Source organism: Leptodactylus fuscus, chromosome 3 (genome assembly GCF_031893055.1).
Source record: "Leptodactylus fuscus isolate aLepFus1 chromosome 3, aLepFus1.hap2, whole genome shotgun sequence".
Lineage (NCBI taxonomy): Eukaryota > Metazoa > Chordata > Amphibia > Anura > Leptodactylidae > Leptodactylus > Leptodactylus fuscus.
In genome coordinates, this window is record NC_134267.1 from 202,060,741 (window position 1) to 202,132,829 (window position 72,089).

The 72,089-nt window shown below is 45.8% G+C and overlaps 2 protein-coding genes across 2 annotated transcripts in view; both read right to left on the bottom strand.

Moving 5' to 3' along the window:
- The window catches only part of LOC142198170 (alpha-1,4-N-acetylglucosaminyltransferase-like), a 9,970-nt gene extending 3,635 nt beyond the window's left edge, over window positions 1-6,335 (bottom strand). Inside the window, exon 1 of the mRNA XM_075269058.1 lies at window positions 5,841-6,335. Coding sequence (XP_075125159.1) covers window positions 5,841-6,335 — 495 coding nt within the window. The remainder of the gene's footprint in view (window positions 1-5,840) is intronic.
- A 26,101-nt stretch (window positions 6,336-32,436) lies between these two features.
- Window positions 32,437-55,821, bottom strand: LOC142196929 (alpha-1,4-N-acetylglucosaminyltransferase-like). The gene is made up of 2 exons (XM_075266907.1): window positions 55,381-55,821; window positions 32,437-33,033 (listed from the first exon to the last, which is right to left on the bottom strand). The coding sequence occupies exons 1-2, from the start codon at window positions 55,819-55,821 to the stop codon at window positions 32,437-32,439; spliced, it is 1,038 nt and encodes a 345-aa protein (XP_075123008.1).
- Window positions 55,822-72,089: the final 16,268 nt, after the last annotated feature.

Sequence of the window (72,089 nt, forward strand, 5' to 3'; positions counted from 1 at the left end):
TTCACTGGCGGGTTGTGTTTAAATCCCACGCGTGCGCAGTAACGCTCCCTCTGGAGTGCTACTGTGCACGCTCCAGCACCATTTTTGCCGTAATTCTAAGGGCAACTGAGCCGGAGGCCCGGGAGAGGTAAGCGAAAAAAAAAAAAAACACTGTTACTTACCTTTCCACGCTCCTGGCAGGCTTTAGCCTACTACTGTGAGTTCCCTGATGTCACATGACCTAGGCCTGCATCCCGGGTCATGTGACATCCAAACGTCAAGCAGAGCCGAGGATAGGTAAGTGACAGTGTTTTTTTATGTTTGTATCCCCCCCTTGAGTCTGAAAAGACCTCAGAGTACAATAATTGTTTATGGGTGTCCACAGTGGGCATAATAGTGTGTGCAGGGGCCACTATGAGGCATAATACTGTGTGCTGGGGCATCAAAGACTATTAGAGGAATGTGAGGATTGGAGGACAACATGTTAACAAATTTGGGGTTATTCCAATAAGAAAAAGAAGGGGAGACCAATTACAATAGACAAATGCATGAAGGGATAGTATAAAGACCTTTGTAATGATCGTTTTACTCCTAGGTCAGTGACAAGGGGACATCCTCTATGTCTACAACAAAAAACATCTCACCAGCAACATAGAGATTCTTTACTGTAAGAGTGATGAAGCTATGGATCTCAGAATGTTGTGAAGTTGAAACCCCCCATATATATATATATATATATATATATATATATATATATATATATATGTAGTGACACAGAATGTAGACAATACAAACAACAACAAAGGGAGGTCCGCTAGCCAAGGGTCTGGTAACAGTCAAGCAATGCAGTACAAAATCGTAATCCAAGAAACTAGTCACAAGGGAAGCCAAAGCTCAGAGATCAGTAATACAATGGTAGCAGAAAGAGGAACTTTGCAGGGACAAAGTCACAATAATCAGCAAGCTGGTGGCCTGTATATAGGAAGCCAAAGACCCACCATTGGCTTGATTGGTAGAAAGGCTGTCAATCACACAGGCAAGACTAGAATTAACCATTGATGAAAAAAGGGAAACAAGGTGCAGGAGACGGGTGTGGTGGGAATTCAATTACAGAGATAGAGTACTGTGCACACAGAGCAACGAAAAACACTAAGCAAAGAATCAAACTGAACACACCTCCTGCGTCACAGCGTGCGAGCGGAGGGTGGCGCAGAGACCCAAACAGGCAGAGCTGTTACAAGGACATCAATATCGTAACCTTGGAAAGGCTTTAGACATTATGGCATGCAGTTTTCTACACCAAAATGACGCTCAGGCATGCGCAGTACCGCTCAGAACAGAGCGTTATTGCACATGCACGGGATTTCAACTGCCGGGAGTGAGACTACAAAAGATATAGGTGGTACAGGATAGACAGGAGGAGGAGGTATGATGCAGGGGGTGCTCGCTGGCCCTGAGGAATGCCCAGGGTGCTCGGTGAGCCTCATTTGCACATAATATTTACCCGTTTGTACTAAAAACTGGGGGGCCTTTGGCAGAACTGGAGGCAGCACCTGAATAGTCTTTTTAAAGGCTATTCAGGCATATGCTTACCTCAAAATGACTTTTCTAAATGATAGAGTCTCTTTAAAACTACTACTCCACTCCTGTTCTTGTTCCAAAAACTGCATCTTAAAAACTGAACATATAAACACACCCTGAAAATCATTATTAAGGCCATATGCACACAACCGAGTCCAGTCCATGGAAAATGGTCTGTGGTCGTGTGGGTCGTGGTACTTGGACTGACACCAGCCGTGTGTATAGAAGTCACTAAAATACAATGAGCTCTCGCATGGCTCGATTGCTACAGTAATACACTAATATAAGCCTATCAGTTCCATTTGGGAGCTCACTGCATCATAACTGACTATTAGAGATGAGCGAGTAGTACTCGATCAAGTAGGTATTCGATCGAATACTACGGTAATCGAAATACTCGTACTCGATCGAGTACCACTTGCTGTTCGAATGTAAAAGTTCGATGCAGAACCAGCATTGATTGGCCGAATGCTATACAGTTGGCCAATCAACGCTGGTTCTTCTCCTGCCTTTAGAAGTCTTCTCCGTGCAGCTTCCCTGCGGCGTCTTCCGGCTCTTCATTCACCAGGCCAGGCATCGGGCCTGGGCAGAGCCGACTGCGCATGTCCGCTTATAGTGCGGGCATGCGCAGTCGGCTCTGCCCAGGCCCGACGCCTGGCAGAGTGAATTCAGAGCCGGAAGATGCCGCGGGGAAGCTGCACGGAGAAGACTGCTCGGAGGATCCAGCCCGACCCTCACTCGTGGACTTGGTAAGTATAATTTGATCGAACATTGCCTACCCCTGAAACAAGCATTTTCCCCCGTTAGACTATAATAGGGTTCGATATTCGATTCGAGTAGTCGAATATTGAGGGGCTACTCGAAACGAATATCGAACCTCGAACACTTTACTGTTCGCTCATCTCTACTGACTATGATTTAGTGACTCCTATACTTAGTTCAGTCTGGGTACTATGGCCCACACACAGACCATTTTCCACGGACTGGACTTGGTCGTGTGCAAGTGACCTAGTTGACTTATAATCTTGGTCTTAAAATGTGGCTGTTTACGTGAAAAGGGCCCAGATCGTCGATTTAATTTGTCACTTTAATTCTAACGAAATCTGCACCAAAAGTGTACAAATTCTTAAAAGTCTCAACAAATTTGTAAACTTGACATATTTTTAAATAAAATTTTTGCATAAAACAAAATTGTGATTTTTTTTACCCAAATATGTTTTGGACTATTTTCTCTATAATTAGTATCGACAATCTGGGCCCTTTTCACGTGAACAGGCACAAATAAAGGAAGATATGAATAGGATACAAAAACTTGTTTCTTCATGAAAGCCCCAACCCCAGAACCCGTACAATAATTCCAGCAGCAGTTGATTATTAGTCACAGTACTAGCTCTAATGTCTGCCCCACCCCTGGAGCTCGGCCAGACTCATTGTCGTTGATATTATTCATTGATATAAAATATTTGTAGGAAACTCCCTATACATGCCTGTAAGCTAAACGGTTTTATGCCAAGGATAAAGAATAAGAAGACGTCTTAAGTATAGAGACACAGCTGGTCACAGTCCAAGGATTCATTCTGTACCTCAGGGATGATGCAAATCACAGGATGGAAACAGGAGATCTGTATGTGGGGGCAGATTTACTATTCCTGGGGCCCCAAGCAACGTTATGGCTGGGGGGAGCCCTAATGTTTAGACGATACCCCCACAGAGAGTAATGCTGCTTCAGTGGCCCCCACACAGGTCCTCACACAGCACAATGCCCCCTTTACTGGCCAAACACCACAATGCCCCCTTTATTGGCCCCCACACCATAATGTATACTGTACATTCTCTATAAGCTATCTAATATTGTTGTGGTGTAAATATACAATCAATATGACAATGGATTTTCGCCATTTTTAATGCTGTAAATTTTTGACAGTGATTAACACTTTAAATATATCCTATAGTTAATTTCAGTTAAGTGGACACCTATGTGTAGGTGATTGTGTTTTGAAAATGTAAAATTTACAAAATAAATATATTTTATATTAAATAATAACATTTTTATTATTTTTATTAAACTTTTACATTATTTTTATTTCTATGTAAATTACTTCTTATGTGAATAATTTGTTAGCATATGCCTATATGTTTTGATTAGAGATGAGCGAACACTAAAATGTTCGAGGTTCGAAATTCGATTCGAACAGCCGCTCACTGTTCGAGTGTTCGAATGGGTTTCGAACCCCATTATAGTCTATGGGGAACATAAACTCGTTAAGGGGGAAACCCAAATTCGTGTCTGGAGGGTCACCAAGTCCACTATGACACCCCAGGAAATGATACCAACACCCTGGAATGACACTGGGACAGCAGGGGAAGCATGTCTGGGGGCATAAAAGTCACTTTATTTCATGGAAATCCCTGTCAGTTTGCGATTTTCGCAAGCTAACTTTTCCCCATAGAAATGCATTGGCCAGTGCTGATTGGCCAGAGTACGGAACTCGACCAATCAGCGCTGGCTCTGCTGGAGGAGGCGGAGTCTAAGATCGCTCCACACCAGTCTCCATTCAGGTCCGACCTTAGACTCCGCCTCCTCCGGCAGAGCCAGCGCTGATTGGCCGAAGGCTGGCCAATGCATTCCTATGCGAATGCAGAGACTTAGCAGTGCTGAGTCAGTTTTGCTCAACTACACATCTGATGCACACTCGGCACTGCTACATCAGATGTAGCAATCTGATGTAGCAGAGCCGAGGGTGCACTAGAACCCCTGTGCAAACTCAGTTCACGCTAATAGAATGCATTGGCCAGCGCTGATTGGCTAATGCATTCTATTAGCCCGATGAAGTAGAGCTGAATGTGTGTGTTAAGCACACACATTCAGCACTGCTTCATCACGCCAATACAATGCATTAGCCAGTGCTGATTGGCCAGAGTACGGAATTCGGCCAATCAGCGCTGGCTCTGCTGGAGGAGGCGGAGTCTAAGGTCGGACCTGAATGGAGACTGGTGTGGAGCGATCTTAGACTCCGCCTCCTCCAGCAGAGCGAGCGCTGATTGGCCGAATTCCGTACTCTGGCCAATCAGCGCTGGCCAATGCATTCTATTAGCCCGATGAAGTAGAGCTGAATGTGTGTGCTTAGCACACACATTCAGCTCTACTTCATCGGGCTAATAGAATGCATTGGCCAATCAGCGCTGGCCAATGCATTCTATTAGCTTGATGAAGCAGAGTGTGCACAAGGGTTCAAGCGCACCCTCGGCTCTGATGTAGCAGAGCCGAGGGTGCACAAGGGTTCAAGTGCACCCTCGGCTCTCCTACATCAGAGCCGAGGGTGCGCTTGAACCCTTGTGCACACTCTGCTTCATCAAGCTAATAGAATGCATTGGCCAGCGCTGATTGGCCAGAGTACGGAATTCGGCCAATCAGCGCTGGCCAATGCATCCCTATGGGAAAAAGTTTATCTCACAAAAATCACAATTACACACCCGATAGAGCCCCAAAAAGTTATTTTTAATAACATTCCCCCCTAAATAAAGGTTATCCCTAGCTATCCCTGCCTGTACAGCTATCCCTGTCTCATAGTCACAAAGTTCACATTCTCATATGACCCGGATTTGAAATCCACTATTCGTCTAAAATGGAGGTCACCTGATTTCGGCAGCCAATGACTTTTTCCAATTTTTTTCAATGCCCCCAGTGTCGTAGTTCCTGTCCCACCTCCCCTGCGCTGTTATTGGTGCAAAAAAGGCGCCAGGGAAGGTGGGAGGGGAATCGAATTTTGGCGCACTTTACCACGCGGTGTTCGATTCGAACATGGCGAACACCCTGATATCCGATCGAACATGTGTTCGATAGAACACTGTTCGCTCATCTCTAGTTTTGATCTGTTTCTCTATGACAGCATGTTACTAGGCTTACACTTAGGGTACCGATATGGCAGTCTTAATGAAAACAGTCAACCCTGGTGTCCCTTCTAGTTTCCCAAGGCTGACCGCAGAGGTGTTCTAAAGTTTAGGAAATCCATTGACATGGTGTACGGTGGTGAGTGTAATTAAAGAGGACCTTTCATGTCCCTGGAGCACATGCGGTGGAATACACCGCTAGAAAGCCGACAGTGCGCTGAATTCTGCACATTATTGGCTTTCCCATCTGTGCCCTCGCTGAAGAGCTATCGGTGCCATTACCGTAGCCATGACGCTGAGCGGTGAGCAACGCCCCCCATTACTCGTCTATGGATGAGTACTATCAGGACTGAACATGACTTTATATTATTGCTATAAAGACCACTTACCTTCTTGTACCAGGGCAGCATTGGGGTATCAGCAAATAATTGTTCTAATCTCAGAGGAAATAAGTGGATGTTTTTATAAGATGAGAGGGTTGGGTAGTGTCCTCGGGCTTTCATTTCATCACTGTAAGTCAATATGTCATGTAGACCGTTCATGAAGAAGACCACTGGTCTGTCCGGATATACTCGAGCTGCTGATTCAATTGAGCACAAAACCAAAGATGGTTCCTCCATCCTATCCGTGGTTTCCACAAATAAGATGCCGTTTCCTTGCTGCAGGAGAACACTTGGGTTTAAGATGATAGTTTCTGATTTAGATGTTTGGTTATAATTGGTTATATCTAGATAATGATTCTCTTTTCCACTTATTGGTTTGAAGCCATTGGACACATGAAGATCAATGATGGCTTTCTGATTCTGTTTGAGAGAAATTCTTGTAAGAAAACCTATGGCTGCTATTAACAATATTACAGCCAAAATCCTTAGTTCTCTCAACATAGTTGTGATATCCAATTAAACTGTAGGTGAAGAAAAATGACATATTACTATGAGATTAACACGACAACTATGATTTAATACTGCTCAACCTTTCACCTCCTGGGGCAATACACCGCCAGAAAGGGGAAAGGCAGGGGAAGACTAATGCAGTTTAAGTCCTTAATGCACCAGACATGATCTGCTATGGAATCCTAACTAACCCCATTAATAAGAGGTGATTCCTCAACAGTGGGTTTTTCAGTCCGGGGGTTTGCTATTATGGCTCCAGGTATTAATTTCTTATTTAAAGGGGTTGTCTCATGAAAAGCATCCTATCTATACTGCTAGTCTATGTGGATTTAAGACTTTTCCTAAATACATTGCTTTATCAAAACTGCTTTGTTTGGCCGCTATCTTAATTTATTCACTTCATTGTTTACACTCAGTTTCTATGGTCATGGGGCTTATCTGCTCAGTTCCCAAGTGATGTAGCTGCCTGCTCGGGGGGGGGGGGGGGGGGGGGGGACTGAGTGTTGGGAACAGCTCTGAGCTGTGTATGTCTGACAAGTAACGGAGCTCCTCAGATAGGGGAGGGGGGAGGTGAAAGCTCCAGCATTTCTGATTCTGGTTTAATTGAATTTGGCTAATAAGGGCTGAGATAAGGAGTCCGTTACCTCTATATGTAATGCAAGCTGACTCAAATCCAGCTCTCCTACATCAGCTTCATACTGTGGTAATGCATTTACAACCAATCCCTCATTACTGACTGCCAACATAGCAGATAGCCGATCAAATGAAACCCCACCCACCAATGTGCCGAGAAAACCAGGAAGTGAACAGAGCATACAGCCTGCAGATTGGTGAACAAGGGTTATGGGAATACCCCTTTAATATTTGATGAAGTGTATGCCTCTATAGAGATTTGTTATCTTTGTTCTGGTTGAGATACAGTGTGTTTATGATACTGTATATAGAGATTTGGGATCACACCAGTGAATTCCTTATAATAACTGTATTTGGATTAATTCCCTGGTCACTTAGGCGGTTATTTCCCCATACCAATCAAGTTTTCTTTTTTTTATTGCATTTATTTATATTATTATTTATTATTTATTCATATATATTTATATATTGTATTTATTTATTCATATAGGTCTCACAAGCTACATTCTTTCCCCTATCAATATGTCTTTGGAGTATGGGAAGAAATCCACACAAGCACAGGGAGAACATACAAACTCCTTGCAGACGTTGTCCTTGGCAGGATTTGAATCCAGGACTCCAGCACTGCAGTGCTAACCACTGAGCCACCGTGTTGCCCCTCAATCAAGTTTTCCTGTGCATATACATTTTTTGATGATTATTCTTCACTATAGCTCGCACCATAGTGTATTACTTAGCTATCCTCACTGTATGTTCTCTGAATTAGGGGCAGTTATTTACATCTGACCCATGTCTCAGTTTTAACTACTTTGTTATGTAATATTACATTTAATATAATTATTTTTTTTTTTACTTTCGATATATACTTGGAGTCTACATAACTTTTTGTGACCATTTGTTTATTTTAGGACAGTGCTATGATAGTTCATGTGATCAGTAGTTTAATATAAAGGATTTTTTTATTGTTACATACTGTGGATATGCCATAAATGTCCATGATGGGAGCAGATAATGTACAGTATACTTTATAGTGCATAGAACTGAAAGCAGAGATATCTATACGCTAAAATGTGTAGAAAAAATGTTCCAGTATGCCACAATTGAATAAAACTTAACCTTTACTTTGTATCAAAAAAGGTAAAAAGGGATATTACATCACCCATTCAGGACACACGATCATGATGGAGCTTACATGTTTCAGGACACATACACGTCCCTTAGTCATAGCGGCTATGTGTGTGTCCTGAATGGGTGATGTAATATCCCTGTTTACCTTTTTTGATATGAAGTAAAGGTTACATTTTATTCAATTGTGGCGTACTGGAACATTTTTTCTACACTTTCTCATGTTTGTTGGCTCCTCCACAGTCTGGAGCAGTTCCTCAAGTAAGCACACACCGTTTCTGTTATAAATTGACATACCAGGTGTAGCGGTTTCCTTGGTTTTCTATATCTATACATTGTCTAGTGGTCGGGTGTCGGTACTGCAGCTCAGCTCCTATTGATACAATCAGGGCTGTGCTGCATTCAAATTGCCTGGTCACTGTACAGCAGGCATGTCAAACATGCGGCCCTTTACAGGCATATATGCGGCCCGCACAAAAGTCTCAAACTTTGTCTTTAAAGTTTAGAGACAAAGTTTGAGACTTTTGTGCGGGCCGCAGAGGTGCAAAACTCACGCTGCTACACGCTTCTGTACGCTGCTGTGTAGACGTGATGTGACGTGATGACGTCACATTGCGAGAGAGAGTGTGGCGGGGGAGCGAGGACTTGGAGTCGTCGGAGAAGGTAAGTTTAATGTGTGTACACATAGAGGTGGAACGTGAAACTGGGGAGAGATGAAGGAGGAGACGGCATGACACTGGGGGCAGAGATGGAGAGGACATAAATCTGGGGCAGAGATGGAGGGACCTGAATCTGGGGGCAGAGATGGGGGACATGAATCTAGGGGTAGAGATGGAGGGGACATGAATCTGGAGGCAGAGATAGAGAGGACATGAATCTGGGGCAGAGATGGGGGGGCATGAATCTGGGGGCAGAGATGGGGGGCATGAATCTGGGGGCAGAGATGGAGGAGGGACATGAATATGGGGGCAGAGATGGGGGGGACATGAATATGGGGGAAGAGATGGGGGGAACATGAATCTGGGGGGCAGAGATGGGGGGAATATGGATCTGGGGGGCAGAGATGGGGGGGACATGAAACTGGGGGCAGAGATGGAGGGGACATGAATCTGGGGGCAGATGAAGGGTGTATATGTAAACAGATAATTTTCTTTTATGAAACTAACAAAATCTTCTCAGAGAACAAGGCTGACTGATCACCACTTATCATCTTTGATCAAAGTAGGCACTGCGTTGTCATTTCAGCCTGATATACCAACAGTTGTTAGCACAAAGAGGTGTCAAGCCTCAGGACAAAACACTAAAAAAGATTGAAAAAAATGATAGCAAATAAATGTTTAGTTTTTAATTGCTGTATTTTTGTTAAATATATTAGTTGCTGTTGCGCACTGCAAATATACACTCACCGGCCACTTTATTAGGTACACCTGTCCAACTGCTCGTTAACACTTAATTTCTAATCAGCCAATCACATGGCGGCAACTCAGTGCATTTAGGCATGTAGACATGGTCAAGACAATCTCCTGCAGTTCAAACCGAGCATCAGTATGGGGAAGAAAGGTGATTTGAGTGCCTTTGAACGTGGCATGGTTGTTGGTGCCAGAAGGGCTGGTCTGAGTATTTCAGAAACTGCTGATCTACTGGGATTTTCACGCACAACCAGCTCTAGGGTTTACAGAGAATGGTCCGAAAAAGAAAAAATATCCAGTGAGCGGCAGTTCTGTGGGCGGAAATGCGTTGCTGATGCCAGAGGTCAGAGGAGAATGGCCAGACTGGTTCAAGCTGATAGAAAGGCAACAGTGACTCAAATAGCCACCCGTTACAACCAAGGTAGCCAGAAGAGCATCTCTGAATGCACAGTACGTCGAACTTTGAGGCAGATGGGCTACAGCAGCAGAAGACCACACCGGGTGCCACTCCTTTCAGCTAAGAACAGGAAACTGAGGCTACAATTTGCACAAGCTCATCGAAATTGGACAATTGAAGATTGGAAAAACGTTGCCTGGTCTGATGAGTCTCGATTTCTGCTGCGACATTCGGATGGTAGGGTCAGAATTTGGCGTCAACAACATGAAAGCATGGATCCATCCTGCCTTGTATCAACGGTTCAGGCTGGTGGTGGTGGTGTCATGGTGTGGGGAATATTTTCTTGGCACTCTTTGGGCCCCTTGGTACCAATTGAGCATCGTTGCAACGCCAAAGCCTACCTGAGTATTGTTGCTGACCATGTCCATCCCTTTATGACCACAATGTACCCAACATCTGATGGCTACTTTCAGCAGGATAATGCGCCATGTCATAAAGCTGGAATCATCTCAGACTGGTTTCTTGAACATGACAATGAGTTCACTGTACTCCAATGACCTCCACAGTCACCAGATCTCAATCCAATAGAGCATCTTTGGGATGAGGTGGAACGGGAGATTCGCATCATGGATGTGCAGCCGACAAATCTGCGGCAACTGTGTGATGCCATCATGTCAATATGGACCAAAATCTCTGAGGAATGCTTCCAGCACCTTGTTGAATCTATGCCACGAAGAATTGAGGCAGTTCTGAAGGCAAAAGGGGGTCCAACCCGTTACTAGCATGGTGTACCTAATAAAGTGGCCGGTGAGTGTATGTTGCTGTTACATATTACTACTTCATATCTTGTTTTCATGACTGCTGTTAAAATACGTGTGTGACATTAGCTGCTGTTTGCGGCCCTCACAACAACCTCTTGTTACTCATGTGGCCCTCGGGGTACCCTGAGTTTGACATGCCAGCTGTACAGGACACTGAGCTATACGATTCTGATTTCATCCACTCTATAGTACAGGAACCAGATTTAGTCCTGAACAGCTGGTTCTGTGTTGGAGCCAGCTGGCAGCCCCACAATAATATACCTTTGGTAACTTTTAACAAGAATATGAAACAAACATCAGAGCAAAAACCCTGAAGAAAACAATGGCAGGAACCTTCAATACAAATGGTACACACCTTCTATCTAATTGTAATTTCCAATAGGTAGAAGAGCAGCAAAATGCAAATGTGCCATATACTATACAGTATTTGTGGGACAGATACACCTTGTGTAAAAATTATTATTATTATTATTATTATTATTATTATTATTATTATTATTATTCATTATTATTTACTTTTGTCATTTAACAGATTAAAAAAAAGCAACATCATCTCTAAGTCTTAGAATATTTTGTTATACGTACCTTGTAAGCCTCTTCTGCACATCATTACTCCAAGGACAGAAGAAAATGAGTTACATGAGCACTTGGGTCATTACCAGTTTGCATTCAGCTGATTCAGGTTCCACCTGCTTAACATTCTCTGTCTTTATCTATTTAATCTATAAATTCCATAACAGAAGATTTAAAAAATAAAAAATGTTTTGTTTTCTTCCGTGTCCATTCTGACTATAAAAGGGCAGTAAGTTTTTAATAGATTTAAACAAGATCAGGAGACGCTTGACATACATCTGTGAGTACAGTACGTGCAATACTAATAGTAAGAACACACAAATACTAACAAATAATAGTGAATCAAGACAGAAGGAAGGACGGAGGGTACACAAGGAAGGTGCAGTACTTACTGAAAATAATAGTTCTGAAAGTGCATGACATGTTCTGTATGTCTGTGATTATATTCAGATTTCATCACATATTTAGCAAAAATGAAAAGATCAAAATTATCTGTAACCAAATCATTTGCAAACATCAAAAAATGGCTGATTTAGATGCAGAGGTTCATGCTATAGGTGCTTTAGAAAAAAGAAAATAAGAACCTCTCACACCCATCTCTAAATGTGACACCAGAGGGCACATATGCTCTAGAAGTGGTGATGACATGAAGAAAAATTTGTATACTCTCCCTGGGGTATACAGATGAGTTGAATCCAGGATGTACCTCCCACCAACCAGGATTGCAGGACATGACCCGGAGAGGACACAGATGAGTTGAATACAATAGTGAAGCAGGAGTGGACAGCTCTTGCTTCAACACTGTTCTCCCTCTATGCCCCAGCCCTGGGAGATGTAGGAGTGATGTGATGAAGTCACTCACATCGCACTTGCAGCTCCCTGAACAGTCCAGGAGAAGAGATAGAACAGCAGGGGAGCGAGGAGAGGTAAGTATCAGTGATTTTATTTTGTTAAACTTTAGGTGAAACATTAGACTGGGGAGAGATAAAGGGGACATTAAACTGGTGGCAGATGAAGGGGGGCATTAAGCTGGTGGCAGATGAAGGAGAAACATTAAGCTGGTTGCAGATGAAAGTGGGACATTAAATTGGTGGCAGATAAAGGGGGACATTAAAGTGGGGACAGATGAAGGGGGACAATTAAACTGGGGGGCAGATGAAGGAGGACATTAAGCTGGTGGCAGATGAAGGGCGGACATTAAATTAGTGGCAGATAAAGTGGGATATTAATTTGGTGGCAGATGTAGTGGGACATTAAACTGGGGACATATGAAGGGGGACATTAAACTGGTGGCATATGAAGAGGGGCAATTAAACTGGGGGCAGATGAAGGGGGCATAAAGCTGGTAGCAGATGAAGGGGACATTAAATTGTTGGCAAATGAGGGAGGAACATTAAATTGGTGGAAGATGAAGGTGGACATTAAGCTGGTGGCAGATGAAGGTGGACATTAAACTGTTAGCAGATGGAGGGGAGATATTAAATCGGGGACAGAAGTAGGGGGGACACTAAACTGGGGACAGACGGAGGGGACATTGAACTGGAGATAGATGGAGGGGGAAACATTAAACTGGGGAGAGATGAGGTTGTGGACATTAAACTGTGAAGGCAGATGGAGGGTGGCATTAAACTGGGTCAACTGGAGGAGGACACTAAACCATGGGGCAGCTGGAGGGAGACTGTCCTTTGAAAGTTGGGAGTTATGGTAGTATTCCCCCAATGGACCCTTCATACAATATTATGCCCTGTAGTGGAACACATAGTACACCACCCACAAACTATTATTATACTCTAGGGTCTTTTCAGACCCCAGAATATAATGATGGAGACACAGGGGAGGTGACAAACAAAAAGCCAGCGATCCGGCACAATCCCTGCTGCTTTGGACTCTCTTCAATGTTGGTACACAGGTCACGGGGCCGGGCCAGCATTGTGAAGCATAATGATGCTGGTCTGGCCCACATGACATCTGTGACGTCACTAAAGAGGCCCAAAGATTGCAGGGAGCGCTATCTGGAGCGCTGGAGAAGTGAGTAAGTTTTATGTTTTATATATTTTTTAGAATGTAATATATTTTATTTATATGCAATTTTATATATTTTTATCATTTTTATGTTCTGGCCTTTATGTTTGTCGCCTCCACTGGACCTCCAATCATTATACTCTGGGTTTTGAAGAGACCCCAGAGCATTATAATAGCAGTGTTTGTGGGTTTCTCCCAACGTTTTCCATGGGGCTGCAGCCTTACTTACTAATCCCCGCTCCTGCTCACAGCTGCCTCTTCTTCCCCCAAGGTCCCAGTCCCTGTGTCAGCCACTACAGCTGCGAGTGGCACTTAAGCCACTGCTGCAATCAATGATAATCTTAACAGTTCCCCCTGCCCCTTGGATTGTCATGTGACCTGATATGTGACCAGCATAGGAATGCATTGGCCAGCGTTGATTGGCCAAATGCCATACAGAGTACAGCATTCGACCAATCAACGCTGGTTCTGCCGGAGGAGGCGGAGTCTAAGATCGGTCCACAGCAGTCTCCATTCTACTCCGATCTTAGACTCCGCCTCCTCACAGATGAGCCTCCGGCAGAACCAGCGTTGATTGACCGAATGCTGTACTCTGTATGGCATTCGGCCAATCAACGCTGGTCAATGCATTCCTATGGGAAAAAGTCAGCTCACGCATATCGCAAGCTGACAGGGATCCCGACGTAATACAGTGACTTGGGCATGTTAGATGCCCCCAGAAATGCATTTCAGTTGCATTCCAGTGTCTTGGCATCATTTCCTGGGGTGTGATAGTGGTCTTGGTGACCCTCCTGAGTCGAATAGTGGTTTCCCCCTTAACGAGTATTTTTTCCCCATAGACTATAATGAGGTTCGATATTCGATCGAACAGTCGAGTATTGAGCAGCTACTCAAATCGAATTTCGAACATTTCACTTTTCACTCATCTCTAATAATAAACTCCCAGAAAATTACTTTTCACGGAATTATATCAAGAGATTGGTGAATTGTTTTGTAAGCAATGGGATTACACCCGAATATTTTAAATTGTTCCTTTTTTTTATCAAAACTGGCCACCACAACATACAGTAAATTATTATACTCTGAGGTCTCTTCAGACTACAGAGCATAATAGGTGGAAGCCCAGGGGAGGGGAAAAAAATAATTCAAAAAAAATTATACTCACCTGCCCTTAGCTCTTTTTCCTTTTTGCTGTGCTCTCAGTCTCTACCTCCTTAGTGACGTCAGAGAGACAGAGAACCAGACACTGCGAAAAGGTGCCAAAGAGGTAAAAGAAGGTGAGTATAAATATTTTTTTATTTTTGTCACCTCCCCTAGCCCTCCATCTATTATGATCTAAGGTCCAAAGAAAACCCAAAGTATAATAATTTCTCTTCCAAAATAAATTGGAGGATCGCTTCAACTGAACAAGGAAGGAACAAATCTTCAGAGGTTCGTCCACCTCTAATTCTATCTGATTACGTTATTACCTTATCTAATCTTATTAGGTCACATGCCAGGAATGGGTGAAGTAAGTTAATCCTTTTCATACCAATGCTATCACTTCATCTTTGTTTTTTATTAACAATCCTGAGATAGGTAAACATGTCCTAAAAGCATTCATTTTCTTTTATCACCCTCTAACCATCGATATATAACCATATATATATATTTTATCTGATGAAACAACTTTATAGCTTCTTGTTCTACAGCATTCTTGAATTTTAATCATGGCCCGTCACTCAAAACAATCCCTTGACAAAGACAAAACTTGCATTGTCTCATCAATGTTTCTACCCAGACAAAAACATCACAATTCACCCACCAAGGAGACCAAGGACAAAGTCTTGAATATTAGAAAGTCATACAGATTGGGCACACTTAACATAGCATGCCTCCAGTCAAACCTTAGTCTAAGTCATAGGTTCATTACAGGGTCATGCAGTTTGCAAAGTAAAGAGATGTCATAACTTCTGGACATAGAGAATGTGTATGACGCTAGGTTTACATGAGCGTTCGGGTTTCCACTCTTGGGACCTGAAAAAAAACGGACACCCTATCTATTTAAAAAGTGGTTACGCGTGAAATCCCATGGACTCCATAGACTATAAACAGTTTCTAGTCGATTTCCCCAGATTTCCGAATTTTCTCTCTGCCTAATTTAAGAGGAATGAGGGACAGAGTCCCCAAATGCTAGTATGAACCCGCCCTGAGACAATAAAAAATAAAAGTCATTGATGGTGATGTATTTTAAAAATATAGAACATATATGCTGCATTATAAATGAGAGTTATGCTTTATGTAGCACAACTTAATAGTGTCAAACATTGACTGTCACCAAGATGTAGAATAGCTAGTAGAGATGAGCAAACACTCAACAGCCGTTCCGAACAGCACGCTCACAACACGCTCCCATAGAAATCTGCGTGCCAGGTGCTTCCATTCATTTCTATGGGAGTGTGCTGTTCGGATCGGCTGATCCGAACAGTGTTCGCTCATCTCTAATAGCTAGTAGAGATGAGCGAACAGTGTTCTATCGAACTCATGTTCGATCGGATATTAGGCTGTTCGGCATGTTCGAATCGAATCGAACACCGCGTGGTAAAGTGCGCCATTACTCGATTCCCCTCCCACCTTCCCTGGCGCCTTTTTTGCTCCAATAACAGCGCAGGGTAGGTGGGACAGGAACTACGACACCGGTGACGTTGAAAAAAGTAGGCAAAACCCATTGGCTGCCGAAAACATGTGACCTCTAATTTAAAAGAACAGCGACGCCCAGGTTCGCGTCATTCTGAGCTTGCAATTCACCGAGGACGGAGGTTTCCGTCCAGCTAGCTAGGGCTTAGATTCTGGGTAGGCAGGGACAGGCTAGGATAGGAAGGAGAAGACAACCAACAGCTCTTGTAAGAGCTAAATTCCAGGGAGAAGCTTGTCAGTGTAACGTGGCACTGACGGGCTCAATCGCCGCAACCCAGCTTTCCCAGGATCCTGAATGGAATACACTGTCAGTGTATTCCCGTATACCCGATATATACCCCGATACCCGTTCCAACGGTGTGCCCCCCCACCTTCACCCCAGAAATACCCTGCAAGTCCCCTAGCAATAGAATTGGGGCTATATACACCCACAATTTTTACTACTGGTATACAGTGCCATTGTCTGACTGGGAATTCAAAGAATATATTGGGAATACAAATACCCTCATTTCTTGCTACTGCCATATAGTGCCAGTTTCTGACTGGTAATTCAAAGAATATATTGGGGTTACGTGCACCCACAATTTTTACTACTGGTATACAGTGCCATTGTCTGACTGGGAATTCAAAGAATATATTGGGAATACAAATACCCTCATTTCTTGCTACTGCCATATAGTGCCAGTGTCTGACTGGGAATTCAAAGAATATATTGGGGTTACGTGCACCCACAATTTTTACTACTGGCATACAGTGCCATTGTCTGACTGGGAATTCAAAGAATATATTGGGGTTATAAATACCCTCATTTCTTGCTACTGCCATATAGTGCCAGTTTCTGACTGGTAATTCAAAGAATATATTGGGGTTACGTGCACCCACAATTTTTACTACTGGTATACAGTGCCATTGTCTGACTGGGAATTCAAAGAATATATTGGGGTTATAAATACCCTCATTTCTTGCTACTGCCATATAGTGCCAGTTTCTGACTGGTAATTCAAAGAATATATTGGGGTTACGTGCACCCACAATTTTTACTACTGGTATACAGTGCCATTGTTTGACTGGGAATTCAAAGAGTATATTGGGAATACAAATACCCTCATTTCTTGCTACTGCCATATAGTGCCAGTTTCTGACTGGGAATTCAAAGAATATATTGGGGTTACGTGCACCCACAATTTTTACTACTGGTATACAGTGCCATTGTCTGACTGGGAATTCAAAGAATATATTGGGGTTATAAATACCCTCATTTCTTGCTACTGCCATATAGTGCCAGTTTCTGACTGGTAATTCAAAGAATATATTGGGGTTACGTGCACCCACAATTTTTACTACTGGTATACAGTGCCATTGTCTGACTGGGAATTCAAAGAATATATTGGGGTTATAAATACCCTCATTTCTTGCTACTGCCATATAGTGCCAGTTTCTGACTGGTAATTCAAAGAATATATTGGGGTTACGTGCACCCACAATTTTTACTACTGGTATACAGTGCCATTGTCTGACTGGGAATTCAAAGAGTATATTGGGAATACAAATACCCTCATTTCTTGCTACTGCCATATAGTGCCAGTTTCTGACTGGTAATTCAAAGAATATATTGGGGTTACGTGCACCCACAATTTTTACTACTGGTATACAGTGCCATTGTCTGACTGGGAATTCAAAGAATATATTGGGGTTATAAATACCCTCATTTCTTGCTACTGCCATATAGTGCCAGTTTCTGACTGGTAATTCAAAGAATATATTGGGGTTACGTGCACCCACAATTTTTACTACTGGTATACAGTGCCATTGTTTGACTGGGAATTCAAAGAGTATATTGGGAATACAAATACCCTCATTTCTTGCTACTGCCATATAGTGCCAGTTTCTGACTGGGAATTCAAAGAATATATTGGGGTTACGTGCACCCACAATTTTTACTACTGGTATACAGTGCCATTGTCTGACTGGGAATTCAAAGAATATATTGGGGTTATAAATACCCTCATTTCTTGCTACTGCCATATAGTGCCAGTTTCTGACTGGTAATTCAAAGAATATATTGGGGTTACGTGCACCCACAATTTTTACTACTGGTATACAGTGCCATTGTCTGACTGGGAATTCAAAGAGTATATTGGGAATACAAATACCCTCATTTCTTGCTACTGCCATATAGTGCCAGTTTCTGACTGGTAATTCAAAGAATATATTGGGGTTACGTGCACCCACAATTTTTACTACTGGTATACAGTGCCATTGTCTGACTGGGAATTCAAAGAATATATTGGGGTTATAAATACCCTCATTTCTTGCTACTGCCATATAGTGCCAGTTTCTGACTGGTAATTCAAAGAATATATTGGGGTTACGTGCACCCACAATTTTTACTACTGGTATACAGTGCCATTGTCTGACTGGGAATTCAAAGAGTATATTGGGAATACAAATACCCTCATTTCTTGCTACTGCCATATAGTGCCAGTTTCTGACTGGGAATTCAAAGAATATATTGGGGTTACGTGCACCCACAATTTTTACTACTGGTATACAGTGCCATTGTCTGACTGGGAATTCAAAGAATATATTGGGGTTATAAATACCCTCATTTCTTGCTACTGCCATATAGTGCCAGTTTCTGACTGGTAATTCAAAGAATATATTGGGGTTACGTGCACCCACAATTTTTACTACTGGTATACAGTGCCATTGTCTGACTGGGAATTCAAAGAATATATTGGGGTTATAAATACCCTCATTTCTTGCTACTGCCATATAGTGCCAGTTTCTGACTGGTAATTCAAAGAATATATTGGGGTTACGTGCACCCACAATTTTTACTACTGGTATACAGTGCCATTGTCTGACTGGGAATTCAAAGAGTATATTGGGAATACAAATACCCTCATTTCTTGCTACTGCCATATAGTGCCAGTTTCTGACTGGTAATTCAAAGAATATATTGGGGTTACGTGCACCCACAATTTTTACTACTGGTATACAGTGCCATTGTCTGACTGGGAATTCAAAGAATATATTGGGGTTATAAATACCCTCATTTCTTGCTACTGCCATATAGTGCCAGTTTCTGACTGGTAATTCAAAGAATATATTGGGGTTACGTGCACCCACAATTTTTACTACTGGTATACAGTGCCATTGTCTGACTGGGAATTCAAAGAATATATTGGGGTTATAAATACCCTCATTTCTTGCTACTGCCATATAGTGCCAGTTTCTGACTGGTAATTCAAAGAATATATTGGGGTTACGTGCACCCACAATTTTTACTACTGGTATACAGTGCCATTGTCTGACTGGGAATTCAAAGAGTATATTGGGAATACAAATACCCTCATTTCTTGCTACTGCCATATAGTGCCAGTTTCTGACTGGTAATTCAAAGAATATATTGGGGTTACGTGCACCCACAATTTTTACTACTGGTATACAGTGCCATTGTCTGACTGGGAATTCAAAGAATATATTGGGGTTATAAATACCCTCATTTCTTGCTACTGCCATATAGTGCCAGTTTCTGACTGGTAATTCAAAGAATATATTGGGGTTACGTGCACCCACAATTTTTACTACTGGTATACAGTGCCATTGTTTGACTGGGAATTCAAAGAGTATATTGGGAATACAAATACCCTCATTTCTTGCTACTGCCATATAGTGCCAGTTTCTGACTGGGAATTCAAAGAATATATTGGGGTTACGTGCACCCACAATTTTTACTACTGGTATACAGTGCCATTGTCTGACTGGGAATTCAAAGAATATATTGGGGTTATAAATACCCTCATTTCTTGCTACTGCCATATAGTGCCAGTTTCTGACTGGTAATTCAAAGAATATATTGGGGTTACGTGCACCCACAATTTTTACTACTGGTATACAGTGCCATTGTCTGACTGGGAATTCAAAGAGTATATTGGGAATACAAATACCCTCATTTCTTGCTACTGCCATATAGTGCCAGTTTCTGACTGGTAATTCAAAGAATATATTGGGGTTACGTGCACCCACAATTTTTACTACTGGTATACAGTGCCATTGTCTGACTGGGAATTCAAAGAATATATTGGGGTTATAAATACCCTCATTTCTTGCTACTGCCATATAGTGCCAGTTTCTGACTGGTAATTCAAAGAATATATTGGGGTTACGTGCACCCACAATTTTTACTACTGGTATACAGTGCCATTGTCTGACTGGGAATTCAAAGAGTATATTGGGAATACAAATACCCTCATTTCTTGCTACTGCCATATAGTGCCAGTTTCTGACTGGGAATTCAAAGAATATATTGGGGTTACGTGCACCCACAATTTTTACTACTGGTATACAGTGCCATTGTCTGACTGGGAATTCAAAGAATATATTGGGGTTATAAATACCCTCATTTCTTGCTACTGCCATATAGTGCCAGTTTCTGACTGGTAATTCAAAGAATATATTGGGGTTACGTGCACCCACAATTTTTACTACTGGTATACAGTGCCATTGTCTGACTGGGAATTCAAAGAATATATTGGGGTTATAAATACCCTCATTTCTTGCTACTGCCATATAGTGCCAGTTTCTGACTGGTAATTCAAAGAATATATTGGGGTTACGTGCACCCACAATTTTTACTACTGGTATACAGTGCCATTGTCTGACTGGGAATTCAAAGAATATATTGGGGTTATAAATACCCTCATTTCTTGCTACTGCCATATAGTGCCAGTTTCTGACTGGTAATTCAAAGAATATATTGGGGTTACGTGCACCCACAATTTTTACTACTGGTATACAGTGCCATTGTCTGACTGGGAATTCAAAGAGTATATTGGGAATACAAATACCCTCATTTCTTGCTACTGCCATATAGTGCCAGTGTCTGACTGGGAATTCAAAGAATATATTGGGGTTACGTGCACCCACAATTTTTACTACTGGTATACAGTGCCAATTTCTAACTAGGAATTCAAAATGCGCAAGGCTCCCGGAAAGGGACGTGGACGAGGCCGTGGGCGAGGTCGGGGGAATGGTTCTGGGGAGCAAGGTAGCAGTGAAGCCACAGGGCGTCCCGTGCCTACTCCTGTGGGGCAGCAAGCATTGCGCCACTCCACAGTGCCAGGGTTGCTTGCCACATTAACTAAACTGCAGGGTACAAACCTTAGTAGGCCCGAGAACCAGGAACAGGTCTTGCAATGGCTGTCAGAGAACGCTTACAGCACATTGTCCAGCAGCCAGTCAGACTCTGCCTCCTCTCCTCCTATTACCCAACAGTCTTGTCTTCCTTCCTCCCAAAATTCCGAAGCTTTACAAAACAATAACCCAAACTGTCCCTGCTCCCCAGAGCTGTTCTCCGCTCCTTTCATTGTCCCTCAACCTGCCTCTCCACGTCACGATTCCACGAACCTAACAGAGGAGCATCTGTGTCCAGATGCTCAAACACTAGAGTCTCCTCCATCTCCGTTCGATTTGGTGGTGGATGACCAGCAACCCACCCTCATCGACGATGATGTGACGCAGTTGCCGTCAGGGCATCCAGTTGACCGGCGCATTGTGCGGGAGGAGGAGATGAGACAGGAGTTGGAAGAGGAAGTGGTGGATGATGAGGACACTGACCCGACCTGGACAGGGGGGATGTCAAGCGGGGAAAGTAGTGTGGATGTTGAGGCAGGTGCAGCACCAAAAAGGGTAGCTAGAGGCAGAGGCAGAGGTCAGCAGCTTAGGCGAAGCCAGGCCACACCCGGAATCTCCCAAGATGTTCCAGTTCGTACCCAGCCCCGAAAAACTCCCACCTCGAGGGCACGTTTCTCGAAGGTGTGGAGTTTTTTCAAGGAATGCGCCGAGGACAGATATAGTGTTGTCTGCACAATTTGCCTCTCGAAATTGATTAGGGGCTCTGAGAAGAGCAACCTGTCCACCACTTCAATGCGCCGTCATTTGGAATCCAAGCACTGGAATCAGTGGCAGGCAGCAACGGCAGGACAAAGGCCGCCTGCCGTTCACGCCACTGCCACTGCCTCTGCCACTGCCTCTGCCTCTGCCACTGCCACTGCTGACTGTGCTGGCGATGCACTCCAGAGGACGAGCCAGGACACCACTTCATCTGCCTCCGCCACTTTGTTGACTTCTACCTCATCCTCCCCTGGTCCTGTCTTATCTCCTTCTCCTGCACCATCAAAGGCACCATCAGGCGTTTCTTTACAACAACCCACCATCTCTCAGACATTGGAGCGGCGGCAGAAATACACTGCTAACCACCCACACGCGCAAGCCTTGAACGCCAACATCGCTAAACTGCTGGCCCAGGAGATGTTGGCGTTCCGGCTTGTTGAAACTCCCGCCTTCCTGGACCTGATGGCAACTGCGGCACCTCGCTATGCCGTCCCTAGCCGTCACTACTTCTCCCGGTGTGCCGTCCCCGCCTTGCACCAGCACGTGTCACTCAACATCAGGCGGGCCCTTAGTTCCGCGCTTTGCACAAAGGTCCACTTGACCACCGACGCGTGGACAAGTGCATGCGGACAGGGACGCTACATTTCACTGACGGCACACTGGGTGAATGTAGTTGAGGCTGGGACTGCTTCCCAAACTGGCCCGGTGTACCTCGTCTCCCCGCCTAACATTCCTGGCAGGGACACGAGAAGAACACCCCCCTCCTCCTCCTCCTCTACCGCCTCCTCCTCCGCCACCGCCTCCTCCTCCGCCACCGCCTCCTCCTCCGCTGTTAGATTGACCCCAGCTACGAGTTGGAAACGTTGCAGCACTGGCGTTGGTAGACGTCAGCAGGCTGTGCTGAAGCTGATCAGCTTGGGGGACAGACAGCACACTGCCTCCGAGGTGAGGGATGCCCTCCTCGATGAGACGGCAATATGGTTTGAGCCGCTGCACCTGGGCCCAGGCATGGTCGTTTGTGATAACGGCCGGAACCTGGTAGCAGCTCTGGAGCTTGCCGGACTCCAACATGTTCCATGCCTGGCCCACGTCTTCAACCTAGTGGTGCAACGTTTCCTAAAGAGCTACCCCAATGTTCCAGAGCTACTGGTGAAAGTGCGGCGCATGTGCGCCCACTTTCGCAAGTCGACAGTAGCCGCTGCTAGCTTAAAATCTCTCCAGCAACGCCTGCATGTGCCACAACACCGGCTTTTGTGCGACGTCCCCACACGCTGGAACTCAACGTTTCAGATGTTGAATAGAGTGGTTGAGCAGCAGAGACCTTTGATGGAATACCAGCTACAAAACCCTAGGGTGCCACAAAGTCAGCTGCCTCAGTTTCACATCCATGAGTGGCCATGGATGAGAGACCTTTGTGACATCCTACGGGTCTTTGAGGAGTCCACAAGGAGGGTGAGCTCTGAGGATGCGATGGTGAGCCTTACAATCCCGCTCTTGTGTGTTCTGAGAGAATCCCTGATTGACATCAGGGATAACTCAGATCACACAGAGGAGTTAGGGATAGCATCCGATCCGTCACAGCTGGAGAGTAGGTCCACACATCTGTCCGCTTCACTGCGTTTAATGGAGGAGGAGGAGGAGGAGGAGGAGGAAGAAGAGTTGTCCGATGATGTGATGGTGATACAGGAGGCTTCCGGGCAACTTCGAATCGTCCCATTGTTGCAGCGCGGATGGGTAGACATGGAGGATGAGGAGGAAATGGAGATTGAACTTTCCGGTGGGGCCAGAGGAGTCATGCCAACTAACACTGTGGCAGACATGGCTGAGTTCATGTTGGGGTGCTTTACAACCGACAAGCGTATTGTCAAAATCATGGAGGACAACCAGTACTGGATCTTTGCTATCCTTGACCCCCGGTATAAAAACAACATCTCGTCTTTTATTCCGGTAGAGGGGAGGGCCAATCGCATCAATGCTTGCCACAGGCAATTGGTGCAGAATATGATGGAGATGTTTCCAGCATGTGACGTTGGCGGCAGGGAGGGCAGTTCCTCCAGTAGGCAACCAAGTTCTCACCGGTCCACACAAACGAGGGGCACACTGTCTAAGGTCTGGGACACCTTGATGGCACCCCCTCGCCAAAGTGCCGCCACGGAGGGTCCTAGTGTCACCAGGCGTGAGAAGTATAGGCGCATGTTGCGGGAATACCTTTCCGACCACAGCCCTGTCCTCTCCGACCCCTCTGCGCCCTACACGTATTGGGTGTCGAAGTTGGACCTGTGGCTTGAACTTGCCCTATATGCCTTGGAGGTGCTGTCCTGTCCTGCCGCCAGCGTCCTATCTGAGAGGGTGTTCAGTGCAGCCGGTGGCATCATCACTGACAAGCGCACCCATCTGTCAGCTGAGAGTGCCGACCGGCTCACTTTGATAAAAATGAACCACCACTGGATAGAGCCTTCATTTTTGTGCCCACCTGTGTAAAGCACCCCAACATGAAACTCCATGTCTGTACTCAACCTCTCCAATTCCTCCGCATCCTCATACTCATCCACCATAAGCGTTGCACAATTCTGCTAATACTAGGCTCCCTCCAACATGATTTCCCCCAACTCTGCTGGTTAGAGGCTCCCTCCACCCTGATTTCCACCAACTCTGCTGGTTAGAGGCTCCCTCCACCCTGCTTTCCCACAACTCTGCTGGTTAGAGGCTCCTTCCACCATGAATTTGCCCAAACTGGGCTGTTTAGAGGCTCCCTCCACCATGAATTGGTCCAAACTGGGCTGGTTAGAGGCTCCCTCCACCATTAATTGGTCCAAACTGGGCTGGTTAGAGGCTCCCTCCACCATGAATTTGCCCAAACTGGGCTGTTTAGAGGCTCCCTCCACCATGAATTTGCCCAAACTGGGCTGTTTAGAGGCTCCCTCCACCATGAATTGGTCCAAACTGGGTTTTTTAGAGGCTCCCTCCACCATGAATTGGTCCAAACTGGGCTGGTTAGAGGCTCCCTCCACCATGAATTGGTCCAAACTGGGGTGGTTAGAGGCTCCCTCCACCATTAATTGGTCCAAACTGGGCTGGTTAGAGGCTCTCTCCACCATTAATTGGTCCAAACTGGGCTGGTTAGAGGCTCCCTCCACCATGAATTTGCCCAAACTGGGCTGTTTAGAGGCTCCCTCCACCATGAATTGGTCCAAACTGGGTTTTTTAGAGGCTCCCTCCACCATGAATTGGTCCAAACTGGGCTGGTTAGAGGCTCCCTCCACCATGAATTGGTCCAAACTGGGGTGGTTAGAGGCTCCCTCCACCATGAATTGGTCCAAACTGGGTTTTTTAGAGGCTCCCTCCACCATGAATTTGCCCAAACTGGGTTGTTTAGAGGCTTCCTCCACCATGAATTGGTCCAAACTGGGCTGGTTAGAGGCTCCCTCCACCATGAATTTCCCAAAACTTGGCTGTTTAGAGGCTCCCTCCACCATTAATTGGTCCAAACTGGGCTGGTTAGAGGCTCCCTCCACCATGAATTGGTCTAAACTGGGGTTTTTAGAGGCTCTCTCCACCATGAATTGGTCCAAACTTGGCTGTTTAGAGGCTCCCTCCACCATGAATTGGTCCAAACTGGGGTGGTTAGAGGCTCCCTCCACCATTAATTGGTCCAAACTGGGCTGGTTAGAGGCTCCCTCCACCATTAATTGGTCCAAACTGGGCTGGTTAGAGGCTCCCTCCACCATGAATTTGCCCAAACTGGGCTGTTTAGAGGCTCCCTCCACCATGAATTTGCCCAAACTGGGCTGGTTAGAGGCTCCCTCCACCATGAATTGGTCCAAACGGGTTTTTAGAGGCTCCCTTCACCATGAATTGGTCCAAACTTGGCTGTTTAGAGGCTCCCTCCACCATGAATTGGTCCAAACTGGGGTTTTTAGAGGCTCCCTCCACCATGAATTGGTCCAAACTTGGCTGTTTAGAGGCTCCCTCCACCATGAATTGGTCCAAACTGGGGTGGTTAGAGGCTCCCTCCACCATTAATTGGTCCAAACTGGGCTGGTTAGAGGCTCCCTCCACCATTAATTGGTCCAAACTGGGCTGGTTAGAGGCTCCCTCCACCATGAATTGGTCCAAACTGGGTTTTTTAGAGGCTCCCTCCACCATGAATTTGCCCAAACTGGGCTGTTTAGAGGCTCCCTCCACCATGAATTGGTCCAAACTGGGCTGGTTAGAGGCTCCCTCCACCATGAATTTCCCAAAACTTGGCTGTTTAGAGGCTCCCTCCACCATTAATTGGTCCAAACTGGGCTGGTTAGAGGCTCCCTCCACCATGAATTGGTCCAAACTGGGGTTTTTAGAGGCTCCCTCCACCATGAATTGGTCCAAACTTGGCTGTTTAGAGGCTCCCTCCACCATGAATTGGTCCAAACTGGGGTGGTTAGAGGCTCCCTCCACCATTAATTGGTCCAAACTGGGCTGGTTAGAGGCTCCCTCCACCATTAATTGGTCCAAACTGGGCTGGTTAGAGGCTCCCTCCACCATGAATTTGCCCAAACTGGGCTGTTTAGAGGCTCCCTCCACCATGAATTTGCCCAAACTGGGCTGGTTAGAGGCTCCCTCCACCATGAATTGGTCCAAACGGGTTTTTAGAGGCTCCCTTCACCATGAATTGGTCCAAACTTGGCTGTTTAGAGGCTCCCTCCACCATGAATTGGTCCAAACTGGGGTGGTTAGAGGCTCCCTCCACCATTAATTGGTCCAAACTGGGCTGGTTAGAGGCTCCCTCCACCATTAATTGGTCCAAACTGGGCTGGTTAGAGGCTCCCTCCACCATGAATTGGTCCAAACTGGGGTTTTTAGAGGCTCCCTCCACCATGAATTGGTCCAAACTTGGCTGTTTAGAGGCTCCCTCCACCATTAATTGGTCCAAACTGGGCTGGTTAGAGGCTCCCTCCACCATGAATTGGTCCAAATTGGGTTTTTTAGAGGCTCCCTCCACCATGAATTTGCCCAAACTGGGCTGTTTAGAGGCTCCCTCCACCATGAATTGGTCCAAACTGGGTTTTTTAGAGGCTCCCTCCACCATGAATTGGTCCAAACTGGGCTGGTTAGAGGCTCCCTCCACCATGAATTGGTCCAAACTGGGGTGGTTAGAGGCTCCCTCCACCATTAATTGGTCCAAACTGGGCTGGTTAGAGGCTCCCTCCACCATTAATTGGTCCAAACTGGGCTGGTTAGAGGCTCCCTCCACCATTAATTGGTCCAAACTGGGCTGGTTAGAGGCTCCCTCCACCATGAATTTGCCCAAACTGGGCTGTTTAGAGGCTCCCTCCACCATGAATTTGCCCAAACTGGGCTGGTTAGAGGCTCCCTCCACCATGAATTGGTCCAAACTGGGGTTTTTAGAGGCTCCCTCCACCATGAATTGGTCCAAACTTGGCTGTTTAGAGGCTCCCTCCACCATTAATTGGTCCAAACTGGGCTGGTTAGAGGCTCCCTCCACCATGAATTGGTCCAAACTGGGGTTTTTAGAGGCTCCCTCCACCATGAATTTGCCCAAACTGGGCTGTTTAGAGGCTCCCTCCACCATGAATTGGTCCAAACTGGGGTGGTTAGAGGCTCCCTCCACCATTAATTGGTCCAAACTGGGCTGGTTAGAGGCTCCCTCCACCATTAATTGGTCCAAACTGGGCTGGTTAGAGGCTCCCTCCACCATGAATTTGCCCAAACTGGGCTGGTTAGAGGCTCCCTCCACCATGAATTGGTCCAAACTGGGTTTTTTAGAGGCTCCCTCCACCATGAATTTGCCCAAACTGGGCTGGTTAGAGGCTCCCTCCACCATGAATTGGTCCAAACTGGGGTTTTTAGAGGCTCCCTCCACCATGAATTTGCCCAAACTCTGCTGGTTAGAGGCTCAATCCACCCTGATTTTCAAAACAAATGTTGGTGCCAACCTCAACTTACTACAAGGGCCAAATTCACTGCTGGTGACAAGCTCTCCTCACTGCAAGTGCCAAATACACATGTTTCAAGGTGTTTTCCTACTGTCAGAGAGGTGGTATTGAGTGTGTAAAGTGTGTAGTTGTTAGGCTGTGATGTTGGGGTAATAGAGGGTCTTTGGTGTGTTAGATGCCCCCAGACATGCTTCCCCTGCTGTCCCAGTGTCATTCCAGAGGTGTTGGCATCATTTCCTGGGGTGTCATAGTGGACTTGGTGACCCTCCAGACACGGATTTGGGTTTCCCCCTTAACGAGTATCTGTTCCCCATAGACTATAATGGGGTTCGAAACCCGTTCGAACACACGAACATTGAGCGGCTGTTCGAATCGAATTTCGAACCTCGAACATTTTAGTGTTCGCTCATCTCTAATAGCTAGGCTTTCAGTCACACAGCCCTAGATAAATTTAATTTGTAGCTGATTGTGCAAAAGCACAAGACCTTACATGTTCAATAAGTCTTCCATGGAGAGATATTTTAACACTGGAGACATCACACAAGCATCAGTGGTAATGGCAAGGCAAGCTCTCGTAAGATGATTACTTATATAATGCAGTGCTCTTCATAAATATGCTGCAAATGTCTATGTAAATTAAGCCAAGTAATATACATATGCAGAAAGTTCCATCTAGTGCTAGATGCCAGTGACTTATGATGGAGAATTGTGGGCTTTGTCTGGAGATATTGCTTCTGTAAAGGGAAAAGCAAATATTTGAAATAAAAGTAACCCCTGGTTGCCATCTGCGTTTGGTAATCCGTTTGCGGAGTCTGCATGGGGACCCATCGAATGGACTACCAAATGCATTCGCAAGCGGTGTGCAGTGAAGGCACACGGACCCCATAGACTATAATGGGGTCCATGTGCTTGTCGTGAGATCTCCGCATGAGTCATTCAGACAGAAAGTAGATTGTGAAGTACTTTCCTGTTTGCATGTTCCCTACAGACATCTTGCGGCAAGCACACGGACCCCATTATATGATATAAGGTCTGTGTGCTTTCACTGCACACCACTTGCAAAAGCGTTCGGTAGTTCATTCGAGGGGGTCCCCATGAGGACTCCCCCGAACAGATTACCGATGCAGATGTGAACGAGTCCTAACTGTTTTGTGCAGGTCAGATAGGTCTTGTCATTTGCAGTTTATATAAGTGATCCATATCCCTTACATTGTTTGAATATAATTGTAATCAGAAATGGGCGAACCTCTCCAGATTCATTTCAATTCAGGTTTGTATGACTTGGTTTCCAGATTCATTTTGGGTCAAACAAGTGTATAACACTAACAGGGATCCTAGGAACTTATCTATCCAATTTCTAATTCTCTAAGGCAAACAAAGCTAAAGTTATCTCAAGGTGAATCTGACATGTATGTCTATGTAAAAATACAAGGTAATCAGTGGATACAAACTCTGAGTTTAACCATACACTGCCCTGCCACTAGCAGCTACACATTTAAAATGCTCAAAAAAATTTTTGGGGGGAGAAGCTGCTTTTGTCTTTAAAGTGAGGGTCTAAGATCGCTGCCATCCAGTTCTCTTCACTCTGCTTGATGCTAATAATATGCTTGTCGCTGTATAAGCAGCAGAGGATATAGCCTGCCATGCTATTTTTGGCCAGCATGCTATTTTTGACATGGGGTCCCACCAGCCCCCTGACCTAACTACCATCCCCAAAACCCCAAGCCCCCCCCCCCCCCCCACCGGACAAATGGACATTTCTCCTTATCAGTCAGGTCTGATCAGTCGAACCCTCGATGATCTGCAAGTCATCTATTACCCTATGAGTAGAGGATAACTTGCTTTTGTGGGAAAACCTCTTTAACTGCAGTTCCCTGTTTAGTCTGTGAGACTAAAAGGAGCATTATACCACACAGGGGCAGCCCATTGTGTTCACACCAGGAGAGACATTTAAAGAGCTAGTGATCCTCCTCCACTTAATGCCTGTTTCACATCTGCCTCGGTAATCCATTCGGGGAGTCCGCATGGGGGACCCCCCTGAACGGACTAGGGAACGCATTGGCAAGCGGTGTGCAGTGAAAGCACATGGACCCCATAGACTATAATGGTGTCCGTGTGCTTTCCACACGGTGTCCGCACGAGTCATGTGGACAGGAAAGTAGATTGTGAACTACTATTCTGTCCGCACGTTCCTTGCAGAGACCGTGTGGAGTCAGTAGTCCTTTCGGGGGGGTCCCCATGCGAATTCCCCAAATGGATTACTGACGCAGATGTAAACCAGGCATTAGTCTCCTAAAGAATGTTCAAGTTGATGATTATGTTGGTGGCCTTCGGATAAGTCATAATATATGGAACCTAGAACTCAAGAAGTCTGGCTAAAGCTAAGATTTAAAATTTTCAAAAAGTATAAGTACTATATTCTAAAAATAATTTTACTAGCAACAATTTTTTTTTCTTGATTTATTTCAATTAATAAAACATTTAAATAAATACAAACATAATAATTCAATAATTTGTTTTAATTGTTTGTACCTAACATTTTTTTGTACCAGTTACCAGCAATATTTGGTGATATAGTATACAGGTTTACATCGTCCCTTGAAAATGGAGACACAGTGTAACCCCACTCAGTATACTATACACCAATAATGACACCAGTGATGTTTTTGTCACATTTTTTGCCTTTTTATTCTTTCTCGTTGACAGTTTTCATCGGTATAATACTCTTAGTATATTCTGTGCTACTGTTTGTTCTATGGCTCTTGTGCTTTTCTGCGCTTGCATTTTCTGATAATATACTATTTATAGTAATAGATATGTTTGAGTCTCTGCTGTACTATTACGATGGATGTTGGGAAGGAGTTAACTTATCTTGCTATGGATATTTCAGTCTGTGGCAAAGCTATTGTCTATATTTTAGTCTTTCATAGTGCATTGGGCTAAGAGCTGAAGCCTTATTAGAGCCAAAACATAGAGAAGACATTTATTTAACTATTTACAAGTGTTTTACAATATAAAAGTCACAAATTTTAGTGCAAATATTTTGAAAAATGGCAAGAAATGTGGGCATGGTTAGGCAGGCTGGGGCATAGCCCAATGATGCACAGCCAACTCCTACATAGGTACCTATCTGTCATTGAGTAGGGCCTCTTACTGGACTCATAGGCTCCAAAGGAGCAAGGGCAATAATGTATAATATACAAGATATAGTTACATTTTTGTCTCAAAACTATATCAATCTTTTCTGATCCCCCTGTTTTGCAATATACTGCCAACAGTTAGCAATAATTGTTCAACATAGTCGTTTCCCTTTAAATCCTCTTCTCTATAGTAAAGCTGTAACCTGACAGTCTAACTGCCCCATTTGTCATACAGTACCTAACATTACATATTCAGAAGTAAAACAGTCAACTCAAAATAAAGTGAATGAAGTATAATACATGCAAATATACATTGTTTTTTAAATATAATTTTCAAAAAAATTGTACATTATACAAATAATTAACTTAACTTGGACTTGGACTCGTTTATCTTTCCCATCACTGTTATCCCCTGCCAGTGCCACACCCTGAGTAATTGTGCTACCTTGTATGCCCTAGCCGACCCCAGAGATTCCCTCCCTAGCTATATGATGTTGGCTAGCTGCTATTATATGGCATGAAAGGGTTAATTCTCTCCTTCATGACAGTGAAAGGCTATACATCACAAACCTTCTCATTCCCGCCCACCAGAGGGCAGGGGTCAAAAATTTATGATGCCATGAAAGGAAACCATTAAAGGAAAGTTTATACAGCCCTAGTGTCTTTAGGGTGACCTCCGGGATCCATAACCTCTGGGCCTTATGGGAACACTTCAAATCCCTATTGTTACACAGGTTTGGATGTGTAAAAGTGTTGTTATATCATTTTAGGGTCATATACAAGACTAACATGGAAATGCCTTTGTTGTGGTCTCGAAGAACTCCATGGAGTACTACTGTACATACTAATGCTAGGTTCACACCTGCGTTTGGGTTTCCCCAATCGGACCCCCGAATGGAAATTAAATCCACTTAAAAGAACGGTTACCCTTGAAAACTCGCATATCCCATAGACTATAATGGGTCCACCGGGTTTCCACCTGGTTTCCTCCCAAAAAGAGCGGAAAAATATGAAGATAGAAGTCCAGTTTGCAGCACTTTTCTCTCTGCATTTTTAACGCAGAGCCCGGGCGCAGGTATGAACCTTGTCTTAAGACTTTTATTTCTTAAAAAAAAAAAAAATTCTTCTACCATAGGTTATGGGGTCATTCTCCTGTAAAAACTCTTGTAATCTCGTATGTCTATAAAAGCTTACCAAAGGGATGATTGTTTCCTGTACAAAACAGTCTTGCCGGTCATATTAACAGTAGTGTTCTGTGTAAGCTGTGCACTCTGGAAATGATAGAGTTAAAGCATACTTCAGCCAGGTTCGGGGAGGGGGGGGGGCTTACTGGCCGTATTAGTAGGCTGTTTTAACTTTTTCCTTTCCAAAGTGTCCAGCATAGAGAGAACACTGACTAATAGGGTGACAGTCGAGGCTCATACTAAAGACAATCAGATCCTTTACTGATCTTGGTTCGGTTTTAGGTCTTTTTCGTTTTGTCCTCGTGCTTCTTTCTTTCGGCTTCATAAACAGAAGGACAATAATTTTTGTATAAATGTTCCACCAAGGTATTGCTTCCTGGTACCATTGTTTCTTCCCCTTTATTCAGAAAATTCCAGAGGTGCAAACTATAGGAAGTATTAAAAGTTGGATCAGTATCCCATTTTGTAAAATACTTCTTCCATTCCGGGTAAGAGATTGGATAAAAACGGTCAGGAAAACAAAAGGTTAGTGGCCCACAAATGACATCTTCCGTAAGACTAACTGCAGTACTTTTGCATTTGTTTTGCAAAACACGTGTTACAACTCCTGGACCTTGATGCCCCCAGATGTCACCTCGGTAGTTCTGAACAAAATTTTCCATGAACTCCCATGCCAAAGAATGTAGGCGAGGAAGTCCGTACACACCGCTACTCATATAATCTATTGACTGCGGCGCAAAAAAGAGATTTAATGGAATAGCCTTGATGGCGATAAAGTCAGTGTCCATATATATTCCTCCGTAGGTCCATATAAGTGAAAATCTGCAAGCATCTGATAAAACATGAATCCAGTAAGGTTCCTTCTGGGGGTCAGTCTGAAAAACAACATCATTTACATTATAATGTGTCAGAGTTTAAGAACAAAAGCTTGTGAAGCAACTTCTATTTAACATCATGATTAGAGATGAGCGAACACTAAAATGTTCGAGGTTCGAAATTTGATTCGAACAGCCGCTCAATGTTCGTGTGTTCGAACGGGTTTCGAACCCCATTATAGTCTATGGGGAACAGATACTCGTTAAGGGGGAAACCCAAATCCGTGTCTGGAGGGTCACCAAGTCCACTATGACACCCCAGGAAATGATGCCAACACCTCTGGAATGACACTGGGACAGCAGGGGAAGCATGTCTGGGGGCATCTAACACACCAAAGACCCTCTATTACCCCAACATCACAGCCTAACAACTACACACTTTACACACTCAATACCACATCTCTGACAGTAGGAAAACACCTTGAAACATGTGTATTTGGCACTTGCAGTGAGGAGAGCTTGTCACCAGCAGTGAATTTGGCCCTTGTAGTAAGTTGAGGTTGGCACCAACATTTGTTTTGAAAATCAGGGTGGATTGAGCCTCTAACCAGCAGAGTTTGGGCAAATTCATGGTGGAGGGAGCCTCTAAACACCCCAGTTTGGGCAAATTCATGGTGGAGGGAGCCTCTAAAAACCCCAGTTTGGACCAATTCATGGTGGAGGGAGCCTCTAACCAGCCCAGTTTGGGCAAATTCATGGTGGAGGGAGCCTCTAACCAGCCCAGTTTGGACCAATTAATGGTGGAGGGAGCCTCTAACCAGCCCAGTTTGGACCAATTAATGGTGGAGGGAGCCTCTAACCAGCCCAGTTTGGACCAATTAATGGTGGAGGGAGCCTCTAACCAGCCCAGTTTGGACCAATTAATGGTGGAGGGAGCCTCTAACCACCCCAGTTTGGACCAATTCATGGTGGAGGGAGCCTCTAAACAGCCAAGTTTGGACCAATTCATGGTGGAGGGAGCCTCTAAAAACCCCAGTTTGGACCAATTCATGGTGGAGGGAGCCTCTAACCAGCCCAGTTTGGGCAAATTCATGGTGGAGGGAGCCTCTAAACAGCCCAGTTTGGGCAAATTCATGGTGGAGGGAGCCTCTAACCAGCCCAGTTTGGACCAATTAATGGTGGAGGGAGCCGCTAAACAGCCCAGTTTGGGCAAATTCATGGTGGAGGGAGCCTCTAAACAGCCCAGTTTGGACCAATTCATGGTGGAGGGAGCCTCTAAAAAACCCAGTTTGGACCAATTCATGGTGGAGGGAGCCTCTAAACAGCCCAGTTTGGGCAAATTCATGGTGGAGGGAGCCTCTAAACAGCCCAGTTTGGGCAAATTCATGGTGGAGGGAGCCTCTAACCAGCCCAGTTTGGACCAATTAATGGTGGAGGGAGCCTCTAAACAGCCAAGTTTTGGGAAATTCATGGTGGAGGGAGCCTCTAACCAGCCCAGTTTGGACCAATTCATGGTGGAGGGAGCCTCTAAACAGCCCAGTTTGGGCAAATTCATGGTGGAGGGAGCCTCTAAAAAACCCAGTTTGGACCAATTCATGGTGGAGGGAGCCTCTAACCAGCCCAGTTTGGACCAATTAATGGTGGAGGGAGCCTCTAAACAGCCAAGTTTGGACCAATTCATGGTGGAGGGAGCCTCTAAAAACCCCAGTTTGGACCAATTCATGGTGGAGGGAGCCTCTAACCAGCCCAGTTTGGGCAAATTCATGGTGGAGGGAGCCTCTAAACAGCCCAGTTTGGGCAAATTCATGGTGGAGGGAGCCTCTAACCAGCCCAGTTTGGACCAATTAATGGTGGAGGGAGCCGCTAAACAGCCCAGTTTGGACCAATTCATGGTGGAGGGAGCCTCTAAAAACCCCAGTTTGGACCAATTCATGGTGGAGGGAGCCTCTAAAAAACCCAGTTTGGACCAATTCATGGTGGAGGGAGCCTCTAACCAGCCCAGTTTGGACCAATTAATGGTGGAGGGAGCCTCTAAACAGCCAAGTTTGGACCAATTCATGGTGGAGGGAGCCTCTAAAAACCCCAGTTTGGACCAATTCATGGTGGAGGGAGCCTCTAACCAGCCCAGTTTGGACCAATTAATGGTGGAGGGAGCCTCTAACCAGCCCAGTTTGGACCAATTAATGGTGGAGGGAGCCTCTAACCACCCCAGTTTGGACCAATTCATGGTGGAGGGAGCCTCTAAACAGCCAAGTTTGGACCAATTCATGGTGGAGGGAGCCTCTAAAAACCCCAGTTTGGACCAATTCATGGTGGAGGGAGCCTCTAACCAGCCCAGTTTGGGCAAATTCATGGTGGAGGGAGCCTCTAAACAGCCCAGTTTGGGCAAATTCATGGTGGAGGGAGCCTCTAACCAGCCCAGTTTGGACCAATTAATGGTGGAGGGAGCCGCTAAACAGCCCAGTTTGGGCAAATTCATGGTGGAGGGAGCCTCTAAACAGCCCAGTTTGGACCAATTCATGGTGGAGGGAGCCTCTAAAAAACCCAGTTTGGACCAATTCATGGTGGAGGGAGCCTCTAAACAGCCCAGTTTGGGCAAATTCATGGTGGAGGGAGCCTCTAACCAGCCCAGTTTGGACCAATTAATGGTGGAGGGAGCCTCTAAACAGCCAAGTTTTGGGAAATTCATGGTGGAGGGAGCCTCTAACCAGCCCAGTTTGGACCAATTAATGGTGGAGGGAGCATCTAAACAGCCCAGTTTGGACCAATTCATGGTGGAGGGAGCCTCTAAACAGCCCAGTTTGGGCAAATTCATGGTGGAGGGAGCCTCTAAAAAACCCAGTTTGGACCAATTCATGGTGGAGGGAGCCTCTAACCAGCCCAGTTTGGGCAAATTCATGGTGGAGGGAGCCTCTAAACAGCCCAGTTTGGGCAAATTCATGGTGGAGGGAGCCTCTAACCAGCCCAGTTTGGACCAATTAATGGTGGAGGGAGCCGCTAAACAGCCCAGTTTGGGCAAATTCATGGTGGAGGGAGCCTCTAAACAGCCCAGTTTGGACCAATTCATGGTGGAGGGAGCCTCTAAAAAACCCAGTTTGGACCAATTCATGGTGGAGGGAGCCTCTAAACAGCCCAGTTTGGGCAAATTCATGGTGGAGGGAGCCTCTAACCAGCAGAGTTGTGGGAAAGCAGGGTGGAGGGAGCCTCTAACCAGCAGAGTTGGTGGAAATCAGGGTGGAGGGAGCCTCTAACCAGCAGAGTTGGGGGAAATCATGTTGGAGGGAGCCTAGTATTAGCAGAATTGTGCAACGCTTATGGTGGATGAGTATGAGGATGCGGAGGAATTGGAGAGGTTGAGTACAGACATGGAGTTTCATGTTGGGGTGCTTTACACAGGTGGGCACAAAAATGAAGGCTCTATCCAGTGGTGGTTCATTTTTATCAAAGTGAGCCGGTCGGCACTCTCAGCTGACAGACGGGTGCGCTTGTCAGTGATGATGCCACCGGCTGCACTGAACACCCTCTCAGATAGGACGCTGGCGGCAGGACAGGACAGCACCTCCAAGGCATATAGGGCAAGTTCAAGCCACAGGTCCAACTTCGACACCCAATACGTGTAGGGCGCAGAGGGGTCGGAGAGGACAGGGCTGTGGTCGGAAAGGTATTCCCGCAACATGCGCCTATACTTCTCACGCCTGGTGACACTAGGACCCTCCGTGGCGGCACTTTGGCGAGGGGGTGCCATCAAGGTGTCCCAGACCTTAGACAGTGTGCCCCTCGTTTGTGTGGACCGGTGAGAACTTGGTTGCCTACTGGAGGAACTGCCCTCCCTGCCGCCAACGTCACATGCTGGAAACATCTCCATCATATTCTGCACCAATTGCCTGTGGCAAGCATTGATGCGATTGACCCTCCCCTCTACCGGAATAAAAGACGAGATGTTGTTTTTATACCGGGGGTCAAGGATAGCAAAGATCCAGTACTGGTTGTCCTCCATGATTTTGACAATACGCTTGTCGGTTGTAAAGCACCCCAACATGAACTCAGCCATGTCTGCCACAGTGTTAGTTGGCATGACTCCTCTGGCCCCACCGGAAAGTTCAATCTCCATTTCCTCCTCATCCTCCATGTCTACCCATCCGCGCTGCAACAATGGGATGATTCGAAGTTGCCCGGAAGCCTCCTGTATCACCATCACATCATCGGACAACTCTTCTTCCTCCTCCTCCTCCTCCTCCTCCTCCATTAAACGCAGTGAAGCGGACAGATGTGTGGACCTACTCTCCAGCTGTGACGGATCGGATGCTATCCCTAACTCCTCTGTGTGATCTGAGTTATCCCTGATGTCAATCAGGGATTCTCTCAGAACACACAAGAGCGGGATTGTATGGCTCACCATCGCATCCTCAGAGCTCACCCTCCTTGTGGACTCCTCAAAGACCCGTAGGATGTCACAAAGGTCTCTCATCCATGGCCACTCATGGATGTGAAACTGAGGCAGCTGACTTTGTGGCACCCTAGGGTTTTGTAGCTGGTATTCCATCAAAGGTCTCTGCTGCTCAACCACTCTATTCAACATCTGAAATGTTGAGTTCCAGCGTGTGGGGACGTCGCACAAAAGCCGGTGTTGTGGCACATGCAGGCGTTGCTGGAGAGATTTTAAGCTAGCAGCGGCTACTGTCGACTTGCGAAAGTGGGCGCACATGCGCCGCACTTTCACCAGTAGCTCTGGAACATTGGGGTAGCTCTTTAGGAAACGTTGCACCACTAGGTTGAAGACGTGGGCCAGGCATGGAACATGTTGGAGTCCGGCAAGCTCCAGAGCTGCTACCAGGTTCCGGCCGTTATCACAAACGACCATGCCTGGGCCCAGGTGCAGCGGCTCAAACCATATTGCCGTCTCATCGAGGAGGGCATCCCTCACCTCGGAGGCAGTGTGCTGTCTGTCCCCCAAGCTGATCAGCTTCAGCACAGCCTGCTGACGTCTACCAACGCCAGTGCTGCAACGTTTCAAACTCGTAGCTGGGGTCAATCTAACAGCGGAGGAGGAGGCGGTGGCGGAGGAGGAGGCGGTAGAGGAGGAGGAGGAGGGGGGTGTTCTTCTCGTGTCCCTGCCAGGAATGTTAGGCGGGGAGACGAGGTACACCGGGCCAGTTTGGGAAGCAGTCCCAGCCTCAACTACATTCACCCAGTGTGCCGTCAGTGAAATGTAGCGTCCCTGTCCGCATGCACTTGTCCACGCGTCGGTGGTCAAGTGGACCTTTGTGCAAAGCGCGGAACTAAGGGCCCGCCTGATGTTGAGTGACACGTGCTGGTGCAAGGCGGGGACGGCACACCGGGAGAAGTAGTGACGGCTAGGGACGGCATAGCGAGGTGCCGCAGTTGCCATCAGGTCCAGGAAGGCGGGAGTTTCAACAAGCCGGAATGCCAACATCTCCTGGGCCAGCAGTTTAGCGATGTTGGCGTTCAAGGCTTGCGCGTGTGGGTGGTTAGCAGTGTATTTCTGCCGCCGCTCCAATGTCTGAGAGATGGTGGGTTGTTGTAAAGAAACGCCTGATGGTGCCTTTGATGGTGCAGGAGAAGGAGATAAGACAGGACCAGGGGAGGATGAGGTAGAAGTCAACAAAGTGGCGGAGGCAGATGAAGTGGTGTCCTGGCTCGTCCTCTGGAGTGCATCGCCAGCACAGTCAGCAGTGGCAGTGGCAGAGGCAGAGGCAGTGGCAGAGGCAGTGGCAGTGGCGTGAACGGCAGGCGGCCTTTGTCCTGCCGTTGCTGCCTGCCACTGATTCCAGTGCTTGGATTCCAAATGACGGCGCATTGAAGTGGTGGACAGGTTGCTCTTCTCAGAGCCCCTAATCAATTTCGAGAGGCAAATTGTGCAGACAACACTATATCTGTCCTCGGCGCATTCCTTGAAAAAACTCCACACCTTCGAGAAACGTGCCCTCGAGGTGGGAGTTTTTCGGGGCTGGGTACGAACTGGAACATCTTGGGAGATTCCGGGTGTGGCCTGGCTTCGCCTAAGCTGCTGACCTCTGCCTCTGCCTCTAGCTACCCTTTTTGGTGCTGCACCTGCCTCAACATCCACACTACTTTCCCCGCTTGACATCCCCCCTGTCCAGGTCGGGTCAGTGTCCTCATCATCCACCACTTCCTCTTCCAACTCCTGTCTCATCTCCTCCTCCCGCACAATGCGCCGGTCAACTGGATGCCCTGACGGCAACTGCGTCACATCATCGTCGATGAGGGTGGGTTGCTGGTCATCCACCACCAAATCGAACGGAGATGGAGGAGACTCTAGTGTTTGAGCATCTGGACACAGATGCTCCTCTGTTAGGTTCGTGGAATCGTGACGTGGAGAGGCAGGTTGAGGGACAATGAAAGGAGCGGAGAACAGCTCTGGGGAGCAGGGACAGTTTGGGTTATTGTTCTGTAAAGCTTCGGAATTTTGGGAGGAAGGAAGACAAGACTGTTGGGTAATAGGAGGAGAGGAGGCAGAGTCTGACTGGCTGCTGGACAATGTGCTGTAAGCGTTCTCTGACAGCCATTGCAAGACCTGTTCCTGGTTCTCGGGCCTACTAAGGTTTGTACCCTGCAGTTTAGTTAATGTGGCAAGCAACCCTGGCACTGTGGAGTGGCGCAATGCTTGCTGCCCCACAAGAGTAGGCACGGGACGCCCTGTGGCTTCACTGCTACCTTGCTCCCCAGAACCATTCCCCCGACCTCGCCCACGGCCTCGTCCACGTCCCTTTCCGGGAGCCTTGCGCATTTTGAATTCCTAGTTAGAAATTGGCACTGTATACCAGTAGTAAAAATTGTGGGTGCACGTAACCCCAATATATTCTTTGAATTCCCAGTCAGACACTGGCACTATATGGCAGTAGCAAGAAATGAGGGTATTTGTATTCCCAATATATTCTTTGAATTCCCAGTCAGACAATGGCACTGTATACCAGTAGTAAAAATTGTGGGTGCACGTAACCCCAATATATTCTTTGAATTACCAGTCAGAAACTGGCACTATATGGCAGTAGCAAGAAATGAGGGTATTTATAACCCCAATATATTCTTTGAATTCCCAGTCAGACAATGGCACTGTATACCAGTAGTAAAAATTGTGGGTGCACGTAACCACAATATATTCTTTGAATTACCAGTCAGAAACTGGCACTATATGGCAGTAGCAAGAAATGAGGGTATTTATAACCCCAATATATTCTTTGAATTCCCAGTCAGACAATGGCACTGTATACCAGTAGTAAAAATTGTGGGTGCACGTAACCCCAATATATTCTTTGAATTCCCAGTCAGACACTGGCACTATATGGCAGTAGCAAGAAATGAGGGTATTTGTATTCCCAATATATTCTTTGAATTCCCAGTCAGACAATGGCACTGTATACCAGTAGTAAAAATTGTGGGTGCACCTAACCCCAATATATTCTTTGAATTACCAGTCAGAAACTGGCACTATATGGCAGTAGCAAGAAATGAGGGTATTTATAACCCCAATATATTCTTTGAATTCCCAGTCAGACAATGGCACTGTATACCAGTAGTAAAAATTGTGGGTGCACGTAACCCCAATATATTCTTTGAATTCCCAGTCAGACACTGGCACTATATGGCAGTAGCAAGAAATGAGGGTATTTGTATTCCCAATATATTCTTTGAATTCCCAGTCAGACAATGGCACTGTATACCAGTAGTAAAAATTGTGGGTGCACGTAACCCCAATATATTCTTTGAATTCCCAGTCAGACACTGGCACTATATGGCAGTAGCAAGAAATGAGGGTATTTGTATTCCCAATATATTCTTTGAATTCCCAGTCAGACAATGGCACTGTATACCAGTAGTAAAAATTGTGGGTGCACGTAACCCCAATATATTCTTTGAATTACCAGTCAGACACTGGCACTATATGGCAGTAGCAAGAAATGAGGGTATTTGTATTCCCAATATATTCTTTGAATTCCCAGTCAGACAATGGCACTGTATACCAGTAGTAAAAATTGTGGGTGCACGTAACCCCAATATATTCTTTGAATTCCCAGTCAGACACTGGCACTATATGGCAGTAGCAAGAAATGAGGGTATTTTTATTCCCAATATATTCTTTGAATTCCCAGTCAGACAATGGCACTGTATACCAGTAGTAAAAATTGTGGGTGCACGTAACCCCAATATATTCTTTGAATTACCAGTCAGAAACTGGCACTATATGGCAGTAGCAAGAAATGAGGGTATTTATAACCCCAATATATTCTTTGAATTCCCAGTCAGACAATGGCACTGTATACCAGTAGTAAAAATTGTGGGTGCACGTAACCCCAATATATTCTTTGAATTCCCAGTCAGACACTGGCACTATATGGCAGTAGCAAGAAATGAGGGTATTTGTATTCCCAATATATTCTTTGAATTCCCAGTCAGACAATGGCACTGTATACCAGTAGTAAAAATTGTGGGTGCACGTAACCCCAATATATTCTTTGAATTACCAGTCAGAAACTGGCACTATATGGCAGTAGCAAGAAATGAGGGTATTTATAACCCCAATATATTCTTTGAATTCCCAGTCAGACAATGGCACTGTATACCAGTAGTAAAAATTGTGGGTGCACGTAACCACAATATATTCTTTGAATTACCAGTCAGAAACTGGCACTATATGGCAGTAGCAAGAAATGAGGGTATTTATAACCCCAATATATTCTTTGAATTCCCAGTCAGACAATGGCACTGTATACCAGTAGTAAAAATTGTGGGTGCACGTAACCCCAATATATTCTTTGAATTCCCAGTTAGACACTGGCACTATATGGCAGTAGCAAGAAATGAGGGTATTTGTATTCCCAATATATTCTTTGAATTCCCAGTCAGAAACTGGCACTATATGGCAGTAGCAAGAAATGAGGGTATTTGTATTCCCAATATATTCTTTGAATTCCCAGTCAGACACTGGCACTATATGGCAGTAGCAAGAAATGAGGGTATTTGTATTCCCAATATATTCTTTGAATTCCCAGTCAGACAATGGCACTGTATACCAGTAGTAAAAATTGTGGGTGCACGTAACCCCAATATATTCTTTGAATTCCCAGTCAGACACTGGCACTATATGGCAGTAGCAAGAAATGAGGGTATTTGTATTCCCAATATATTCTTTGAATTCCCAGTCAGACAATGGCACTGTATACCAGTAGTAAAAATTGTGGGTGCACGTAACCCCAATATATTCTTTGAATTCCCAGTCAGACACTGGCACTATATGGCAGTAGCAAGAAATGAGGGTATTTGTATTCCCAATATATTCTTTGAATTCCCAGTCAGACAATGGCACTGTATACCAGTAGTAAAAATTGTGGGTTTATATAGCCCCAATTCTATTGCTAGGGGACTTGCAGGGTATTTCTGGGGTGAAGGTGGGGGGGCACACCGTTGGAACGGGTATCGGGGTATATATCGGGTATACGGGAATACACTGACAGTGTATTCCATTCAGGATCCTGGGAAAGCTGGGTTGCGGCGATTGAGCCCGTCAGTGCCACGTTACACTGACAAGCTTCTCCCTGGAATTTAGCTCTTACAAGAGCTGTTGGTTGTCTTCTCCTTCCTATCCTAGCCTGTCCCTGCCTACCCAGAATCTTAACCCTAGCTAGCTGGACGGAAACCTCCGTCCTCGGTGAATTGCAAGCTCAGAATGACGCGAACCTGGGCGGCGCTGTTCTTTTAAATCAGAGGTCACATGTTTTCGGCAGCCAATGGGTTTTTCCTACTTTTTTCAACGTCACTGGTGTCGTAGTTCCTGTCCCACCTACCCTGTGCTGTTATTGGAGCAAAAAAGGCGCCAGGGAAGGTGGGAGGGGAATCGAGTAATGGCGCACTTTACCACGCGGTGTTCGATTCGATTCGAACATGCCGAACAGCCTAATATCCGATCGAACATGAGTTCGATAGAACACTGTTCGCTCATCTCTAATCATGATGATCTCTAAGTTAAGTTGACATTGCATTTCAGATGATTATAGGCTGATTAGCTATCCCTCATGACCCCCTGTATAAATGCGTGCATGATGGGGCCAAAAGGGACATGTGTTTTAAATGAGGAAAGGGGAGAAAGCTGCTGGCAGATAACTGTAGATTCAGTTAGCCCCCCTGAAACAAAAGGATTAGGCATGTTGAAGTCCAACAGCCTAATCCTTATCCTAAAAGTCAGGTGGCCTCCAAAGACATTAGCCCCCACTACAGTTTGAGCAAACTGTACTAGGGGTTTGAGCAAAGTGCGTTACAGTTCACCCTGAACAGGATACGTCCAGGGAGACTGCAGAAATGGTAGTCCCTTTAAATGGCTCCAACTTCAGAGCCACAGGTTAAAGTGAAGCTGCATATTCTTGTAACTTGCACTTTAAATAGTGTGCAGGAGAACAGTCTGCAGGGAAAGGAGAAAATTATTTTATTATTCTCCTATCCCGGTCACTTTGGATAGCCTCAGGAAAGGGGTACCGTTGACTATTATTCATGATGTTACCCTCCCAATCGATCAAAAAGCATGTATGCCATTTAATTCCTTATTAGAGATGAGCGAACAGTAAAATGTTCGAGGTTCGAGGTTCGAGGTTCGATATTCGTTTCGAGTAGCCCCTCAATATTCGACTACTCGAATCGAATATCGAACCCCATTATAGTCTATGGGGGGAAAATGTGGACATGCACAGTCGGCTCTGCCCAGGCCCGATGCCTGGCAGAGTGAATTCAGAGCCGGAAGACGCCGCAGGGAAGCTGCACGGAGAAGACTTCTAAAGGTAGGAGAAGAACCAGCGTTGATTGGCCGACTGTATAGCATTCGGCCAATCAATGCTGGTTCTGCATCAAACTTTTCCATTCGAATAGCGAGTGGTACTCGATCGAGTACGAGTATTTCGAATACCGTAGTATTTGATCGAATCGCTCATCTCTATTCCTTATATGTTGTAGTCAACAGACTTTTTTTCCATGTTAATAAAAAACCCACATAATTTTTATCATCCGTAACAACCTCCAAACTAAAATTAGTATGTTATGTATTCTACATGAGAAACTCCATAAAATTCAAAAGGAAGAATTGATGTTTTCTCTTCATCTCACCGCTCAAAAGCTAAGTAATAAAAAGTTATCAAAGCATCTTATATACCAACAAAAACACAAGGTCATATAAAGCTATGTTGAAGTAACATATAAAAAGTTATGAAAGCGAGGAAGCAGAGAGAGATAAAATGTTACTGATTTAACGCTAAGATGTGTTTGTTCACTAAAGGGTTAAAAGTACATGGGCCCCAAAGTTATGTACCAGAAAAATTTTAAATTTTAATGTAACTGTTAGGGGATTAACATAGTTGGCCTGTTCTATATACGTATCCAAGCTTACGTGATGGATTACTAACATATCTATATTACTTTCAGAGTTGTTATCTCCTGCTCTTCTGGTCCAGTAATCAGGTGAGCTAATTGCAGATAGCTGATAAAGGCTCAGACAGGGCAGGTCATCTCTCTAATGTAAATACAATGCAAACACTGAGATTACTACAAGTCTATTGTAAGTCATCAAGTGTTCTCCAACCCTGTGTAATATATTAAACATTTACTGTGCAAATTTAATCTGCATTATTATACAGTGCCTACCAATAAGTATTTGGCCACCTGTGGTAGAATAGAAAACCAACATTTATTCATATTCAATAGTTGATAGAACCCAGCAGATGCTTCCTTACGGATGGTATTGATCAACATGATATTCCCAGATATCTGTTTAAACTCCTGGTGTATGTGAGCCATCGGTTGGGTGCGGTTTCTCTGGCCAGCACCTGTCCCTATCTCCCAGTTTTGGGGGTCTGCTGACTCAGGGCACATTCTGACAATCATTGTTCACCTTCCACTTCATAATCTCATAGGTCACAGTCGATTTTGGGTAATTCAGTTCGCTTGCTATGTCCCTTAAGGATCCAGCATTTCTGTGGTACCGCACAATTACCCCTTTCTCGAAATTGGACTACTCTGTACTACTTCGTGGCACCTTGCATACAAATAATGCCAATGCACTAATGCCAATGCTGTTTCCTATTTAATGGTAGAAGGCATGACGTACATCACGACCGCAGAGATCTTCATTTGCATGGGTGCCCAAATACTTATTGGTAGTGTTAGGGAATGGCAGACGATAATTCCCCAGAAGCTGCTGGTGAACCCTGGAGGGAGGGGCACAAGGGACAGTGAGCCCTAAACTGAAGCCCTCCGCTTTCCCTTCCTATTGCCAGACCCTATTCTAGGTAATAGGCGACAACCACGAAGACAGTCCCTCCCTGAATACGTGAAACACAAAACGCAGACAAGACGAACAACAACAAAGGGAGGTCAGCTAGCCAGGGTTCGGTAACAAGAGAGCGATGCAGTGCCAAATCGAAGTCCAAAAGAATTGTCAGTAGGGAAGCCAGAGGTCAAGGATTAGAGTACAAGTAATAACAGCAAGAAAAACCAGAAAGCAAGGGCAATAACCGACACCAGTGTGACTGTGAGCCAAGACTAAATAGGGGAGGAAGAACCCTCCCTGAACCTGATAGGAAGGAAAGCTGTCAATCACAGGCAAGACAAAATCAAACACTAAATGAACAGAGGCAACCTTGGCAGAAGACGGGTGTGGTGCAAATCCAATTAAGGACTAGAGCCGTGTTCACAAAGTGCAACTAAAAACTTTAAGCAGATTATCAAACTGCACACGCCTCCTGCGCCGCAGCATGCGAGCAGAGGGTGGCGCAGAGGCCCGAACAGGCAGAGATGTTACAGGTAGATAGTGTATATTTCTAGTAATCATAATAAATAATCCATCGTGATAAAATCAAAGTCTATATCTACTGAGGTACTTCATAGTGTCCTGTCCATAAAACACAAAACACAATGCAATAAAGGCAACAAAAAAAGTAAATCCACTAACAATAACCATAAATAATGTCAAACGACAGGATCACTTATGAATAAAAATATGAATTTTATTATGCCATATAAAATAAAATGACAATAATAATAATAATAATAATAATAATAATAATAATAATAATAATAATAATATATTAAATATTGGAAGGACCAAATAGACCAATAACACCATAAAATGGGAGGCTACAATGTTATAGTATATCAATAGTGTACTAAGCAAGGTCAAATATATGACATGGGCGCTCCATAACTTGGTAGGCTCAATAGTATTCTTTTTATTACAGGTCTCTATGCTTGGTCTCTTACACTTTTCATGTTGGTGTTATATTGATTCAATTCACATGTTATGCACTTCCCTTTATTATTGGTTGTTATGTTACTGTGTAACATTCTGTTACATATAGTTTTTCATTGTGGTTTGCACATGTCATATATTTGACCTTGCTTAGTACACTATTGATATACTATAACATTGTAGCCTCCCATTTTATGGTGTTATTGGTCTATTTGGTCCTTCCAATATTTATTTTATTATTATTATTATTATTATTATTATTATTATTATTATTATTATTATTATTATTTCTGTCCATAAAACAGTTAAAGCCCACTCACCAGGTTGTTGAAGAATACAGGAAGTAAGAAAAAGAGACAGCAGGCAAACTATTGAGAGAGGGAGATGGGAAAACCCCTTTAAAGGTTAAAACAGATGTACACTTGTTTTGTATACAGTAGATGGAAGGGGAGTGCTCTAAATTAGTTTCTCTAGTGGAACCAAGGAATTTCATTCCAATAAATGTCCAAGTGATGCCTCATATAACAGAATATTGACTAAACAATAGAGATGAGCGAACAGTGTTCTATCGAACTCATGTTCGATCGGATATTAGGCTGTTCGGCATGTTCGAATCGAATCGAACACCGCGTGGTAAAGTGCGCCATTACTCGATTCCCCTCCCACCTTCCCTGGCGCCTTTTTTGCTCCAATAACAGCGCAGGGTAGGTGGGACAGGAACTACGACACCGGTGACGTTGAGAAAAGTAGGCAAAACCCATTGGCTGCCGAAAACATGTGACCTCTAATTTAAAAGAACAGCGCCGCCCAGGTTCGCGTCATTCTGAGCTTGCAATTCACCGAGGACGGAGGTTTCCGTCCAGCTAGCTAGGGCTTAGATTCTGGGTAGGCAGGGACAGGCTAGGATAGGAAGGAGAAGACAACCACAACAGCTCTTGTAAGAGCTAAATTCCAGGGAGAAGCTTGTCAGTGTAACGTGGCACTGACGGGCTCAATCACCGCAACCCAGCTTTCCCAGGATCCTGAATGGAATACACTGTCAGTGTATTCCCGTATACCCGATATATACCCCGATACCCGTTCCAACGGTGTGCCCCCCCACCTTCACCCCAGAAATACCCTGCAAGTCCCCTAGCAATAGAATTGGGGCTATATACACCCACTATTTTTGCTACTGCCATATAGTGCCATTGTCTGACTGGGAATTCAAAGAATATATGGGGGTTACGTGCACCCACAATTTTTACTACTGGTATACAGTGCCAGTTTCTGACTGGGAATTCAAAGAATATATTGGGGTTACAAATACCCTCATTTCTTGCTACTGCCATATAGTGCCAGTTTCTGACTGGTAATTCAAAGAATATATTGGGGTTATAAATACCCTCATTTCTTGCTACTGGTATATAGTGCCATTGTCTGACTGGGAATTCAAAGAATATATTGGGGTTACGTGCACCCACAATTTTTGCTACTGGTATATAGTGCCAATTTCTAACTGGGAATTCAAAATGCGCAAGGCTCCCGGAAAGGGACGTGGACGAGGCCGTGGGCGAGGTCGGGGGAATGGTTCTGGGGAGCAAGGTAGCAGTGAAGCCACAGGGCGTCCCGTGCCTACTCCTGTGGGGCAGCAAGCATTGCGCCACTCCACAGTGCCAGGGTTGCTTGCCACATTAACTAAACTGCAGGGTACAAACCTTAGTAGGCCCGAGAACCAGGAACAGGTCTTGCAATGGCTGTCAGAGAACGCTTACAGCACATTGTCCAGCAGCCAGTCAGACTCTGCCTCCTCTCCTCCTATTACCCAACAGTCTTGTCCTCCTTCCTCCCAAAATTCCCAAGCTTCACAGAACAATAACCCCAACTGTCCCTGCTCCCCAGAGCTGTTCTCCGCTCCTTTCATTGTCCCTCAACCTGCCTCTCCACGTCACGATTCCACAAACCTAACAGAGGAGCATCTGTGTCCAGATGCTCAAACACTAGAGTCTCCTCCATCTCCGTTCGATTTGGTGGTGGATGACCAGCAACCCACCCTCATCGACGATGATGTGACGCAGTTGCCGTCAGGGCATCCAGTTGACCGGCGCATTGTGCGGGAGGAGGAGATGAGACAGGAGTTGGAAGAGGAAGTGGTGGATGATGAGGACACTGACCCGACCTGGACAGGGGGGGATGTCAAGCGGGGAAAGTAGTGTGGATGTTGAGGCAAGTGCAGCACCAAAAAGGGTAGCTAGAGGCAGAGGCAGAGGTCAGCAGCTTAGGCGAAGCCAGGCCACACCCGGAATCTCCCAAGATGTTCCAGTTCGTACCCAGCCCCGAAAAACTCCCACCTCGAGGGCACGTTTCTCGAAGGTGTGGAGTTTTTTCAAGGAATGCGCCGAGGACAGATATAGTGTTGTCTGCACAATTTGCCTCTCGAAATTGATTAGGGGCTCTGAGAAGAGCAACCTGTCCACCACTTCAATGCGCCGTCATTTGGAATCCAAGCACTGGAATCAGTGGCAGGCAGCAACGGCAGGACAAAGGCCGCCTGCCGTTCACGCCACTGCCACTGCCTCTGCCACTGCCTCTGCCTCTGCCACTGCCACTGCTGACTGTGCTGGCGATGCACTCCAGAGGACGAGCCAGGACAACACTTCATCTGCCTCCGCCACTTTGTTGACTTCTCCCTCATCCTCCCCTGTTCCTGTCTTATCTCCTTCTCCTGCACCATCAAAGGCACCATCAGGCGCTTCTTTACAACAACCCACCATCTCTCAGACATTGGAGCGGCGGCAGAAATACACTGCTAACCACCCACACGCGCAAGCCTTGAACGCCAACATCGCTAAACTGCTGGCCCAGGAGATGTTGGCGTTCCGGCTTGTTGAAACTCCCGCCTTCCTGGACCTGATGGCAACTGCGGCACCTCGCTATGCCGTCCCTAGCCGTCACTACTTCTCCCGGTGTGCCGTCCCCGCCTTGCACCAGCACGTGTCACTCAACATCAGGCGGGCCCTTAGTTCCGCGCTTTGCACAAAGGTCCACTTGACCACCGACGCGTGAACAAGTGCATGCGGACAGGGACGCTACATTTCACTGACGGCACACTGGGTGAATGTAGTTGAGGCTGGGACTGCTTCCCAAACTGGCCCGGTGTACCTCGTCTCCCCGCCTAACATTCCTGGCAGGGACACGAGAAGAACACCCCCCTCCTCCTCCTCCTCTACCGCCTCCTCCTCCGCCACCGCCTCCTCCTCCGCCACCGCCTCCTCCTCCGCTGTTAGATTGACCCCAGCTACGAGTTGGAAACGTTGCAGCACTGGCGTTGGTAGACGTCAGCAGGCTGTGCTGAAGCTGATCAGCTTGGGGGACAGACAGCACACTGCCTCCGAGGTGAGGGATGCCCTCCTCGATGAGACGGCAATATGGTTTGAGCCGCTGCACCTGGGCCCAGGCATGGTCGTTTGTGATAACGGCCGGAACCTGGTAGCAGCTCTGGAGCTTGCCGGACTCCAACATGTTCCATGCCTGGCCCACGTCTTCAACCTAGTGGTGCAACGTTTCCTAAAGAGCTACCCCAATGTTCCAGAGCTACTGGTGAAAGTGCGGCGCATGTGCGCCCACTTTCGCAAGTCGACAGTAGCCGCTGCTAGCTTAAAATCTCTCCAGCAACGCCTGCATGTGCCACAACACCGGCTTTTGTGCGACGTCCCCACACGCTGGAACTCAACGTTTCAGATGTTGAATAGAGTGGTTGAGCAGCAGAGACCTTTGATGGAATACCAGCTACAAAACCCTAGGGTGCCACAAAGTCAGCTGCCTCAGTTTCACATCCATGAGTGGCCATGGATGAGAGACCTTTGTGACATCCTACGGGTGTTTGAGGAGTCCACAAGGAGGGTGAGCTCTGAGGATGCGATGGTGAGCCTTACAATCCCGCTCTTGTGTGTTCTGAGAGAATCCCTGATTGACATCAGGGATAACTCAGATCACACAGAGGAGTCAGGGATAGCATCCGATCCGTCACAGCTGGAGAGTAGGTCCACACATCTGTCCGCTTCATCGCGTTTAATGGAGGAGGAGGAGGAGGAGGAGGAGGAAGAAGAGTTGTCCGATGATGTGATGGTGATACAGGAGGCTTCCGGGCAACTTCGAATCATCCCATTGTTGCAGCGCGGATGGGTAGACATGGAGGATGAGGAGGAAATGGAGATTGAACTTTCCGGTGGGGCCAGAGGAGTCATGCCAACTAACACTGTGGCAGACATGGCTGAGTTCATGTTGGGGTGCTTTACAACCGACAAGCGTATTGTCAAAATCATGGAGGACAACCAGTACTGGATCTTTGCTATCCTTGACCCCCGGTATAAAAACAACATCTCGTCTTTTATTCCGGTAGAGGGGAGGGCCAATCGCATCAATGCTTGCCACAGGCAATTGGTGCAGAATATGATGGAGATGTTTCCAGCATGTGACGTTGGCGGCAGGGAGGACAGTTCCTCCAGTAGGCGACCAAGTTCTCACCGGTCCACACAAACGAGGGGCACACTGTCTAAGGTCTGGGACACCTTGATGGCACCCCCTCGCCAAAGTGCCGCCACAGAGGGTCCTAGTGTCACCAGGCGTGAGAAGTATAGGCGCATGTTGCGGGAATACCTTTCCGACCACAGCCCTGTCCTCTCCGACCCCTCTGCGCCCTACACGTATTGGGTGTCGAAGTTGGACCTGTGGCTTGAACTTGCCCTATATGCCTTGGAGATGCTGTCCTGTCCTGCCGCCAGCGTCCTATCTGAGAGGGTGTTCAGTGCAGCCGGTGGCATCATCACTGACAAGCGCACCCGTCTGTCAGCTGAGAGTGCCGACCGGCTCACTTTGATAAAAATGAACCACCACTGGGTAGAGCCGTCATTTTTGTGCCCACCTGTGTAAAGCACCCCAACATGAAACTCCATGTCTGTACTCAACCTCTCCAATTCCTCCGCATCCTCATACTCATCCACCATAAGCGTTGCACAATTCTGCTAATACTAGGCTCCCTCCAACATGATTTCCCCCAACTCTGCTGGTTAGAGGCTCCCTCCACCCTGATTTCCACCAACTCTGCTGGTTAGAGGCTCCCTCCACCCTGCTTTCCCACAACTCTGCTGGTTAGAGGCTCCCTCACCATAAATTTGCTCAAACTGGGCTGGTTAGAGGCTCCCTCCACCATGAATTGGTCCAAACTGGGGTTTTTAGAGGCTCCCTTCACCATGAATTTGCCAAAACTGGGCTGTTTAGAGGCTCCCTCCACCATGAATTGGTCCAAATTGGGGTTTTTAGAGGCTCCCTCCACCATGAATTTGCCCAAACTGGGCTGGTTAGAGGCTCCCTCCACCATGAATTGGTCCAAACTGGGCTGGTTAGAGGCTCCCTCCACCATGAATTGGTCCAAACTGGGTTTTTTAGAGGCTCCCTCCACCATGAATTGGTCCAAACTGGGGTTTTTAGAGGCTCCCTCCACCATGAATTGGTCCAAACTGGGGTTTTTAGAGGCTCCCTCCACCATGAATTGGTCCAAACTGGGGTTTTTAGAGGCTCCCTCCACCATGAATTTGACCAAACTGGGCTGTTTAGAGGCTCTCTCCACCATGAATTGGTCCAAACTGGGGTTTTTAGAGGCTCCCTCCACCATGAATTGGTCCAAACTGGGGTTTTTAGAGGCTCCCTCCACCATGAATTGGTCCAAACTGGGCTGGTTAGAGGCTCCCTCCACCATGAATTTGCCCAAACTGGGCTGTTTAGAGGCTCCCTCCACCATGAATTGGTCCAAACTGGGCTGGTTAGAGGCTCCCTCCACCATGAATTGGTCCAAACTGGGTTTTTTAGAGGCTCCCTCCACCATGAATTGGTCCAAACTGGGGTTTTTAGAGGCTCCCTCCACCATGAATTGGTCCAAACTGGGGTTTTTAGAGGCTCCCTCCACCATGAATTGGTCCAAACTGGGGTTTTTAGAGGCTCCCTCCACAATGAATTTGCCCAAACTGGGCTGTTTAGAGGCTCCCTCCACCATGAATTGGTCCAAACTGGGTTTTTTAGAGGCTCCCTCCACCATGAATTGGTCCAAACTGGGGTTTTTAGAGCCTCCCTCCACCATGAATTGGTCCAAACTGGGGTTTTTAGAGGCTCCCTCCACCATGAATTGGTCCAAACTGGGGTTTTTAGAGGCTCCCTCCACCATGAATTTGCCCAAACTGGGCTGTTTAGAGGCTCCCTCCACCATGAATTGGTCCAAATTGGGGTTTTTAGAGGCTCCCTCCACCATGAATTTGCCCAAACTGGGCTGGTTAGAGGCTCCCTCCACCATGAATTGGTCCAAACTGGGCTGGTTAGAGGCTCCCTCCACCATGAATTGGTCCAAACTGGGGTTTTTAGAGGCTCCCTCCACCATGAATTGATCCAAACTGGGCTGGTTAGAGGCTCCCTCCACCATGAATTGGTCCAAACTGGGTTTTTTAGAGGCTCCCTCCACCATGAATTGGTCCAAACTGGGGTTTTTAGAGGCTCCCTCCACCATGAATTTGCCCAAACTGGGCTGTTTAGAGGCTCCCTCCACCATGAATTGGTCCAAATTGGGGTTTTTAGAGGCTCCCTCCACCATGAATTTGCCCAAACTGGGCTGGTTAGAGGCTCCCTCCACCATGAATTGGTCCAAACTGGGCTGGTTAGAGGCTCCCTCCACCATGAATTGGTCCAAATTGGGGTTTTTAGAGGCTCCCCCCACCATGAATTGGTCCAAACTGGGCTGTTTAGAGGCTCCCTCCACCATGAATTGGTCCAAACTGGGGTTTTTAGAGGCTCCCTCCACCATGAATTTGCCCAAACTGGGCTGTTTAGAGGCTCCCTCCACCATGAATTGGTCCAAACTGGGGTTTTTAGAGGCTCCCTCCACCATGAATTGGTCCAAACTGGGGTTTTTAGAGGCTCCCTCCACCATGAATTGGTCCAAACTGGGGTTTTTAGAGGCTCCCTCCACCATGAATTTGCCCAAACTGGGCTGTTTAGAGGTTCCCTCCATCATGAATTGGTCCAAATTGGGGTTTTTAGAGGCTCCCTCCACCATGAATTTGCCCAAACTGGGCTGGTTAGAGGCTCCCTCCACCATGTATTGGTCCAAACTGGGGTTTTTAGAGGCTCCCTCCACCATGAATTGGTCCAAACTGGGGTTTTTAGAGGCTCCCTCCACCATGAATTTGCCCAAACTGGGCTGTTTAGAGGCTCCCTTCACCATGAATTGGTCCAAATTGGGGTTTTTAGAGGCTCCCTCCACCATGAATTGGTCCAAACTGGGGTTTTTAGAGGCTCCCTCCACCATGAATTGGTCCAAACTGGGCTGGTTAGAGGCTCCCTCCACCATGAATTTGCCCAAACTGGGCTGTTTAGAGGCTCCCTCCACCATGAATTGGTCCAAACGGGGGTTTTTAGAGGCTCCCTCCACCATGAATTTGCCCAAACTGGGCTGGTTAGAGGCTCCCTCCACCATAAATTTGCCCAAACTGGGCTGTTTAGAGGCTCCCTCCACCATGAATTGGTCCAAACTGGGCTGTTTAGAGGCTCCCTCCACCATGAATTGGTCCAAACTGGGTTTTTTAGAGGCTCCCTCCACCATGAATTGGTCCAAACTGGGGTTTTTAGAGGCTCCCTTCACCATGAATTGGTCCAAACTGGGGTTTTTAGAGGCTCCCTCCACCATGAATTTGCCCAAACTCTGCTGGTTAGAGGCTCAATCCACCCTGATTTTCAAAACAAATGTTGGTGCCAACCTCAACTTACTACAAGGGCCAAATTCACTGCTGGTGACAAGCTCTCCTCACTGCAAGTGCAAAATACACATGTTTCAAGGTGTTTTCCTACTGTCAGAGAGGTGGTATTGAGTGTGTAAAGTGTGTAGTTGTTAGGCTGTGATGTTGGGGTAATAGAGGGTCTTTGGTGTGTTAGATGCCCCCAGACATGCTTCCCCTGCTGTCCCAGTGTCATTCCAGAGGTGTTGGCATCATTTCCTGTGGTGTCATAGTGGACTTGGTGACCCTCCAGACACGGATTTGGGTTTCCCCCTTAACGAGTATATGTTCCCCATAGACTATAATGGGGTTCGAAACCCGTTCGAACACACGAACAGTGAGCGGCTGTTCGATTCGAATTTCGAACCTCGAACATTTTAGTGTTCGCTCATCTCTACTAAACAAGTTCATACCTTAATGTTGATATATAAAGGATAAAGTATGTATGAAACTATATACTGCCACATTGAACTGATATATAGTGTGCATACATTTGAATAAAGTTAGTATAAATTATATTTAGTGCAGACAGCCATTGATTAGCAATTCAGGGTGTATGGCTTGTAGTCAGATGTCGAGGCTGCTTGTCAGTCTGAAAGTATGGCTGGCTAGCACTAGGTAAATCCAATAAAGAAAAAATGATGAAATCAAAGACCTGTATCTTATGTCATATTTATGCTTTCTGACCATCTAAGCTCCAAAAGATGGTCGGGGAACCCTAACCGATTAGGAACATCAAATATATCAATGTTGAAATTTAATATTTAAAATTAAAATGATGTATCTAAGGAATGTAGTAAAATTCAATCTGCATGTTTGGTATGCCTGGACTTGTAACAGAGTTTGTCTGACTTGGCAGACCTATCATACCTATATGTGGTAAACACTAAGAGTCATGGCATATTTCCATAATGTGCGGATGTGGGGTCACTTTACTCCTGTGTAGCCTAGTGTCAATAGTGATTTCTTACAAATCAGGGGTACAAATTCAAGGCATATACGGGGGCCACACTGTGGCTCAGTGGTTAGCACTGCAGCTTTGCAGCGCTGGAGTCCTGGTGTTCAAATCGCACCAAGGGCATAAAACCATCTGCAAGGAGTTTGTATGCTCTCCCCGTGTTTGCATGGGTTTCCATCCCATATTCCAAAAAAAAGACATACTGATAGGAAAAAATGTACATTGTGAGCTCTATGTGGGGCTCACAATCTACATTAAAAAAAAAAAAAAATTGAAGGCATATACAAAAATATTTTTTCCAAGTCCGTTGCATTTTCAGGGAATGTGTGAAGGCATCCTAAAAAACTATGATGCTTTATGTATTTTAATAAACCTTCACATACCTTTTCATACCATGGTTGAATTGGCGTATTATTAAACAATTCATCGAATCTCAGAGGGATGAAATAGACATTATCAAAATGAGAGATTGCAGGGAATAGATTTCTGGCTTTGGTCATATCTTCCTTGGTTACTATGTCATGTAATCCCTTCATGAAAAAGCCGATGGGTCGGTTAGGATACATTCGAGCTGCCGATTCAATCGCACATAAGACCAACGATGGTGGATCCATTCTATCAGTGGTTTCTAGAAATAAAATTCCATTTCCGTGGATGAATATATTGTGTGGATATACATTTATATGACTAAAGGGATGCCGTGGTGTGGGAGTTAAGTTTTCCAATATGATTTCTGGCCGCTTTGTCATCATGGTAGCTCTCATGACAAAGCCGAAAACTGCAGATGCCAAAGTTAAAGTTAATAATCTTAGGACTTTCAACATGTCTGGGTAATTTTTGAGTATACCTAAAAGATAAAAGAAACAGAATAGTTAATGTGTGACCTTCAGGAAACCATTGTTTCTCAGCTTGTACTTCATGATCTATAAAAAAAAAAATATTAACATTATCAATTTAATTGATATTTAATATTTAATTAGCATTTGTATTCCAGGGGAACTCAGATGCCATAGGTGTGACTTCTACTTTTGTATCCCATATTGTATCCCATATAGCTATTACCCTGGTTGGTAGAGGTGTAACTTTAAGTTCCTAGACCCAGGGCAAAATCTGCAATGGGGCCTCTAGCTGAATTGAGCCATTTAGAATAGCTGTATTTTATGTGCTACAAGGAACTTTGGGGCCCTTTCAAGGTCCAGGGTCTGATAGGGACTGCTATCTCTGAGCCAATCACCAAAGTTCTAGTTAAGGGGATATTGTCACTCCTCAGGGATAGACCACCATTTAGGTGTGTGGAGTCTTATTAAGCAATTAATTAATTAAATGATGGTCTCTCCCTAAGGAGTGACGATATCCCCTTAACCCTGTCTAGAAGCCTCTCACCTCTGCCAAGTCAGTCTTCTCTGTGCCGGGCTGAAGAGATCCAATCAGATTGAAACAGCTGTCCTTGGCTGAGAGACTGTACTTGGTAAAATCCCACATCATTTCATTGCAGCAAAGGCCTCTGGGAAGATCGGGCATCATGTTAAAGGGAGCGCCCTCTATTGGGCTGCATGACTGAGGCACTGTCTTCCTAAGGCCTCTTGGAAGGTCGAGCATGATGTTAAAGGGAGCAGCCTTTATTGGGCTATTTTCACTGAGATTCTGTCTTCTTATTACATCAGGGAAGACAGGCTTGCACATTCCAGTGAGCGCCCTCTATTGGTTTGCAACACTGAGGCACCTGACTTCCTAATTACATCATGGAAGACAGATTTGCATATTCTTCCCATAGTTAATTACATCATGGAATACAGATTTGCATATCCTCAGGCAGTACTCTCTAGTGGGCTGCATGACTGAGGCACTGTCTTCCTAATTATATCATGGAAGACAGATTTGCATATTCTCCCAAAGTTCTAGTATAGAATTATGAGAAACCCTACGTAAAACAGAAGGAAATACAAAATAAATTATTTTCAAAAGGTCATGAAAAATGGAGAAAATGTCCTGGCCTTGCACCGGTTAATGTGATACATTTATAAAAGTTTCAGACCTATTTCTTTCCAATCGTATAAATATAAACTGTGAAACTGTATTCAAATGTGAATATATACCTGAAATCAGTGATCCCAACCTTGTGTATCTACAAGAGTTGCAAAACTATAACTTCCAGCATGCTAGGTTAAAAAAAAAAAAAATGTAGCATTGCAACAAGGAGAGATGCTTGTGTAGATCACCAATTTCAATTTAAGTTTTCACATTAGCCACTAGATGTCAATAGAACATGTATTTATTTTCCTGTTTCCATGCTTTCTACCTTTCTAATGTGTCCAGTCACAAGATGGACCTTTGCACAGAGCTGAAAACACCGTTACTCTGGACCTCCTTCCCAGTAACAGTCTTTTAATGTTTGTAAAGTATGCTAGAATTATATAGTATGTAGAATTTTAACTGGCACAGATAAGACACAGAAAGTCATCGTATAACACCATACCAAGGGATTGAACGAGGAACAGAATGTGCGGAACGCTATGCACATCGTTCCAAATTTGGCTCCAGTCACTTACTCTTTGACTTTGCTCATTCCTATCCATTTTTCTCTAAGCCCACACATTATTAGACCCCAAAAGTACATGGTATGCCCCACATCAAGTCTCTCTCAATCTGCCCCCACAGTATAAAGTCCCTCTCCTGGTGTGCCCACAATATAATGTTAAACAGAAAAGCGTCCCTTCTCTACACTGTTTATGTAACTCCCATAGAAGTCAATGAGAGCTATGGAAACAACGTAACACATTTAGCTATGCTCCTTATGTGTCGCAATGCAAGATCAGCTCAAGTGATGTCGCTTCCAATATTTGAAGATGGCCGAAATCATCCGGGAGCGCGCTGGAGTCCAGGAGAGGTAAGTCAAAATGTTTTTTTTTATGTTTGTATCTTCCCCTGGGACTCCAAATACTCTGGGAGAGGAAGGGTTAATTATTCCAGAGTTCCCCCTACATTTTTTTCCCAATTTAGTCAAAATTTCCTAGAAATCGTAAATGGACGAAACATTTGGGATTCACTTAAAATATTAACATTAGTTTCAGACATTGAAATAGGACATTGCCCTAGCTTCAGTGACTGAGACTAACCTTCCAGACCACACGATCAAATCCAGTGACAACTATAATCTGTTATGAACATGCGGACCAGCCTCCTCATAAGATTTGGCCAAGGAACAGCGCTCACCCGGAGATAACTCCAACACTTCCTTATTGAACAATACACAACATGTTTCAGGCCAATAGCCCTTTCTCAAGTGCAACCATTCCTTCCACAGCGGGCTAGAAGCATGGCCCAATTTGGGGAGTTTTACTAATAAACTAAGAAAAGATAAAATAATCTCAGGCTCTGTGTTTTTGTCTTAGAGAAAAGCAGTGACAAAAGCACAGACGTGTGAACACGCTCTAACCTTTAGTTTATGCATTTTACATAATATAGGTGGCTAAACTGGTCTGATAGAAACGTAGCTAGCAGAATCTACAAAGGTTCTTTGTCTATAAACAGTTACTTAAATGGTTTACTGTAAACTATGAAAGTCAGAAGTATGAGAAATCCTCGAATGTACTGAACATGTGAGTGTGGCTGAATACATTGAGTAGAAGTGGAGATTCTTCTCATTGTTCTGGTCTATGGAGATGGTAAAAAAGATGAAAGAGTACCATATTAGCAACCAAACTGTATTCGTCCTCACGGTTCATTCATGCCTGGTGAGAATCTATAAACTCATGTCAAAATAGCAAGAGCAAGGGGCCAGTGGTCATAAGTTCAAAGGGGTTGTCAAAAACTTTACCCTATAGGAAAATTGTGAGTTAATAGAATCTTCTGTAAAGGATCCCTAAACCACAGGATAGGTCATCAGTATCAGATCAGTCAAAGTCCAACTCCCGATCACAACAAGCTATATACTAAGTATATGACTGGAATTAGCCCTGATCACAAAATGCGGTTATGGCTGTAGTTGATCTCTAACGTTGTTCACACTAGTTTTGTGTCTCCATTACCAGAACAATAGTAAAATAGCTGTCTTCTCAGTTTTAAAACAGAAACCGGCAAAGGAAAAAATCTTCCATGCAGGACTTTTTCCACCGACGATTTTCAGGCAGATAATTCAACAGAGTCTGTAACAGAATGTAGCCTTAGGGGTAAGGGCAATCCCATAGTCAGAGAGACTGTATCCCAAGACCTGCGGGGCGGTCCCATCCATATTTGTTATTATTGGACATTATAGACGCAGCAGCATGACTGCCATTTCCTGGAAAGATACAGATCTAACTCAAATCTCCAGTTATACAACCAGTCTTGGTCACTGTATAACGTGTGAAATTCTTGTAGCACAAGTCTCTGTTAACAGTTAGGCCAGGTTCACATGATGTCTTTTGGCTTATAATGTGCCACGTAGACGCTGCGGGATCTTTTGTGGGCCGTATACGCTCCCATTGTTTTCAATGGGAGCCGGTACCGTATACGCGGCGGACACAAAATAGCGCCGCGTATACGGTACCGGCTTCCATTGAAAACAATGGGAGCGTATACGGCCCGCAAAAGCTCCCACGGCGTCTACGTTCCACATTACGAACTAAAATACTCCGTGTGAACCCGGCCTTAAAGGGATCATTCAAGTCAATACCCCAGAGGTGTTATGCCTTGTACGCCAAAAATTTTGTGCACTACGTTTTTTTCACAAAAAAATGTAACTTTTTTCATTTCTGCCTATTCCACTTTTCTGAAAACGGTATGTGGTGAGGACGTGCAGGGTGTGGGGTGTGGTGAGGACGTTCAGGGTGTGGGGTGTGGTGAGGACGTGCAGGGTGTGGGGTCATTGTACCCACAAGATTTATTATCATATATACCAGAAATCTTACATAAATTATGTGGGATATACAGTATATACCAGCTACAAGACCGGTGGAGGAGACGTGTACCTTGCCATATGTGGGGCGCAACCTGCACCAATTTAGGCTATAAGGACTGGTGTCAATGACATCAGTATTCATTAATCTGCCCCAATGTGTTTCTGGATTGTGACACCAATGAAGGGACTTTGCACCCCATTTTAGAATATCATAGAAGACGTCCTATATAACATATAGACTATCAGTTTGCAAATGGACATCCAAGACACAACTTTAAGAATCCCTTCCATTGCAAAAATCTCGTTTCTAACACTAGCCAAATGAAATAAAGAATAGGTCACAATATGGAGATTTATTAACCATTTTGTGCCTTGAATTGTAGCATGTTTCCGAGGTTTTTGCAACTTTTTATACTTTACGCCAATTTTATTCATGCCATATATTATTTTTATAGTGTTTTGTAGTGTATTGTATTGTAGTGTATTGCATTGTAATTCACAACTGTCTGCCGTACATTTTCCACATTAGTATGTCATGTTATAGGGTACAAACTAAATGGCACTAAAGCTTTAGAGATTTGGTCTCCAAGGCATGTTTGGTGTATGCGTGTTATGTCTGTGGTTTCAGGGTTAGGATTTTAGTTTTTGGATTTCAGGGTCAGGATTGTAGTTTTTCTGCTTTATATAGAGAAGTACATGTCAATTATCTAATTACTAGAGATGAGCGAACAGTGTTCTATCGAACTCATGTTCGATCGGATATTAGGCTGTTTGGCATGTTCGAATCGAATCGAACACCGCGTGGTAAAGTGCGCCATTACTCGATTCCCCTCCCACCTTCCCTGGCGCCTTTTTTGCTCCAATAACAGCACAGGGTAGGTGGGACAGGAACTACGACACCGGTGACGTTGAAAAAAGTAGGCAAAACCCATTGGCTGCCGAAAACATGTGACCTCTAATTTAAAAGAACAGCGCCGCCCAGCTTCGCGTCATTCTGAGCTTGCAATTCACCGAGGACGGAGGTTTCCGTCCAGTTAGCTAGGGGTTAGATTCTGGGTAGGCAGGGACAGGCTAGGATAGGAAGGAGAAGACAACCAACAGCTCTTATAAGAGCTAAATTCCAGGGAGAAGCTTGTCAGTGTAACGTGGCACTGACGGGCTCAATCGCCGCAACCCAGCTTTCCCAGGATCCTGAATGGAATACACTGTCAGTGTATTCCCGTATACCCGATATATACCCCCGATACCCGTTCCAACGGTGTGCCCCCCCACCTTCACCCCAGAAATACCCTGCAAGTCCCCTAGCAATAGGATTGGGGCTATATACACCCACTATTTTTGCTACTGCCATATAGTGCCATTGTCTCACTGGGAATTCAAAGAATATATTGGGCTTACATATAACTTCAATTCCAGGGAGAAGCTTGTCAGTGTAACGTGGCACTGACGGGCTCAATCGCCGCAACCCAGCTTTCCCAGGATCCTGAATGGAACACACTGACAGTGTATTCCCGTATACCCCATATATACACCCCAAATCCCCGTTCCAACGGTGTGCCCCCCCACCTTCACCTCAGAAATACCCTGCAAGTCCCCTAGCAATAGAATTGGGGCTATATACACCCACAATTTTTGCTACTGGTATATAGTGCCATTGTCTGACTGGGAATTCAAAGAATATATTGGGGTGACGTGCACCCACAATTTTTGCTACTGCTATACAGTGCCATTGTCTCACTGGGAATTCAAAGAATATATGGGGGTTATGTGCACCCACAATTTTTAATACTGGTATACAGTGCCATTGTCTGACTGGGAATTCAAAGAATATATGGGGGTTACGTGCACCCACAATTTTTAATACTGCTATACAGTGCCATTGTCTGACTGGGAATTCAAAGAATATATGGGGGTTACGTGCACCCACAATTTTTAATACTGCTATACAGTTCCTTTGTCTCACTGGGAATTCAAAGAATATATGGGGGTTATGTGCACCCACAATTTTTAATACTGGTATACAGTGCCATTGTCTGACTGGGAATTCAAAGAATATATTGGGGTTACGTGCACCCACAATTTTTACTACTGGTATACAGTGCCATTGTCTGACTGGGAATTCAAAGAATATATGGGGGTTATGTGCACCCACAATTTTTAATACTGGTATATAGTGCCATTGTCTGACTGGGAATTCAAAGAATATATGGGGGTTACGTGCACCCACAATTTTTACTACTGGTATACAGTGCCATTGTCTCACTGGGAATTCAAAGAATATATGGGGGTTATGTGCACCCACAATTTTTACTACTGGTATACAGTGCCATTGTCTGACTGGGAATTCAAAGAATATATGGGGGTTATGTGCACCCACAATTTTTAATACTGGTATATAGTGCCATTGTCTGACTGGGAATTCAAAGAATATATGGGGGTTACGTGCACCCACAATTTTTACTACTGGTATACAGTGCCATTGTCTGACTGGGAATTCAAAGAATATATGGGGGTTACGTGCACCCACAATTTTTAATACTGCTATACAGTTCCATTGTCTCACTGGGAATTCAAAGAATATATGGGGGTTATGTGCACCCACAATTTTTAATACTGGTATACAGTGCCATTGTCTGACTGGGAATTCAAAGAATATATGGGGGTTACGTGCACCCACAATTTTTGCTACTGCTATACAGTTCCATTGTCTCACTGGGAATTCAAAGAATATATGGGGGTTATGTGCACCCACAATTTTTAATACTGGTATACAGTGCCATTGTCTGACTGGGAATTCAAAGAATATATGGGGGTTACGTGCACCCACAATTTTTAATACTGCTATACAGTTCCTTTGTCTCACTGGGAATTCAAAGAATATATGGGGGTTATGTGCACCCACAATTTTTAATACTGGTATACAGTGCCATTGTCTGACTGGGAATTCAAAGAATATATGGGGGTTACGTGCACCCACAATTTTTAATACTGCTATACAGTTCCTTTGTCTCACTGGGAATTCAAAGAATATATGGGGGTTATGTGCACCCACAATTTTTAATACTGGTATACAGTGCCATTGTCTGACTGGGAATTCAAAGAATATATGGGGGTTATGTGCACCCACAATTTTTAATACTGATATACAGTGCCATTGTCTGACTGGGAATTCAAAGAATATATGGGGGTTATGTGCACCCACAATTTTTAATACTGGTATACAGTGCCATTGACTGGGAATTCAAAGAATATATGGGGGTTATGTGCACCCACAATTTTTAATACTGGTATACAGTGCCATTGTCTGACTGGGAATTCAAAGAATATATGGGGGTTATGTGCACCCACAATTTTTACTACTGGTATACAGTGCCATTGTCTGACTGGGAATTCAAAGAATATATTGGGGTTACGTGCACCCACAATTTTTAATACTGCTATACAGTTCCTTTGTCTCACTGGGAATTCAAAGAATATATGGGGGTTATGTGCACCCACAATTTTTAATACTGGTATACAGTGCCATTGTCTGACTGGGAATTCAAAGAATATATGGGGGTTATGTGCACCCACAATTTTTAATACTGGTATACAGTGCCATTGTCTGACTGGGAATTCAAAGAATATATGGGGGTTATGTGGACCCACAATTTTTAATACTGGTATACAGTGCCATTGTCTGACTGGGAATTCAAAGAATATATTGGGGTTATGTGCACCCACAATTTTTACTACTGGTATATAGTGCCATTGTCTGACTGGGAATTCAAAGAATATATGGGGGTTATGTGCACCCACAATTTTTAATACTGGTATACAGTGCCATTGTCTGACTGGGAATTCAAAGAATATATTGGGGTTATGTGCACCCACAATTTTTACTACTGGTATATAGTGCCATTGTCTGACTGGGAATTCAAAGAATATATGGGGGTTATGTGCACCCACAATTTTTAATACTGGTATACAGTGCCATTGTCTGACTGGGAATTCAAAGAATATATGGGGGTTACGTGCACCCACAATTTTTAATACTGCTATACAGTTCCTTTGTCTCACTGGGAATTCAAAGAATATATGGGGGTTATGTGCACCCACAATTTTTAATACTGGTATACAGTGCCATTGTCTGACTGGGAATTCAAAGAATATATTGGGGTTATGTGCACCCACAATTTTTACTACTGGTATATAGTGCCATTGTCTGACTGGGAATTCAAAGAATATATGGGGGTTATGTGCACCCACAATTTTTACTACTGGTATACAGTGCCATTGTCTGACTGGGAATTCAAAGAATATATGGGGGTTACGTGCACCCACAATTTTTAATACTGCTATACAGTTCCTTTGTCTCACTGGGAATTCAAAGAATATATGGGGGTTATGTGCACCCACAATTTTTAATACTGGTATACAGTGCCATTGTCTGACTGGGAATTCAAAGAATATATGGGGGTTATGTGCACCCACAATTTTTAATACTGGTATACAGTGCCATTGTCTGACTGGGAATTCAAAGAATATATGGGGGTTATGTGCACCCACAATTTTTAATACTGGTATACAGTGCCATTGTCTGACTGGGAATTCAAAGAATATATGGGGGTTACGTGCACCCACAATTTTTGCTACTGCTATACAGTTCCATTGTCTCACTGGGAATTCAAAGAATATATGGGGGTTATGTGCACCCACAATTTTTAATACTGGTATACAGTGCCATTGTCTGACTGGGAATTCAAAGAATATATGGGGGTTACGTGCACCCACAATTTTTAATACTGGTATACAGTGCCATTGTCTCACTGGGAATTCCACAAATAATTTGGGGATTCATTCACCCTACATCTCAGGCTCTTGCCATATTCACCCAGGTTGTCAGTGCTGCACCAGCTCGTTCCCAGACAGCTCGGCCCGAAAAACACGTTACCTATATAGAGGATTTGGACAATGAAGACAACATGTTCTAAATCTAATGTCTGCACCTTCTCCAGAATTAAAATAAAGGCAGCGTTTAACTTTCAAATAGCACTGCACAAAGGAAGAGCTTATCAGCTTGTCTCATGACATGCTACTGAAAAGTTTCATTTGTGTATCTTAATGTAAATATAGTTGTATAAGCTTTTTGGGTTTTAGGCACTGCCAAGTTATTTATTACCACCCGCTCCCTTATAATGATGATGACGCCAAAGTCACTGTGGGTGTTCAGAGCTCACAGCTTTGGGTGACATTTGTCTTGCTCTCTGTCGGTACCAGCTGTCTTTTTGGATACCGTAAAGTTATGTTGACTTTATTAACAGCTATAGAAGCTTTAGCCAGGTTGTGACGGTGTGTAACCCTAACAACACTAAGTGGGATACACATTAATAGTCAGTCTATGTACGCTAAACGTATCACTGAAGTAATTTTTTTTCCCTCTCCCCTAATATAAGAAAGGAACAGACATTAGACCTAGACCGGGGTTCGAGGCTTGAAAAAATCCAGTATTATTTGTTCTTCATGATGTGAAATATGTGTTGAAAAGCAACCCAAGATGAAGTCAGCCATGTGTGCCAGTGTGTTACTTGGCATGCCTTTGCTGGCCCCAACTGTAAGGGTCACTCTCCATTTCCTCCATTTTCCACTCCCCTTCACACCATTTGTGGTGAAGCAATGGGATGCACTGAAGTGCACCCTCTAGCCTCGTGTGGGATAGGGACATCAGATGCCACTCCAACCCCCTCGTCTTCCTCCGCCAGCCAACGGTGCGAAGATGAGAGGAGTGTGCTCTGAATGTTTTCTGCCTAGCAGAGGCTAGTTCTCACTTACGAAAATGGCCCCACTTTGACCTGTATATCAGGCACAATGGTGTAGGTTTCAAAGAAACATGGCACCAACAAGTTGGAAAACGTGGGCCATGCGTGGACCGTGTTTGAGTCTGGCAAGCTCCAGATCTGCTACCAGGTTCCAGCCATTATCACAGGCGCAAAAATGCCAGGCCCCAGGTGTAGCAGGGAAAAAAAAATGCCATCTCAGCCAGGATGGCATCCCTGACCTCGGAGGCACTGTGCTGTCTGTCCCCCAAGCTGATCAGTTTCAGCACGGCCTACTGACATCTCCCCATGCCAGTGTTACAGTGTTTTCCGCTAGTAGCTGGGGTGGAGGTTGCAGCTTCGTAGGGTTTCAGTCTACTCCTGCCATGAATTTTGGCCTGGGAGAGGAGATAGGCCACCCCAGTTTGCACCCGGGGAACAGACTCCACCACATTCACCCTGCCTGTCATTAAAGATAAGCACTGCAGCATCCCTGACCACAGGCGCTTGTCCATGTGTCGGTGGTCAAGTGGACCTTGCAGCAAAGCGCAGAGCTCTGGGCCCGACTGATGTTATGGGACACATGCAGGCGCAAGGCAGAGACAGCACACCAAGAGAAGTAGTAACGGCTAGGCCCAGCATAGGGAGGTGCCCCAGCTGCCATCTGCTGACGGAAGGCCTGGGTCTCCAGAAGCATAAACAAACACCAACATCTCCAGGGCCAGCAGTTTATCGATGAGGCTGTTACAGGCTTGGGCATGGGGGTGGGTTGTATTGTACTTCTGCCTGCAATGAAAAGCTTGGGAAATGTGGAGTGGCTGGGAAGAGGCGCATGATGGTGCTGGCCAAAAGGGCGCATGAGGGTGAACTCCCCAATGTGTCAGAGATAGGTGTGTAGGTGTCCTTGCATCATATACTTGCACCATATTTGGCTTTGGAAGTTAATTTTGTGCCAAAAAGTGGTTAAGACAGCGATCCCTCAGCTACTCCCGTTACACTGTCTATTGAAGTTACCATCTGTGGAAGTGGACCACCATTTCTAAGATCCCAAAGGAAGCAGGCAAGAGATGTGCAGTTCAGAAAAAAAGATGAGAAAATAAGTTTAGGCTGTAGAGCACAGAGGGATCGGAGAGGACAGAGCTGGTGTCGGCCAGGTATTCCCACAACATGCGCCTATACTTGTCCCTCCTGGTGACACTAGGCCCCTGAGTGGCAGTAATTTGTCCAGGGGGGCCATTAACGTGTTCCAGACCTAGGAATAAGTCTTCCAACAGGGTAGAGTTTTGCATGCCTTTGCTTCTACCCACTGTTTTTGCTGCTTAGCTTCCCTCCACATCTACTCTGCTTTCACCCCTAAACATCACCCCAGTTTATGCCTTTGCTTCTACCCAGGTTTTTTGTTGATTTAGCTTCCCTCTACATCTACACTGCTTTAGCCCCTAGACATCACCCCTGTCCATGTGGGGTCGGTGGCCTCGTCATCCACCAACTCCTCTTCCAATTGCGCACTGCCCCCTTACTGCAAACCGCACATGACCACAGCTTGCCTTGATGGCAACTGTGTCTCATGATCCCCACTTAGGTCCAGACAAGTCGGTGGCGGGTCCAAAACCCCCAAATTGGAAGGAAATGGCAGATGCTGCAGTATTTCTAACACCTGTTCCTGGTGCTCGGGCCTGGTCTGTGTTGTACCCTGCACCCTGCTTAACGCATCTGCCATATCCGAAGTTGTGCTGAGCGCATGCTAATGTTTCGTGTCCAGTGCAATGGATGGGATGGGATTTCACATAAGTCTGCCACCCATGGCCACTCATGGTTGAGCAACTGAGGGAGTTGACTTTGACGAACCCGAGGGTTTTGGAGTTGGAACTACATCAAAGGTCTGTGCTGCTCACACACTCTGCTCAACACATGATATGTTTAGTGCCAGCAGTGTGGAGACGTCGCACAACAGCCGTTGTTCCAGCAGGTACAGGCGTTGTAGGAGTGCATAGAGGCTAGCAGCGGCAACTATACACTTTAAAAACTATCCGCACAAGCGCCACACTTTCACCAGTAGCTCAGGAACATTGGGGTACCTTTTTCAAAAGATTAGCAGCAATGAGTTAAAAACGTGGCCCAGGCATGGAATATGTTGCAGGCTGCCAAGCTACAGAGCCAATCCCAGGTTACGGCCATTATCACACATGACAACATGCCTGGGCCCAGGTGCAGTGGCAAAAACCACATTGCCGTCTTATCGAGGATGGCATGACTCACTTTGTAGGCAGTGTGCTGTCTGGCCCCCAAGCTGATGAGCTTCAGCACGGCCCGCTGACGTCTCCCCACACCAGTGTTGCAGCGTTTCCAGCTCGTAGCTGGGGTCAATTTAACAGCGGAGGAGGGTGGTGTTTCAGCCCTCCTCCCAGGAATGTTGTGTGGGGAGACAAGTCAGGCCACCACATTTTGCGACCCGGTCCACGCCTCAACTACATTCAACCACTGTGCCCAAATTGAAAGGTAGCGTCCCTGTCCGCATGCACTTGTCCATTCGTAACTGGTCACATGGAACTTTAGGGCTAAGCGCTGAATTTAGGGACCGCCTCATGTTTGGGGGAAAGTGCTGGTGTGGACGGCACAGTGCGGTGGCGCAGTAGACACTCTGCCCAAAAAGGGCAGAGTGTCCCCCAGCCGGGATTCCAACATCTCCTGGGCCAGATTTCTTGAGATGAGGCCGTTGAAGCCTTGGGCATGTGGGTGGGTTGCGCTGTACTTTAGCATGAAATGAAAGGCTTGGGAGATGGGGAGTTGCTGGGAAGAGGCGCATGATGGCGCGGGCAAAAGGAGAAATGGCAGGAAAAGGTGAGGATAAGGGTGAACTCCCCAAAGTGTCAGAGGCAGATGTGGAGGTGTCCTGGCTCCTGGTCTGGACTGCAGCGCCAGCCCTGTCAACAGTGGAAGAGGCAGTGGCCGCCAGGCCAAACGACGATTATCCTGCGCTTGCTCTCACCCACTGAGCCCAGGGCTTGCCTTCCAAATGATGGCACCCGCAAGAGGTGGTGAGATTCCTCTCCGCAGATCTCCAAACCATCTTGGACTTGCAAATTGCACTAAATTTGTCATGTAACTGACATGTATATGATGAGTCTATCCATTGTCTGTTCATTTTGGTGAAAGTCAGCCTGTCAGCTGACAGACAGCTGTGCTTGTCAGTGATGATGTCACCGGCTGCTTGTACCCCCAGTTTTTGCTGCTTAGCTTGCCTCCACATCCACACTGCTTTTGCCCCTACACATCACCCCTATCCATGCCTGTGCCTCTAGCCATAAGTCTGCCACCCATGGAAACTCATGGTGCAGAAAGTGAGGGAGCTGACTCTGAGGAACCCTTGGGTTTTGTAGCTGGTACTCCATCAAAGGTCTCTGCTGCTCACACACCCTGCTGAACATACGGTATCTAGGGTTAGAGCGTGTGGTGACCTCGCACAACAGTAGGTGCTTCAGGCAGATGTAGGCCTTGCTGGAGTGTATTGCGGCTAGCTCCAGGTACTGTAGACTTGGGAAAGTGGGTGTCCAAGTGCCGCACTTTCACCCTTAGCTCAGCTAATTTGGGGTATGTTTTTAAAAATCATTGCACCACTACATTGAACATGTGGGCCAGGCATGGAACGTGTTGGAGGCTGGCAAGCTCCAGAGCCCTCCAACAAGCTAAAAAACCTGGCCCCAGGGGCAGCGGGGATAAACAAATTGCCATCTCATCCAGGATGGCATCCCTGACCTCAGAGGCAGTGTGCTGTCCGTCTCCCAAGCTGATGAGCTTCAGCCCAGCCTGCTGACGTCTCCCCACACCAGTGTTGCAGCGTTTTCAGCTCGTAGCTGGGGTAAATCTAACAGCGGAGGAGGAGGAGGGTGGTGTTTCAGCCCTCCTCCCAGGAATGTTTTGTGGGGAAACAAGTCAGGAAAATTCTTGAAACGGGAGAGTTTTGCATCTTTGCCCTTGCTGCCTATGGACATCCCTTTGCCTCTAGCCACCATTTTCCCTGCTTTGCTTGCCTCCACATCCACACTGCTTTTGCCCCTAGACATCACCCCAGTCCATGCCTTAGCTTGTACCCCCAATTTTTCCTGCTTAGCTTGCCTCCACATCCACACTGCTTTTGCCCCTAGACATCACCCCAGTCCATGCCTTAGCTTGTACCCCCAGTTTTTCCTGCTTAGCTTGCCTCCACATCCACACTGCTTTTGCCCCTAGACATCACCCCAGTCCATGCCTTAGCTTGTACCCCCAGTTTTTCCTGCTTAGCTTGCCTCCACATCCACACTGCTTTTGCCCCTAGACATCACCCCAGTCCATGCCTTAGCTTGTATCCCCAGTTTTTCCTGCTTAGCTTGCCTCCACATCCACACTGCTTTTGCCCCTAGACATCACCCCAGTCCATGCCTTAGCTTGTACCCCCAGTTTTTCCTGCTTAGCTTGCCTCCACATCCACACTGCTTTTGCCCCTAGACATCATCCCTATCCATGCCTCTTCCCCTAGCCATAACTCTGCCACCCCTGGAAACTCATGGTGCAGAAACTTTGGTTGCTGACTTTGAGGAACCCTTGGGTTTTGTAGATGGAACTCCATCAAAGGTCTGTGCAGCTCACACACCCTGCTCAAATATGGTATTGTAGGGTTTCAGCGTGTGTGAATGACGGACAACAGCCTGTGTTTGGACAGATGTAGGCCTTGCTAGAGTGTTTTTAGGCTAGCAGCGACTCCTGTGCACTTGCAAAAGTGGGCGCACAAGCGCCGCATTTTCAACAGTAGCTTCGGTACATTTGGGTATGTTTTTAAAAAACTTTGCACCACTAGGTTAGACGTGGGCCAAACATGGAACGTGTTGGAGGCTGGCAAGCTCCAGAGCCGCTACCAGGTTCCAGCCATTATCACAGGCGTAAAAATGCCAGGCCCCAGGTGTAGCAGGGAAAAAAAAATGCCATCTCAGCCAGGATGGCATCCCTGACCTCGGAGGCACTGTGCTGTCTGTCCCCCAAGCTGATGAGCTTCAGCACCGCCTGCTGACGTCTCCCCACACCAGTGTTTTAGCGTTTGCCGCTAGTAGCTGTGGTGGAGGTTGCAGCGTCGTAGGGTTTCAGTCTACTCCTGCCATGAATTTTGGCCTGGGAGAGGAGATAGGCCACCCCAGTTTGCACCCGGGGAACAGACTCCACCACATTCACCCTGCCTGTCATTAAAGATAAGCACTGCAGCATCCCTGACCACAGGCGCTTGTCCAAGTGTCGGTGGTCAAGTGGACCTTGCAGCAAAGCGCGGAACTAAGGGCCCACCTGATGTTGAGTGACACGTGCTGGTGCAAGGCGGGGACGCCACACCGGGAGAAGTTGAGACGGCTAGGGACGGCATAGTGAGGTGCCACAGTTGCCATCAGGTCCGGGAAGGCGGGAGTTTCAACAAGCCGGAACGCCAACCTCTCCTGGGCCAGCAGTTTAGCGATGTTGGCGTTCTAGGCTTGCGTGGGTGGGTGGTTAGCGGTGTATTTCTGCCGGCGCTCCAATGTCTGAGAGATGGTGGGTTGTTGTAAAGAAGCGCCTGATGGTGCCTTTGATGGTGCAGGAGAAGGAGATAAGACAGAAACAGGGGAGGATGAGGGAGAAGTCAACAAAGTGGCGGAGGCAGATGAAGTGATGTCCTGGCTCGTCCTCTGGAGTGCATCGCCAGCACTGTGAGCAGAGGCAGTGGCATGAACGGCGGGCGACGTTTGTCCTGCCGTTGCTGCCTGCCACTGATTCCATTGCTTGGATTCCAAATGACGGTGCATTGAAGTGGTGGACAGGTTGCTCTTCTCAGGGCCCCTACTCGATTTCGAGAGGCAAATTGTGTAGACGACACTATATCTGTCCTCGGCGCATTCCTTGAAAAAACTCTACACCTTCAAGAAACGTGCCCTCGATGGGGGAGTTTTTCTGGGCTGGGTACAAAAGGGAACATCTTCGGGCATTCCGGGTCTGGCCTGGCTTCGGCAAAGCAGCTGACCTCTGCCTCTGGACATGTCTCTGCCTCTAGCTACCCTTTTTGGTGCTGCACCTGCCTCAACATCCACACTACTTTCCCAGCTTGACATCTGCCTTGTCCAGGTGGGGTCGGTGTCCTCGTCGTCCACCACCTCCTCTTCCAACTCCTGTCTCGCCTCCTCCTCCTGCACAATGCGCATGTCAACTGGCTGCCCTGACAGCAACTGCGTCTCATCGTCGTCGATGAGGGTGGGTTGCTGGTCATCCGCCACCAAATCGACCGGAGATGGAATGGAGGAGACTCTAGTGTTTGAGCATCTGGACACAGATACTCGTCTGTTAGGTCCGTGGAATCGCGAAATGGAGGGGCAGGTTGCGGTACAGTCAAAGGAAGGGAGAACAGCTCTGGGGAGCAGGGACAGTT

Excerpts from the sequence above, each read along its gene's own strand:
- LOC142196929 (XM_075266907.1), bottom strand. The coding sequence starts at position 55,821 with ATGTTGAAAGTCCTAAGATTATTAACTTTAACTTTGGCATCTGCAGTT. Across the intron at positions 33,034-55,380 it reads TTCAACCATGGTATGAAAAG|ACTGACCCCCAGAAGGAACC; the intron begins GTATGTGAAGGT and ends GTTGTTTTTCAG.